Below are 72,089 nucleotides of genomic sequence, written 5' to 3'. Positions count from 1 at the left end.
TTCTAAATAATCTTTCATCAAAAGTTCATTTTTGACGCCTATCGTCTCTAAATTGACTAGCCGTGATCTACGGGCGTTACAATGCAGGGCCACCAGTAATCTGGAAGAAGATCTATGTACATCTTCGTCACCCCGGGATGGATGGAAAACTTGGACCTTTTGGCCTCATCCATCAGAATCTGCCACATTCTGCCATATTATGGCACCCAGACCCTCCCATGCAAGGTCAACAACCCATGGTTGTCGTAATCAAAGGAGGACACATGGCCTATGATATGCTCTCACTTCAAGTGCTCCTCCTTCAGGACCTTAACCTATGCCTCTCTGATATGCTCCAGCAATGGATTAATCACTGTCATCCTCAGACATATGTCTCGAAACGAGGTCGGTACTGTCTTGTGGCACAAGACATTAGCCACCATATTGGCCTTGCCCGGGTTATAAAGGATCTCACAGTAAACCACGAAGTCGTCAAATCCCTTTGGCAAAGTCATAATCAGTGATCGGTGCCTTACATAACCACTGTATGAGAGTCTCGAAGGTTGTTTGCTGCTCAGGCCCCTAGCGGAAGGTCACCGACTTCTTGGTCAGTCGGGTCAAAGGAACAACAATCTTGGAGAACTCCTGAATAAATCTCTGGTAATAACCCACTAGACCTAGGAAACTCTAAATCTCAGTTGGAGACCTCGGAATCTCCCATTACATCACGACCTCAATCTTGGTCGGTTCCACCAGAATACCCTTCTGGTTGACAAGGTGCCCAAGAAACTACACCTCACACAACCAGAACTCATACTTGGACAACTTTGCGAAAAGTCTTTCCCTCCTCGGTGTCTTCAGCACATCCTCAGGTGCTCCTCATGTTGCTCCTGAGTCTTGGAATAGAACAAGATATCATCAATGAAAACTATCACAAACCGATCCAACATCGGTCTGCAAACACATTTCATGAGGTCCATGAACATGGCTGGAGCATTAGTGAACCCAAACGGCATCACCACAAACTCATAGTGAGTATAGCGAGTCCTAAAAGCCGTCTTCTACACATCCTCATCCCTGACTCGCATCTGGTGATAACCCGACGATAGAACAATCTTGGTGAACCAAGATCTACCCTTTAGCTAGTCAAACAAATCATCGATCCTTGGGAGGGGATAATGGTTCTTCATCCTTACCTTATTCATCTCCTGGTAATCTATGCACATGTGATGTGACCCGTCCTTCTTCTTCACAAATAGGATTGGGGCTCCCCATGGCGACATGATTGCTTTGATAAATCCCTTGTCTAACCGCTCCAACAGCTGTGTAGACAACTCCTACATCTCAAAAAGAGCTAGCCGATATGGTGCCTTGGCTATCGGAGCCGGACCAGGGACTAGGTCAATCCTAAACTAAACCTGTCTCTCCGGAGGTACCCTAGGTAAATCCTTCGGGAATATGGCTGGGTACTCTTGCACTACCGGTACGTCATCGACTGTCGCCTTACCCTTATCCTCAATATCCATGACATAGGTGACATAACCCGCACAACCCTGCTGAAGATAGCGCCTTGCTTTCGCTGCTAAACAAAGGGTCAGTCTACCTTATGGCATCTAGCCCTGAATCACTAACCCTCCCCCACTAGGAATCCGAACCCTCACTAGCTACTACTCGTAGTCGATTACTTCCCCATTTGGGCTCAACCAGTCAGTACCGACTATAACCTTACTTCCTTGCAGGGGAATAGGGAATAGATCCACAAAAAACTACTCATCGAACAACTGTAGTGTACATCCTCGATGAAACCTCAAAACCCTGAGGGTCCTACCATCTGCTATCTCTACATCAAATGGGCAATCCAGCTCTCCAGGAGCCCATGTCAATCGCTTGTTGAGCACGAGTGACACAAAAGATCAGGTGACACCCAAATCAAACAGTACCAAAGTGGATATATCGCTCACAAAGAACGATCCCATCACCACGTCTGGAGCTGCTCGTGCCACCTCTGCTGTCAACTAAAAGGCCCTGCTCCTTGCCATAGGTGCCTCACCCCAGCCCTGACGGCCGTTTGTAATCCTCAATGTAGCTGGAGCGGGTGCTACCACCTGCCCTGCTACTGCTAAACTCGGGCACTAGGACCGCTTGTGTCCCCTTTATTTGCACTGAAAGCAAATCTCGTATGATACTGCCGTGGCGGTGGTAGTAGCTGTACAATCTCTGCTCACATACCCAGTTCGGCCGCACTTAAAGCAGCCTGAACTCCGTGCCTTGCACGCCCCCATCATTCATCTTTCCACATTTGCCACAACGGTTGCGGCCCTGCTAGCTCCTAGGTCTGTGATCTGACACCTTGGGGTTCTTGCCTGCACTCCCTGTCTGAACCCCCTTGGGTTTCCTCTTCCTCTCCGTCTCCAAATCCAACTCCATCTCTCAAGCCCTAGCAATCATATCCTCTTGCATCTTACAGTTGGATCCACTCACAAACTAGCGGATATCACTATGCAACATCTCATGATATCGGACCTTTTTCATCTCCTCGTCCGCCACATACTATAGAGCAAGAAGGGACCTCTCCCTGAACACGGTGGTGATCTCTATCACTGTCTCAGTCGTCTGCTGGAGATCCTGGAACTCCCTAGCAAGTTGTTGCACCTTTATCACAAGTTCAAACTCGGCTCTGAACCTAACCGAGAAGTCGGCCCAAGCCATAGTATCAAGGGCAATGTCACCCACAGCATGCCCAACTTCCTCCCACTAGTCGCGTGCCATGTCCTTCAGAAGACAGGACGCAAGTCGGACCCTTGTCCCCCTCGGGACATCGGCTGGTACAGAATGCGTTGGCAACATCCACCAACCATCTGGTGCTCATAATGGGGTCTCGAGCCCCATGGTAACCGAGAGCTCCACAAGCTCTGAACTATCGGAATGGCAGTGTGTGCGACCCCATCATGTCCGTTACCTCGGTGTGGAAGGCACTCAGTCTCTCATCCAAAAGAACCAAAATACCCTCCTTGATCGTGCCGAAGATCACAGGAGTCTGATCCAAGATACTATGCGTGATCTCAGAGGAGATGAAATCCCTCGTCTCGTTGTCTAGCTACCCGACTCTAGAACCCGAACGTGATCCCTCACCGGCGCCTAAATTGCCGACTAGTCTAGTGAGTAAAACCACCATTCTAAAAAACACATCATAACAAACATCAGAATGCTAATCATGTCTCAATGGATCACATATACTACAAGTTCCTTGGATTCATCTCAGCCTTCCTTGATTAGAGTATGGATCCTCTTCGTTTAGTACGGCTCATACTACCTTCCACATCTATCCGTACTTTCCTCAAGAACTGTCTTGACTTTACCAAGTCTCTTCTACTACTGCTGCTTCACGTGTTAATCTCATCCTAGGCTTGCCCTTGGGTAATCACCATCGCACTCTCTTCCATCAGCTGCATAAGAGGTCCCTACAACGGTTGGACTCAAACAAGAGCTGTGAAATAGAGCTAGACCTAACCTTCTGAAATTATTTATTCCTTGTATTATGTAACTTAACATATTCATTTACTAGTTAGTAAAAGATAACTAGAACTCCTAAAAGCACAAAGCAAGAAACATTCGAGCGTTAAGTAAACATAATCAAGCATATCCTAATCAGGCCATCATATCACTGACTAATTTGTACTAGCATGTCGTTCGTAAGCTCATACACATATAACAGGCACATAAGGCATCCTTCCAAGATCCTTAGCCCTAATCTATCATGCAATTCTCATAAGCATATCATAACATAACTTGTATGGGTAATTTGGGAGTACTTACTTGAGCTCGGCTGATTGCATGCACCACACCCTTTTCTCTTTTCAAAGTTTCTTTTCTCTTTTAAAAATCCTTTTCTTTTTCATAGTTCTTTTATAAAAAAGTGATTTTTCATTTGAAAATTCTCATACCAAGTCCTCAGTTTGATTTCTGACACACCCAAGAGTGTGCCTAAATCCCTCAAACCAAGGCTCTGATACCAACAAAAAACATCCCAAAAATACAGTCCAAAGATTTCGTTTTTAATTATTAAGAAAACCATAGTCATCAAACCTCATATAAAAATCATAAAAAGTGTATCTCAAAATATCATAACATCTGTCAAAATATATCAAAATCATATGTCAAACATCAGAGTAAATCATCTCAGGCTAAAAGATGTGGTGTGTGCCATGCAGTCATCCTGAGCTCTTCCCCTTCCTAGCAGAAGTACCTGAAACCAAAACTGAAAACTATAAGCACGAAGCTTAGTGAGTCTCCACAAACTACCACATACCGTACACATAATCACATAATAGCATACATTGGGCCTTGCCCACTACATTGGGCCCTGCCTTTCACAGACTCGTCGAGTTCTACCTTAAGCTGAAACAAGACAATACGACTCAACTCGTTGAGTTCCACTATGGACTCGATGAGTTCCCATATCTGTTTGGGCCACCTTAATGGGTTAAGCCTTTACTCTTCATATCTAAGCTTCTTACTTCATCTATACCCTGGAAATGCTCTTTTAAGGGTAAAGTTTCCAACTTTACCCGCTAATAATCCTTCTTAATGGGTTTAGCCAAAACCCTAGTTCCTTAGGACATATATCTTTGTCCAAAAGCCTTATTACTCCAACCCAAAGCATGAAAATCGAGATCTGGGTCCTAAACACCCAATGAACATGTAAAGTCTCAGACTTTACTTCCATGCATGGCCTTTTGGGGATAAAAAGGCCATAATAATGTCTTTAAGCTTGCATGGAGCTTCCATGATCTATAAGTTTGCACCTTTATTCCATGAAACCCCTTCTAGATACTAGATCTTAAAGGTAAGCCACTTGGGACGCCTATGTCCTAAAGATCAAGATTCTTGAATCAAAACCCTCGTAAAATGGAACTAAGGATATCTAATGAACGAATAGTCAAGTTAGAGACTTGATTACTAGAAAATGATGAGGATGGATGGAAGTCCCTGGATCTACTATCTTCTCCTTGAACCTTCTAGCTCCTTCTTCTTGAAGCTTCAAGAACACACAAATATTACTCAAGAATGGCTCACACACTCCTAAAACGCTCTAGGGTTTCGTGGATTAGGGTTTGGGACTTTGAGGCTGGAAATGAGGCCATTAGGTGGGAATTAAGATGCTTAAATAGGGTGCAAAACCCCGAAGTTAGGGTTTCACTATGGCAGACCTACTCGCCGAGTTAAGGGCTCTCAACCTGTCGAGTAGATTGCTTAAACCCCGCGTCCAATCTCGTTTCTACTCGACGAGTCTAGGGCTCCCAACTTGTAACAACATGAATTTTCAAAACAATTTTTCATTTTTCAAATAACATAAAACTCATTCAATATTCTCAAATCTCAAATTTAACAAATGCCATCATGATAAAGTATATCCCAATATCATAAAATAAATCTTCTGCCAGTGTGTACGGATCATGTCTGCGCCTTCCCGTGATCATCGCTAGTAACTGTAAGCATAAATGCTTAGTGAGTTCCCCAAAATACCACATACAACACATACGCCACTCAAGGCCATAACTCTATGGGATCTCCTGATCCATGTGTCTCAGGGGACTTCTGTCCCAACTCTGGTAGACCTTCCAGCCCTACCCGTATGACCTTCTGGTCCTCATCATCTTGACCTTCCGGTCCAAATCATGGTACTCATAACATAGCATAACACATACATAATACATAACAACACATATCATATCACATACTCTGCATATCATATAAGACCTTCCGGTCACACATAGTTACCACTCTAGGTAAAGTATAGTGAGAAGACTCACCTCATATACTGTCTAGTAACTCACGTGCTCGGTATCCCTGATCCTCGTAACAATGATCTAGCCCCGCCTAAACACATAAGCAATCATCTCAAATCAATAACGGATCTCTAGGCTAGACTAGTCCATTCCAATGTTCTCTCAGAAGGCTATAAGACCATTGTACCCTTCTAATGGTCCAAAAGTCCAAGTGTTGACCCAACCCTAAAAGTCAACTTTAGTTAACGGTCAAACTTTGACCAGACTCGTCGAGTGCACATAGGTGACTCGGCGAGTCCAAGCGTGTCCTCTGCATCTTTCTAAACCTCACTCGACTCGTCGAGTGAACCTTCCACTCGACGGGTTACCACTGGTCATGATTCGCGGGGCAACCCGACTCGACTCGTCGAGTCCTATTATGGACTCGGCGAGTTCCTTCCATGGCAACACTCAAACGACCTTCTGAGGTCAGATCTGCTTCTCTAACTAATAAATCTAACCTTCTAGCACTCAAAAGTTACGTAAAGGTTCAAACTTTACGTTCATGCAACACACACAAAGCCATAAATGGAGAAATAACCTTGAAAATGGTAACCTACTCTTAAAACTCTCATGAAAGAGCATAAAGCTGAAAGTTTGGGACTTTTTCAACCTCTCAAGGTCCATATCCAACATCTACACCACCTTGGGACATCACATGCTTCATAATCCAACTCAAAATGATGCAAAGAAACCCTAGATTCAAGCAATCTATCAAATACACAAAATAGGAAAGGATTTGTACCTCCAGAAGCGAATCTCAGTATGAAAAACACAGATCTAAGCTCCACAATCGATCTAGCTTGTACTTTCCCACTCCTTCTTGCAAGAACACACCAAAAGGATGATGAATTAGCCTTTCCCTTGCTCTCTAAGCTCCCTTCGCTCTCTAGGGTTTCTCAGGGGTGTAAGTGGCCGCAAATGAAGGCTATAAGGACCTTTAAATAGTTCCTAAACCCGAGAAATTAGGGTTTCCTTGTCGGCACCGACTCATCGAGTCAGATAGCCGACTCGTCAAGTCCAGTCACTAAAACACGTCAAAAGTTACAACCCTACTCGACGAGTTAAGGCACCAACACGTCGAGTCCCTCCAATAACTCCGACAATTAAATGATTAAATAATTAAAATAGCATACCCGCAATTCCGGATGTTACAATTCTCCCCCACTAGAATTAGACTTCGCCCTCGAAGTCTCATTCTACAAACAACTCTGGGTGCTACTTCCGCATCTCCGCCTCCGGCTCCCAATTCAGCTCGTACCCTCTCCGATGTTGCCACTGGACCTGAAACAGGGGCACCTCCTTGTTTCTCAGAACCTTGATCTTTCGATCGAAGATTGCGATTGGCCGCTCGACATAATTCAGGCTCGCATCCACCTAGATATCCTCTAATGGTACTACCACTGTCTCGTCAGCTATACACTTCCTCAACTGAGACACATGGAAGGTATCATGTATCTGGCTCAACTCTGCAGGTAGCTCTAAACGATACGCTACCCTGCCCACCCTCGCGGTCACCCTGAAAGGACCAATGTACCAGAGAACTCTTCTGGTGACTCTAGGCCGTCATCAATCTCTGTCTGACCTACTGTATCTGCTCAGTCGTCGGAAGCACTATCTCGGTGCTACTCATCACTCGCTGCCCTACTTCTCCCCAATAGATGGGAGTCCGACACCTTCTCCCATACAACAACTCGAAGGGAGGCATACAAATACTCAAATGGTGGCTGTTGTTATAGGAAAACTCAGCCAATGGTAGGTACGTCTCCCTACTTCCTCTGAAGTCCAACACACATGCTCGAAGCATGTCCTCGAGCGTCTAAATCATCCGCTCACTCTATCCGTCCATCTGTGGGTGATATGCGGTGCTGAAATGCAATCTCATACCCAACTCCTCATGGAATTTCTTCCAGAATCTGGAAGTGAAGCGTACGTCTCGATCTGTCCATCCGTCCGCTCACTCTGCCTCGATGTGTATGCTATCACGTGCCCTCTCTAGATAAGCACCGCGCCCAACCCCGATGTCGATGCGTTACAATATACCACAAAATCCTCCATCCCTTCCAGGAGGGATAATATCGAGGCTTCGCATAATCTCTGACGGAGCGTCTCGAATGAGGCCTACTGCTCTGGACCCCAACTAAAAGTCACGCCCTTCCGGGTCAACCTAGTGAGCGGAACGACAATCTTGGAAAAATACCTGATGAATCTCTGATAGTAGCCGGCCAACCCCAGAAAACTTTTGATCTCAGTAGGGGATTTCGACACCTCCCATCTCATAACCGCCTCAATCTTGGCCGGATCGACCAATTGTTGGGTTTTGAGCATTCTAACACTTCCTAAGTGTACATGCAACCCTAATTAACCTTGGATCTATGTTTGTCTAAGGTACATGCAAAATACTATTTTCCAAGGTTTATAACCTATCTAGCATGGCATGGGGTACTTTTAAACATAAAAGAACTAGATGAATTACATACCTTTTGTTGATTGTTGATTCCTTGGAGTTTGAGAGCCAAGCACCAATAATGTGAATGCCTCAAGTGGAAATCACAAATCACCACAAACTTGGAAAATATATGAGAGAGTATACTAACTTTTAGAATTCGACCACCACTATTACACACACACTTGGGTGTTTTTCATGCAACATAAGCTTGTTTATATAGTGTGCATGGTTAGGGTGAAACCCTAATAACCCATGTCTTTTCCTTTCCAAGGATCCATGGGTTTAAAGCTCCATGGATCATCCATGGACTTCCATATAAGCTTAGCCCATTAACAAATGAGCATTAGCCCACACCATATAAATATAATAGCCCATGATTTAATTAGTCTTCCTTTTAATCACTAAATCAATTCATAATTAATTCAAGATTAAGACTAATTAAATAACATGACTTTATATTAATATATTATAACTTATAATATATCAATAAATCGTAAGTATACAATTCTCATAAAATTATCCATAAATCGTTTGGGTGAAGTGCAACCCAAATGGACCATGCCGGGTCGGGTCAAGTATATACCAAATAAGTTATGGACTTAGACACCTTATCCAACAGACTCCCACTTGGATAAGTCTAATAACTGTATTTTCCTATATTACTTCAGGAACCAACTGACAATTGTAGCTCTCGAAAACTCTGTTGAACTATGAAGCGCCATTTTAGACAAGTGATCATATAATCCTTTGTTCTCATGATATCAGCCGGAAAAATACATGGAACAGTGTCTTACTTATTGTCTGGCAGTTGTTTCTCCATTTCCGATTTGTTTGACAAAGAACTTAACTGAACACATCACTTTAGTTCTGACCGGGCCCGGTACATGGGTCAACACAAAATCATCGAGGGGCCCAGATATCGCTTCTATTTCTAGAAGGAACAGATAAACTTCGACTCATATGCTTATTCTACTACTTGTTGAATTGTACACAAAGGCACGTTTTATAACATCAAGTTACTAATGCGTTTGCGTGCAATCAATGCACAACCAACTCATAGGTAACAACTCATATCTCTAGGTTTTAAGACTTATATGATATTATTGTCTCACGATCACTCGAGATAAATTCCATGAAGTGATACAAGTGAGCGTGGGTTTATACCAATACTCATAACTTATGAGCACTCATGAACGTTGTAGCAACCATTGCCATGTCTAAACACCTTTAGCCATCTACAAACCCAATTCATGACAATCTTGATTCATACCTACTTCTGACGTATGACCGATTGTGGAGGTTTGAATAAATAAATTATTCTGGAAGTCAAAACATGCAAAACTGAAACAATAGTAAATAATTGACAATGACAGTAACACTTTACTCATAAATAAATCACAAATTTTATTCATCATCAAACGTCGATTACATTTTACAAGTTTCAGAAAAGGCTATCTAATCTGTGAAACTAATATCATCTCTCAGCCCGATGCGCCTCGCATGCTTTAAATTCTTAACCCTCGTCAGTCCCTTCGTAAGGGGATCTGCAGGGTTCTCATCTGACGATACCCTCTTTACCACGAGGAGTCCTTCTTCTATCTTGTGTCTTATGAAGTGATATTTTCTGTCAATGTGTCCGGATCTGCCATGATCTCTCGGTTCCTTGGTTAAGGCAACCGCACTATTGCTGTCACAGAAAATCTACACAGACTCCTTAATAGCTGGTACAACTCCAAGGTCTCTGATGAAGTTCTTTAGCCATATCGCCTCCTTCGCCGCTTCACTCGCTACTATATACTCTGATTCACAAGTCGAATCAGCTATCGTCTCCTGCTTGGAACTCTTCCAAGAGATTGCCCCTCCATTTAGGGTAAAGACCCAGCCCGACTGAGAGCGGAAGTTATCCGTATCAGTCTGAAAACCAGCATCACTATACCCTAATACTCTCAAGTCATCACTCCCACCAAGGATAAGGATCCCATCCTTGGTCCTCCGTAGGTACTTGAGAATGTTCTTTACCGCGATCCAATGAACCTTGCTAGGGTTCCCTTGATGTCTGCTGACCATGCTCAAAGCAAAGGCCACATCAGGGCGGGTACAAGTCATAGCATACATGATCGAGCCTACAACGGAAGCATACGGTAATCGACTCATTTCTGCTATCTCAACATTTGTACTTGGACTCTGAGTCTTACTCAGTTTGGCATTGCATTGGATCGGTAAATCTCCTTTCTTGGAATTTTGCATGTTGAACCTATTCAACACCTTATCCAAATAGGTACTCTAACTAAGTCCAATTAGTCTTCTACTCCTTTCTCTTAATATCCTTATCCCTAGGATATAGGCAGCTTCCCCTAGGTCCTTCATAGCAAAGCACTTCCCAAGCCAGGACTTAACCTCCTGCAAGGTTGGGATGTCATTTCCTATAAGTAGTATGTCATCTACATACAGTACCAAGAAGCTAACTATACTCCCACTAGCTCTGACATACATGCAAGACTCATTTTCACTTCTCGAGAAGCCAGACTCTTTGACCTTCTCATCGAAACAAAGATTCCAGCTACGAGATGCTTTTTTTAATCCATAAATGGATTTCTCAAGATTGCATACTCTATTAGGGTATTCTGCACTGACAAAACCCTCTGGCTGATTCATGTATACATCCTCAGCCAACTTTCCATTAAGAAAAAGCGGTTTTGACATCCATTTGCCACATTTCATAATTATGAAATGCAGAAATGGCTAGCATAACCCTAATAGAGTTAATCTTTGCTACCGGTGAGAAGGTTTCATCATAATCAATACCCTGAGTCTAAGTAAAACCCTTCACAACCAGTCGAACCTTATAATTGTGCACTTTTCCTTCCATGTCGGTCTTCTTCTTGAAAATCCATTTGCACCCGACTGTTTTACGGCCTGGTACATTGTCAACCAAGTTCCAAACTTGATTGTCATACATGGACTGTATCTCGCTGTCCATAGCCTCCTTCCATTTAGCAGACTTCGGGCCTGCCATGGCTTCCTTAACACTGCTAGGTTCATCCCAATTTACCAGTGTACTATCGCTGATAAATGTATCACATTCTGTAGTAATATGAAAACCATAATAAAATGCAGTTGTGTTCCTAACCCGTGTGGAACGCCTCGGAGGTACAGACTCGTTAGCTGGCTCAACAGGAGTTTCCTCATCAGGTTGATTGCTAGTGTCTGAGGTTCCTTCACCGATTGATTCTTGAATTTCTTCGAGGTCAATTTGCCTCCTACTGTCTCCTTGGTTTATAAACTCTCTTTCACAAAAGACCCCTCTTCTCGCTACAAAGACCACATCCTCATTAGGTCTGTAGAAGAGGTAACCGAAGGAATTCTATGGGTAGCCGATGAAAATACACCTTTCACTTCGTGGTTCAAGCTTATCATGAGTTTCTCGCCTCACGAAAGCCTCGCAACCCCAAATGTTGATGTGGTCCAAATTAGGAACCTTCCCAGTCCACATCTCATGAGGTGTTTTTGTAACCTTCTTTGTAGGGACAAGATTAAGGATATGGGCGACAGTCTCTAAGGCATACCCCCAAAAAGAGATTGGTAGCGAAGCTCGACTCATCATAGAGCGAACCATGTCTAACAAGGTTCGATTACGCCTCTCAACTACACCATTTAGCTGTGGTGTCCTGGGAGGAGTCAATTGTGAGACAATCCCACACTCCTTAAGATAGTCAAGGAACTCGGTACTAAGATACTCACCACCTCGATCGGATCGAAGCATCTTAATGTTCCTGCCCAATTGGTTTTCTACTTCCTGTTTAAATTCCTTAAACTTTTCAAAGGTTTCTGACTTATGTTTGATTAAGTAGACATAACCATATCTACTAAAATCATCAATAAAAGTCACATAATACCGATTAGCATCCCTTGTGGCGGTTTTGAATGGTCCACACACATCAATATGTATTAGGTCCAACAAACCCTCACCCCGTTCACAAGTACCAGTGAAGGGAGATTTTGTCATCTTTCCAAGTAGACAAGATTCACAACTATCATCCGATTTAAGGTCAAATGATTCCAAGACTCGATCCTTCTGGAGTTGGCCTATGTGTTTCTTGTTTACATGTCCAAGACGACAATGCCACAATGATGCTTTATCTAGGCTAGTAGAAGAATCAATATACAATACATTATTTCCTAAGTTGTCTATAATCGACACAGTTTCATACACACCATCACAAGGTAATGCTTTAAAATAAAACACATTTTTAAAGAAAGCATCAATACCACCACATTCATTATCAAAAGAAAAGGTAAAACCTTGTTTGTACAAACCATGAAAGGAAATAATATTCCTCGCCATTTTAGACGAGTACACACATTTATTCAAATCTAATTTTAACCCATTATTCAGCAACAAAGTATAAACTCCAATCTTGGAAACAGGTGAAGCCTTCCTATTCCCTATGATCAAGTTTATCTTCCCGTGCTCCACATCCTCACTTCTTTTTAGGCCCTGCAAATCAGAACATATGTGAACACCACATCCTGTATCAAGCACCCAAGAGTTAGAATATGGTGAGTTATTAGACAATATTGTGTAAATACCTGCGTAGGTGGGTTTCACTTTCCCATCCTTCATATCCTGCAAGTATTTAGGGCAGTTTCGCTTCCAGTGCCCCTTGTCTTGGCAATAGTAGCAATCAGCATCCTTGGGAATGGCAGAAGGAGTGACAGAACCGCCCTTGGTCCTTGATGAGGAGCCTTCAAGAGACTTTCCCTTAGTACCCTTCAGAGGGGACTTCCTCTTTTTCCCTTTGCCTTGCCTGATAGCCAAAACAGGGGTAGATGTTGGAGTAGGAGTAGTAGAGGTAACAACCGCCTTGCCCTTAAGACCGGTTTCAGCGGTCTTCAAGAGTCCTTGAAGCTTTCTAAGAGTAAATTCCTCCTTGTTCATATGATATGTCATACGAAATTGGTCATAGCAAGAAGGTAAGGAGTGCAAAATGATGTCAATTGCCAACTCCTCAGGGAAGTTCACGTTTAGCTTGAGCAAACGGTCCACATACCTTTGCATCTTTTGCATGTGGCCTGTGACGGATTCACCGTCCTTCATGCGGGTTGTTATCATGGAGGAGATTATTTCATACCTCTCTTGACGAGCACTCTGATGGTACCTTTCAATTAGGTCTTAGTGTATCTCAAAAGGGTAGAATTCCTCATAGGACTTTTGGAGTTCGGCTGTCATCGTGGCCATCATGATGCATGCCACCTTAGTAGCATCTCTCTTATGTGACCTGAATTCAGTGATCTCCTCAGGAGTAGCAGTGGACTCATCAAGCTCCTTTAACTCCTTATCGAGGACGTATTCTTTGTCCTTATAACGAGTAACCATCCTGATGTTCCTAATCCAGTCCATGAAGTTGGAACCATCAAAGATGACTCTCCCACAAAGATTCATGAGAGAGAAAGAGCCAGTTGGGTTAGAGCCCGAAGCATTAGTGTTGGAAGACATCTGAAAGAAGAAATAAAGTTTAGATTAGATATATAGAGTCCTTAATAAGACACCCAAATGTAATATTAAGGCTAGGATCCAATCACAATATATTATACTTAGAAGAGGGATGTCGTAATCTAAGTAATAACATATTTGAAAGGTAGGTGAATGACGATTCACTGATTTCCACCATGAAAAACGAAATGAATTATTAGGTTTTAATTGGATTTGAAATTCCTAGATTCTTTTGAGATTCATTGAACTTTTCAATGGCATGTTTCAATCTCGATTGTGCCCTTCAAGTTTTGTGACTGGGATGCCGAGGATCACAAAACAAGGTGTGAATAACCATGTTAATTAACTTGGTACCCTTAATATTATCACCTAATCAATGTGCCTATAACACCCAAAGTTTTGAAGGCCAAGAAAGGAAAGAAAACCCTAAGTTTAGGGGTCGACTAGATGAGTCCAAGGAGGGACTCGGCGAGTCCGAGCGGGATCTGAGTCAAGGAGTAAGTGACCGACTCGGCGAGTCGGCAAGGTGACTCGGTGAGTCTGGTCTGTGCGAGGAAAACCCTAAATTCGGGACTTGGAGCCTTTATAAACGCCTTAACCTCCTTCCTAGGGTCCCTTTATTGCCTCTTGCACCCAGAGCATCGAACCCCAAACCCCATTGTTGCCCATTCAAGCTCCTAAGCCATATTGAGTGATTTGAAGGAAGAAGAAGAAGGGGAATCATTGAGGCTTCAAGAAGTGGTCTTGGATCTGAAGATTTGGGGAACATTTCTGAGTATCTGAAGGTAATAAGTTGTTTCTCTCTTTTAGACCTTCTAGGGTTGTGAGATTTGGGGCTTTTAAGCCATGGTTTGCCACCTAAGTGAGCTAGAAGCCGGATCTGGAGTTGCTACTTCAGATCCAAATGTGTTATGAGTTGGGGAAGCATAAAGTATCAGCCCTTGAGTCGATTTTGGAGCCCCTTTGGCCTTAAACCCTATTTTATGGTGGATTGTGCCTAGATCTCCTTCTCTACACGTAAAGTTGGCAACATTACGAGGGGAATAGGCTTGGGAAGGGTAGATCTACAGTTTGGAGTCCATGCATGACTAGAAAGTCCTCTGCATGTAAGTAGATTCGAATGGACTCGGCAAGTCCTTCGAGTGGACTCGGCGAGTAGCATGAAGATAAGGAGGAACTCGACGAGTGGGATGAACAACTCGTCGAGTTGGATGAAGATGGGCATGAACTTGGCGAGTTGGATGAACAACTCGGCGAGTTGGATGAAGATTGCCTTGTGCTTGGCGAGTCTGTTCTTGGACTCGGCAATTCAGGTCGCGTAGTCCCAAACCCTTCGAGTTAAGACTCGAGTCTGCGAGTCGAGCAAGGACTCGGTGAGTTGGACAGGACAGGATTCAGGAATCAGTAGACTCGGCGAGTCAGGGGCTGACTCGGCGAGTCAAGTCACGATTGGAAGGACTTTGAGCATAAGAACTCGGCGAGTCAGTAAGTGGACTCAGCGAGTAGGGTTGACTTGGAAGGTTGACTTTGACCAGGACTTTGACTTTGACAAGAGTTGACTTAGTTGACCTTTGAAGGTTAGTTAGACTAAGTGTTATGTTGATATTGGTAGCTCGGGGAGCTAGTGGAGCAGCAGTTCGGAGTCAGTGGTCAGGTAGCGGTCAAAGGAATTAGCAGCAGCAGTTCAGCAGTATCAGGTGAGCCCTAGGCATAGTATGCTAGTATGATATTCGGGACGAGGTCCAATGATAGAGGGCGGGTGCCCAAGGAATGGTTTAAATGATAGTTTATACTTGTTGTCTGTGTGATACTTGTATGTTCCTGGTAGGGAGGTGAGTGTGGGCGAGGTCCCGTACCTCACCAATAGCAGAGTGTGGATGGTGTTCCATATCTCAGTAGCAGCAGATCAGGGGCGAGGCCCAAGTTAGGGAAGGAGTGAGGGTGGGTTGGGCCCGTATCTCACTATCAGCAGGAGTATGGACGGGGTTCCATGACTCATCAGTAGCAGGACATGGGCGGGGCCCAGTGATAGGCGAGGCCTTAGAACAAGATCCGTTAGTATGTATTTAGCTTATGTGATGTGATGTGATATGTTTATGTGCTATTATATGTTAGTGGGCGGGGCCGTGTGATAGGCGAGGCCTAAGTGCAACAGATCTGTATCTAAGCGGGGCTCGAAGCCAGGCGGGGCCTGGAGCGGCGGGCCCGTTATAGCGGGCGAGGCCCAAGGTAGGGGCGAGGCCCAGGATAGCGAGTGCGGCCCAGTATGTGCAGTATATGGTTATGCATGGTATGTGGTAGGGTGGGGAACTCACTAAGCTTCGTGCTTACAGTTTTCAGTTTGGGTTTCAGGTACTTCCGGTAGCGGATGATGGAGCTCGGGATGATCGCATGGCACACACCATAGCTTAGATAGCCTGGGAATGTTTACTCTGATAACGAATATGTATTTTGGAAACTAACACTTTGTTTATGTTTGAAAACGATGAATTTGCTTAACGTAATGTTTTATTAAATGAAATTTTTAGTCTTGAATTTTGGGACGTTACACTGCCGGTTAACCACACACGCTCCATTGATCTATGACAAACATTAAGTCACCCTTCGTGATCCCTACTAGTCCAAGTTGGTGTGCCGGTTAACCACACACGCTCCACCAACGACTTGGTAAGGTACAAAGTGTGAATTCCATGGACTAGCACCATGTTCACATTTTTCCTAATGTAACTAAGATTGGGAATTAAAATATTTAGTTACTTTATAATAATCATTATACTTTTAATGAGAATTTAAAGTCATTGTCCTACCCGTTCGGCTAACGACCCTCCACCGAACAAGGAAGCGGTGGGTGAGAGTGGACACCCATTAAGCTGCCATTTTATAGGCAACAACCTTATACCCCCCCTTATTGACCGGCTTCGTGAATGAGGCCTACTAACGATAGAAAGACTTATTCTTATACATATATATAATAATTAACCATTAATGTTATAAATAGTATAAGTGTTGAGTTTTAACTATTAAAACTCTAAGGGTTGGAATTAAAGTTTATTAAAGTGTGTGAAACTTTACAAATTCCAAAACTTGAGGACAAGTTTTGTAACCATCCACAACTTTTCATTTCATAACTTATGAATTAAGGGTTCATAAAAATGAAGACTCTTCATTTTATGTAACTTATGTGTTTTAAATGTGTGTTTAAACTAAGTGACCTTTGGATATCCATAACTTGAGGACAAATTATGGACTCCATTAAAACACATAATGATCAAGAATTAATCCTAAACAATTCAGCAAATAATTCCTATCATCTTCTAAATTCATAAGAGCATGAACATGATCATCAAAGTTTCAAGAATTATATGAACATATACAAAGCATGAAATTTTGATATAAGCTATTGTAAATGGATTAGAACAACCATTACACCAACTAAAACAAGTTTTAAAACACCAAAACAGTTTGGGGTAATGTTTCTAGTCCATTTCCAGCCGCTAAAGTCGAAAATCTGCATTCTGAGGCTTCTACTCGCCGAGTGCACGATCCTACTCGTCGAGTAGGATAAATTTGGTCATGAACTCGGCGAGTTCATCATGCAGACAACAAGAATATCGACTTTTTTCACTATTTTACATCAAGTATCAAACAAACAAGCCTAGGCTCTGATACCACTATTGGGTTTTAAGCATTCTAACACTTCCTAAGTGTACATGCAACCCTAATAAACCTTGGATCTATGTTTGTCTAAGGTACATGCAAAATATTATTTTCCAAGGTTTATAACCTATCTAGCATGGCATGGGGTACTTTTAAACATAAAAGAACTAGATGGATTACATATCTTTTGTTAATTGTTGATTCCTTGGAGTTTGAGAGCTAAGCACCAATAATGTGAATGCCTCAAGTGGAAATCACAAATCACCACAAACTTGGAAAATATATGAGAGAGTATACTAACTCTTAGAATTCGGCCACCACTATTACACACACACTCGGGTGTTTTTCATGCAACATAAGCTTGTTTATATAGTGTGCATGGTTAGGGTGAAACCCTAATAACCCATGTCTTTTCCTTTCCAAGGATCCATGGGTTAAAAGCTCCATGGATCATCCATGGACTTCGATATAAGCTTAGCCGATTAACAAATGAGCATTAGCCCACACCATATAAATATAATAGCCCATGATTTAATTAGTCTTCCTTTTAATCACTAAATCAATTCATAATTAATTCAAGATTAAAACTAATTAAATAACATGACTTTATATTAATATATTATAACTTATAATATATTAATAAATCGGAAGTATACAATTCTCATCAAAATTATCCATAAATCGTTTGGGTGAAGTGCAACCCAAATGGACCATGCCGGGTCGGGTCAAGTATATACCAAATAAGTTATGGACTTAGAAACATTATCCAACACCAATATCCCGTTCTAGTTAATGAGGTGTCCCAAGAACTGGACCTCTCGTAACTAGAAATCACACTTGGAGAATTTGGCAAAAAGCCTCTCCGACCTCAATACCCTAAGAATCTATCTCAGATGCTCCTCGTGTTGTCCTCTAGATCTCGAATATACCAGAATATCGTCGATGAACACAATCACCGACCGATCCAACATCGGCCTGCACACCCTGTTCATAAGATCCATGAATGCTGCCGGTGCATTGGTGAGTCCAAAAGGCATCACCACGAACTCGTAATTCACATAACGAGTCCTGAATGCCGTCTTCTAGATATATTCATCCCGCACTCTCATCTGATGATATCCGGACCTCAAATCTATCTAGGAGAACCAAGACGCTCCCTGCAACTGATCGAACAGATCATCGATCCTCAGTAATGGATAACGGTTCTTGACCGTCAACTTATTCAACTCCCGGTAATCAATGCACATCCGGTGTTAACCATCCTTTTTCTTGACAAAAAGGATTGGCGCTCCCCACGGAGAGCTAATCGGTCTAATAAACCCCTTTCCAAGCAGCTCCTAAATCTGTGAGGATAACTCCTGCATCTCTGGCAGCACAAGGCGATAAGGCGCCTTGGCGATAGGCGCTGCCCCCGAAACCAAATCGATGCGGAACTCCACCTGCCTATCGGGAGGCACACCGGCAACTCCTTGGGAAAAACATTTGGGAACTCATGCACTATGAGAACATCATCAATCGAACTCGGCCTCTCCGCGGCCACTCGTGTATCCATCACACAAGCTACAAACCCGCTGCAGCCCTGCTATAAACTCTGTCTCGCTCTAGCAGCCAAACAAAATGCTGAGCCACATCAGGTACCCTCGCCATATACCGTCAGCACTCCCCCATTAGGGTCTCGAATCGTCATTAACTGCCGATCGCAGTCTATAATTACCCCAAATTGGCTCAACCAATCCTTGCCCACTATAACGCAAACATCCCCCATCACAATCGGGACCAGATCTATCGGAAACTCAATGCCAAAGATCTCAAGTATACATCCTCGAATCACATCAGTAGCATACACCGCTCGCTCTTCAGTTATGGAAACTCATAGAGGTCGACTCAACGCCTCTTGTCGAATACTGATATGTTGACTAAACGCTAACAACACAAATGATCGACTTGCACCCGAGTCAAATTACACCAAAGCAGGCACATAATTCACAAGAAAAGTAACTACGCATATCATAAAATAAGCACAATATCTCAACTCAACATAAATAAATGAAAGAATACATACCAGCCATGATGTCAGCCGCTGTGCGGACCTCCTCCGCTGTCAACTGGAAGGCTCTCCCGCGATCCTTCGGTGCCTCAGCCTTCACTGGCCGACCCTTAGTAGCTCGTACAGTAGGAAGGGCAGATCCCTGCGCTGATCCCTGCAACAACTGTGGGCACTTGGCCTTCCGATGGCCCTTCTGGTTGAAATGAAAGCAAACCATAAATCCCTTGGGGCAGTCCTTGGCTATATGCCCCTCCTTGCGACATTTGTAGCAAGAACCCGACCGACAGTCTCCATCATATCTCTTGCCGCACTTCCTACAGGTGCGGCCCTTCTTGCCTCCAGATCTTGTATCGGCAGGCTTGGCCCGCTTGGCTATCGGCTGAGACTATATCGGCCGCCTATCCTTCCCCTGAGACTCGACCTCCTCCATGTCCTGAGTCTCCAGCTCAATCTCCCTCTTCCGGGCATTTCCTGGAGCTCAGCAAATTTCCGGTAAGTCGAGTTCGCCACGAACTCCCGGATGTCCCTCCTCAGAATGCTCAAATACCGACGTATGCGTGCCTACTCAGACGACACATGCTCAGGGAAAAACAACGCCCTCTCATGCAACATCCGTGTAATCACAGTCACTAACTCTGTCCCCTGCTTAAGGGACAAAAACTCATGTGCCAACCGTTCCCTCTCTACGGGGGGAACATACTCGTCTCTGAACATGGTGGTGAACCTCTCCCACATCAGGTACCCTCGCCATATACCGTCAGCACTCCCCCACTAGGGTCTCATATCGTCACTAACTACTGCTCGCAGTCTATAATTGCCCCAAATTGGCTCAACCAATCCATGCCCACTATAACGCAAACATCCCCCATCACAATCGGGACCAGATCTATTGGAAACTCAATGCCAAAGATATCAAATATACATCCTCGAATCACATCAGTAGCATACACCGCTAGCTCTTCAATTATGGAAACTCATAGAGGTCGACTCAACGCCTCTTGTCGAATACTGATGTGCTGACTAAACGCTAACAACACAAATGATCGACTCGCACCCTAGTCAAATTACACCAAAGAAGGCACATAATTCACAAGAAAAGTAACTACGCATATCATAAACTAAGCAAAATATCTCAACTTAACATAAATAAATGAAAGAATACATACCAGCCACGACGTCGGCCGCTGCATGGACCTCCTCCGCTATCAACTGGAAGGCTCTCCCACGATCATTCGGTGCCTCGGCCTTCACTGGCTGACCCTCAGTAGTTCGTACAGTAACAAGGGCAGATCCCAATGCTGATCCCTGCAACAACTGTGGGCACTCGGCCTTCCGATGGCCCTTCTGGTTGAAATGAAAGCAAACCATAAATCCCTTGGGGCAGTCTTTGGCTATATGCCCCTCCTTGCGACATTTGTAGCAAGCACCCGACCGACAGTCTCCATCATATCCCTTGCCGCACTTCCCACAGGTGCGACCCTTCTTGCCTCCAGATCTTGTATCGGCGGGCTTGGCATGCTTGGCTGTCGGCTGAGACTATATCGGCCGCCTATCATTCCCCTGAGACTCGGCCTCCTCCCTGGCCTGAGTCTCCAGCTCAATCTCCTTCTTCCGGGCATTTTCCTGGAGCTCAGCAAATGTCCGGTAAGTCAAGTTCGCCACGAACTCCCGGATGTCCCTCCTCAGAATGCTCAAATACCGACGCATGCATGCCTACTCAGACGACACAGGCTTAGGGAAAAACAACGCCCTCTCATGGAACATCTGTGTAATCACAGTCACTAACTCCGTCCCCTGCTTAAGGGACAAAAACTCATGTGCCAACCGTTCCCTCTCTACGGGGGGAACATACTCGTCTCTGAACATGGTAGCGAACCTCTCCCAAGTCACCTCTAAAATCCCTCAAATGCTCCGCACACGACCAGGTGTAGAAGCATCCCTGGATATCAGAAGTCCATCTCATCGCAGCAATCGGGTCCTGCATCCCATCATACTCCGGTGGCTTCGTGTTGTTGAACTCCCGGACCAGCATCGAGTCACCCCCCTGAGGTCTAGCAGCAGCCATAGTTGCAGTAGCTGCAGCAGCCACAGCCTCAGTAACCGTTGTGTATCTCTTGTCAAACGTCTCAATCAAAGTGGTCTTGATAGACTCAAACATCTCCGGTATCTCTACTCGGATGGCCGCAACCACCTCCTCGTGGATCATCTGACGAAGCTCCTCGTCACTCACGTTGCTGGTCTCAGGTCTGTGGCGTGTCCCAACCATGATATTGTAATGCCCGCATTTCCAGGCTAGGCATAAATGATGATGTAATAGTCTAGGTTAACCTTTGTAACCCGTTTCGAAATAATAGAAGTGTATTATTTGAGTATTATGTGTTTTGTGCTTATTGTGTGTCTTAATTAAATTAAGAATAAAAACAAGCGTGAAAATGAAATGTTATATAAACCCAATATTAATACATGAAGATGTAGTGGTCGTGAAAAGGTTTCCGAATATATAAAGAATGCCGAAATCCGAGTTATAACGAAGAAGTTATGATCTGTCGAAGTTTCGCGACAAAACCGACACGACGCTGAATAACGTTGTAACACCGAAATTTTCAAAACAATTTTTCATTTTATAATAATCGTTTAATTCTAAAAAAACACTTTGGTGAAATTCTCATTCATAATCGAATTACAAAACATAACTCCATTTTCACTTGCATAATAAACCAGGATCCTCAAAACATGACTCTTTCTCTGGTGTATACAATCGAGACGGTGCCGTCCCGTGATCCTGAGAGAAACCTGAAACACATAACACAAAACACTGTAAGCACGAAGCTTAGTGAGTTCCCCAAAATACCACACATACATATATTAGCCACTCGAGGCTATAACTCTGTGGGTCCGTGGACCCTACTCTATGAACCCACTGGTTCTAACTCTGTGAACCCTCCGGTTCTAACTCTGGGAACCTTCCGGTTCTAACTCTGTAAACATGCACAGCATAAATCACATAGAAATAATGCAGTACAACACATAACAGGCATATAGCATACAAATACTCTATCACATAACTCTGATTACCTACTCAAGGTAAAGTATAGTGAGAAGACTCACCTGGCAAGTAGAAAGCAGATATCCCCACACTTGAGTCTCGAACTTGCCACCACCTAACACATAAGGCAAATACTCTCATGAATATAACTCTCGAGTCTAGGATCAACCCTCTCTTGACACCCTCTTAAGGGTAAAAGACCATTTTACCCCTCTCTTGGCCCAAAGGCCACATCGCTGACCAAACCCTAAAAGTCAACAAAAGTCAACGGTCAACTTTGACCGGACTCGGCGAGTGCACTAGGGCGACTCGGCGAGTCTACACGTATCCACTGACTCCCTTGGATCCTCGCTTGACACGTCGAGTATTTCTCTGACTCGACGAGTTTCACCTGGCATAATCGTGGGGCCACCACGACTCAACTCGCCGAGTCTCAAGAATAACTCGGCGAGTTCCAGCTTGACTCAGTCCACCTGTCAACCCTCTCTAACTCTCCCTGACTCACTGAGTCATCCCTTAACTCAGCAAGACCACTCGCTGAGTGGTTAGGACAATCTTCATGCTACTCATCGAGTCTGTTCTTCGGACTCGGCGAGTCCATGCCATACATCGACTCGATCTCGCTTCTGAGGTCAGATCTGCTCCAACAACTCATAGATCTATCCCTCCCAAGCACATTCATCACGTAAAGTCTCAATCTTGGCTACCAAGCAACGCCTACAAGGCCTCTTTTGATGAAATGACATCTAAAATGGAAACCTAAGTCTCCAACTCAAAAGGAAAGGCATAAAGCATGGCATTTGGGACTCTCTGGACCTACTAAGGTCCAGATCTAGGTACCATTTCCCCATGGAACCTCTCATACTGCAAATACAAGGCAAACAAGGCATGAAGAAACCCTAGATTTGGCCATATCAAGAAAAACACGAGAATAAGCTCTGAATGTTACCTCAAATAGCTTCCTCTGTCGAAATGGGAGTAGATCTAAGCTCCCCAACTCCCTTAGCTTGGCTTTCCTCTTCCCTTCTTGCAAATACACACAAAAATGGTGAATAATGGCCTCTTATCTCACTCACAAGAACTCTCAGCTGCTCTGGTGCTCCCAAGGTCCAAGGTAGCCGCAATGAAGGCCATAAGGTCCCTTAAATAGGGCTCAGGACCGGGAAATTAGGGTTTCATTAAACAGCGTGGACTCGCCGAGTCCATTCCTTGGACTCACCGAGTCCAGGCGCGAACCCGCGTCCAAAACCGCGATCCTACTCGGCGAGTTTGAGCTCCAACTCGCCGAGTCCCCTCACAAAACACCAAAAATATATGAATAAATAACTCCTGGGGTTCCGGGCTGTTACAATTCTCCCCCACTAGAACTAGACTTCGCCCTCGAAGTCTCGCTCTGCAAATAACTCCGGATGCTGCCCACACATCTCACGCTCCGGCTCCCAGGTCATCTCGGATCCCTTACAATGCTGCCACCGAACCAAAACCAAGGGTACCTCCTTGTTCCTCAGAACCTTGATTTTCCGATCTCCGATCTCCACTGGTCTCTCAGCATAATTCAAGCTTGCATCCACCTGAATACCCTCTATTGGAACCACTGCCGACTCATCGGCTAAACATTTCCTCAGATGCGACACATGAAAAGTGTCGTGAATCTGCCCCAACTTGCCCCTCTTCCTGAATCGAATCACTCCTTTCCAAGGAGAGACCTTCAGGAGTACAAAGTCACCGACCAACAATTCGAGCTTGGACCGGTACCTGTCCGCATAACTCTTCTGGCGACTCTGAGCGGTCAACAACCTCTGCTTGACCTGCTGTATCTGCTCTGACATCCGAAGCATGATCTCTGTACTTCCCATCACACGTTTCTCTACCTCTTCCCCGCAAATGGGGTCCGATACTCCCTTCCCTACAACAACTCAAAGGGTGGCACACTGATGCACTAATGATGGCTGTTGTTGTAGGAAAACTCTGCCAAGGGCAAATACGGGCCACGATTCCCCCCCGAAATCTAATACACAAGCCCGAAACATATCCTCGAGCATCTGAATCGTTCGCTCGCTCTGAAGTGTCCGCAGACATCACCATGGTAAACTCTATCGGATTTCTCGCATTCATCCTCGATACTGAGCACCAGGTCAGCTTTTGGACCCTCAGCTGAACCCCTAGAGGTGACACATAACATGATCCAAAACATCTCACTAACTTCTTCCCCATGACCACTATCACGGCCCAGTGACATGCAAGTCATGAAATTCCCTTTTCCTCATAAAGATACAATCCAAACGGAGATCGACTCAGCTTTAACCTCTGGCGTTTGCTGTGCATATTCTCCTGCGCGCCTCGCTGACCCTCCCGACAGAGACGGAGACCCCAGTCTCGCCCTGGTTTAACCACTAGGCTCCAAAAACTCAACACTAGGGCTACTCAAGCCCCAAACTCTTCTGCATCATACACTTATCGGAGAACACTCCATCATCACACTCTCTTGCCGTCTAGTGGGTACTATGGCTTCCCACAACATTACAACAGCCTCTGACAAGTGAGTACTACGGCTCCCTGTAGTATCACAACGCCAACTAACTAGTGAGTACTACGGCTCCCCATAGCACCACAACTCCTTCCCTCTGACTTGTGAGTACTACGGCTCCCCGTAGCATCACAACGCCAACTAGCTAGTGAGTACTACGGCTCCTCGTAGCACCACGACTCCTTCCTTCTGACTTGTGAGTACTACGGCTCCCCGTAGCATCACAACACCCTTTGACTGGCAAATACTACGGCTCCCCGTAGCATCACGACTCTCTCTCTCTCTCTCTCTCTGACTTGTGAGTACCACGGCTCCTCGTAGCATCACAACACCCTCTGAATGGTGAATACTACAGCTCCCCGTATCTTCACCCTATACTCTCATTCTCATTACAACGCCACACTATGTTCACTAACTCATGCACCGAAGACTATCATAGATAGTGACACACACACTTGCCCCGATATGCATTACAGACTCTGGCGGCAACCGCCATAACACAGAACCTACCTCTGTGGAGATCCACTTCCTTAAATAATCCCTCTTGATGACAATACACGAAGGGCTCCCACTGGAACCGTGGATACATGATACATCACTAGTCATCTTAACCCAAGACTCTAAATAACTCTGAAATCGGGACGCTATATGCGGAAACCACAGAACACCCTAACAGAGCATCACAATGTCCTGCCTCTACCACTGATTCCCTTACTCCCAACACCATACACACACAACAATACATTTCCTCTGAATCCCATAATAATTTCTGATATCACTCGATGCGCAACTTTAGTGCATCCAAACACTCAATTGGAATACAAGGAAGGCGCTAACCCTTCAGAACACACTGATGATCCTCCGAAACCCTTTCCACTACCGCTCAAAATTCAAGCAAGAATACACATCCTAGCCTGGGAATTGGCTACTCGATAATCTGCTACCCATATTTCAACCTAGAAGTTCTCAACTGCCCATACCATCATTACGAGTCTTCCACTTGAAACGACTCTGACCACCACCAGATTCCTGACCATTGACCACTCGCCGTGGAGACACCCATCCTTCTCTCAGGCATACACCACATGCATTATCTCGCCCTACACCTTTCCTTGACCACCAATGACCCTGATCTCTTGAATTCAAGCCGCAGGTTTCTGCATCCAACCCTCAACCGCACTTGCACAAATCTCTGGTTCTCTCAATAAACCATCCGGTTCTCCCCCACTTAGGGTTCGAACCATCACTATCTGACACATCAACAACCTCACGAACTATTTCCACCAGCAATAACACACCTGCCCCTGGAAAGTGCTACACAACACCCGATAATCCCCTTTAAGGAAATCAATCAATCTCATAACTCTGAACCTCAGATGAAATCCTCAAGAACTTCTCGTCACGACTGCCTGTAGTCGTTCCAAGTCTCGTACTAATCCAATACCAACAACTCAACTGTCCAATAACATCACTTACTCATAGACTGGACCACGAAATCATCATATTCCCCACTTCGACTCATCAACCAACGTTCCAACACATGGATCATCCCAAGAATAGGGACCCACTCCCATATTCAATACCCAACATGGATAGAAAAACCACTGCACTGATCAACTCGACTGGACTCCCCACTGATACCTCTACAATACGCCCTACTATACTCAAATAGGCGTAACGTGGTCCTTGACTATCTCAGTCCCAACTGACTATTTGCTCATGGTAAATCACTGTCTCGCAGCACACATGCTACCTGATACTCTGATGGAAAATCATCATCAATGACAACCTGCAGGGTTTTACCCCCAAACCCGAAACTTAAACATCAGGCTTCTCATGTTCCGCACACGAACATAAATAGCACCACTCAGGTCATAGAAGGTGACATCTCCTCTATCGACTAATTGCTCAACTCAGACCAAAATTCTCCCCTCCCTCTAACTCCTTACCAAAATACTCTAATAGGCTCTCGACCTCCCTCTTGAGGGACGCCTCTTCAAACTCAATCATGGCCTACAGGCCTAAAACCCATAGCGTCCAATCTCTACCTCATCAATCGTGACCAGATAACCAGAGAATCACAAGCATCATTCACTACGAACCATGGTACTCATCCCATGACATCTCTTCTCAATATGCTCTGGTGTATGGTACCCGAACCATAGCATCACTCCTCCATCTGCTCTGATGTATGGTACTCGGACCATAACATCACTCCTCGATCCGCTCCGATGTATGGTACTCAAACCATAACATCATTCCTCAATCCGCTCCGATGTATGGTACTCGAACCATAACATCACCCCTCAATCTGCTCCGATGTATGGTACTCGAACCATAACATCACTCCTCAATCCGCTCCGATGCATGGTACTCGAACCATAACATCACTCCTTAATACGCTCATTAGAACCTTCTGAATACTCCCTGTATCAAGTATGGGTCCTCTACTTTCAGTAGTACGGGCCCATACTACCTGCCACATCTACCCATACTTTCCACACAGACCATCCCGGAGCTCCTAAGTAGCTGCTCGACCTTCTCGTTCACCCATTTCCGTTGCGTGCTCGCTCCCCAGCGAAATTCTCTACTCTGCCAGTGCACTCATCTGGCTAAGGTTACTCCCTAGGCTCTTCCTATATTCCTACACTTCTCTGCCATCAGCTGCTGAAGAGCTCCTAATGATGCCAGCCATCTACCTCCTGAATATCGTCATATTCACTTGGTAGCTGACTCCCATCATCGAGAGTTCCACAAAGCACGAAGCAAGCAGCATTCGAACATCGAAGAATATATATGACTCACTCTGGGTGATAACTCCGCTTGCTCTGCTCATCCTCGGAAGTACCACCGAACTCTGCAACTCTTCCCCTCGCGGGTTCTAACTATTCTTTCTCTAAGTACCACAGTACTCATCTAGGTATCTCCCCTAGATTACTCCTCTACTCAAATCCCCTAAAGGATTCCAACTAAATATTCTCACTCATCACATACTTAAAAGCACATCGCATATAACAGCAATTCCTAGGCTAAGGCATCACAAATCAGGCCACTCTAGTCCTAAGATATGGAATACCTAGCCTGTCTCTAGCATGCAATAATATCACATAAAGTGCATCATAAATATCTCATAACACAAAAGTAAGGGTATTTTGGGAAATCACCGTTCGGGCTCTAGCAGATTGTACACACTGCTCTTTCTCGTTTTCTCTTTGAACTCTTATTCGCTTTAGAAAATTATTTCTTTGAAAACTTTTCTTACTTCCTCAGTTTGAGTCCAGAATTACCCGAAGGCGCATCCGAATCCCTCAAACCAAGGCTCTGATACCAACTTGTAACACCGAAATTTTCAAAACAATTTTTCATTTTATAATAATCGTTTAATACTTAAAAAACACTTTGCTGAAAGTCTCATTCATAATCGAATTACGAAACATAACTCCATTTTCACTTGCATAATAAACCAGGATCCTCAAAACATGACTCTTTCTCTGGTGTGTACAATCGAGCCGGTGCCGTCCCGTGATCCTGAGAGAAACCTGAAACACATAACACAAAACACTATAAGCACGAAGCTTAGTGAGTTCCCCAAAATACCACACATACATATATTAGCCACTCGAGGCTATAACTGTGTGGGTCCATGGACCCTACTCTGTGAACCCTCTGGTTCTAACTCTGTGAACCCTCCGGTTCTAACTCTGGGAACCTTCCGGTTCCAACTCTGTAAACATGCACAACATAAATCACATAGAAATAATGCAGTACAACACATAACAGGCATATAGCATACAAATACTCTATCACATAACTCTGATTACCTACTCAAGGTAAAGTATAGTGAGAAGACTCACCTGGCAAGCAGAAAGCAGATATCCCCACACTTGAATCTCGAACTTTCCACTGCCTAACACATAAGGCAAATACTCTCATGAATATAACTCTCGAGTCTAGGATCAACCCTCTCTTGACACCCTCTTAAGGGTAAAAGACCATTTTACCCCTCTCTTGGCCCAAAGGCCACATCGCTGACCAAACCCTAAAAGTCAACAAAAGTCAACGGTCAATTTTGACCAGACTTGGCGAGTGCACTAGGGCGACTCGGCGAGTCTACACGTGTCCACTGACTCCTTTGCATCCTCTCTTGACACGTCGAGTATTTCTCTGACTCGACGAGTTTCACCTGGCATAATCGCGGGGTCACCACGACTCAACTCGCCGAGTCTCAAGAATAACTCGGCGAGTTCCAGCTTGACTCAGTCCACCTGTCAACCCTCTCTAACTCTCCCTGACTCGCTGAGTCATCCCTTAACTCAGCAAGACCACTCGCTGAGTGGTTAGGACAATCTTCATGCTACTCACCGAGTCTGTTCTTCGGACTCGGCGAGTCCATGCCATGCATCGACTCAATCTCGCTTCTGAGGTCAGATCCGCTCCAACAACTCATAGATCTAGCCCTCCCAAGCACATTCATCACGTAAAGTCTCAATCTTGACTACCAAGCAATGCCTACAAGGCCTCTTTTGATGAAATGACATCTAAAATGGAAACCTAAGTCTCCAACTCAAAAGGAAAGGCATAAAGCATGGCATTTGGGACTCTCTGGACCTACTAAGGTCCAGATCTAGGTACCATTTCCCCATGGAACCTCTCATAGTGCAAATACAAGGCAAACAAGGCATGAAGCAACCCTAGATTTGGCCATATCAAGAAAAACACGAGAATAAGCTCTGAATGTTACCTCAAATAGCTTCCTCTGTCGAAATGGGAGTAGATCTAAGCTCCCCAACTCCCTTAGCTTGGCTTTCCTCTTCCCTTCTTGCAAATACACTCAAAAATGGTGAATAATGCCCTCTTATCTCACTCACAATAACTCTCAGTTGCTATGGTGCTCCCAATGTCGAAGGTAGTCGTAATGAAGGCCATAAGGTCCCTTAAATAGGGCTCAGGACCGGGAAATTAGGGTTTCATTAAACAGTATGGACTCGCCGAGTCCATTCCTTGGACTCGCTGAGTCCAGGCGCGAACCCGCGTCCAAAACTGCGATCCTACTCAGTGAGTTTGAGCTCCAACTCGCCGAGTCCCCTCACAAAACACCAAAAATATATGAATAAATAACTCCTGGGGTTTCGGGCTGTTACAAACATAAAATAAAATTTACGATAGAGCGAGATTTGGCCTTAGAGATCCAATCAAATGTCGTAGAGTTCGTTAAACCGAGAGTGTGCATAAAAAGAACGTCCAAAACTGACTTCGTATGAGGAAGTTATGATTTTTCTAAGATTCAACTTAGCGGTATGCAGCCCGAATACTCAATTTGAGATCGAGCGGTTTTTAGCCGAAACAATCTAAATGAGAATCGAAGATCTCGTCAATGGTAGTGCAACGGTAAAAAGACAGACAAAAACGGACGTCGGATGAAGAAGTTATGAATTTATAACGGAGTTTTCCTGTCCCGGCCTACAAAAAATAATATAATAAAAGTAAAGTCAAAATTAGCTAACGGAGTCTAAACGAGAGTTGTAGAGCATAATATCACCTATGCGTGGATATAAAGAACATTGAAAACGGAGCTCGTATGCGAAAGTTATGAATTTCTGAAGTTCGGGGCATGAACCCCAAGGCTGTGTCAGAGCTCACGAGGTGAGCATTAGTGGCTCACGAGGTGAACAGATGATGGACATCTTCAAAGGCAAGTGGCCATGACGAACGCAATAACGTATCGAGCTCACGAGGTAAGCATATGTGGCTCACGAGGTGAACCTAGCATTTTTGCCCTAAAATAGAATTCAAGGGGCAGCCAAGTTTGGTTGCTCATCTCTTACTCTGTCACACCCCCAAACCAGAACGGTGGAATCGTTCGGGGGCGTAGGACGTCATATTCAGTATCATAACAGTTCATAGTAAGGAAAGTACACACCACCATATATATATATATATATATATATATATATATATATATATATATATATATATATATATATATATATATATATATATATATATATATATATATATATAAAGGTTTCAAAATGTTTACATAATTGTATTTGTTACATGTTCAAAAGATAAATACATAAACATCTTTCAAAAGAAATAATCAACGCTAGAGCGTAAATCCCCAAAAGTTGGTTGCCAAAACTGGTTAGCGGTTTCCTGAGAATACAACTTATTTCAAAGAAAAAGTGTCAACAATTAAGTTGGTGAGTTCACAAGCGGCTTTGAGAAAATGTATGCCATTCCAAAGTTTGTGCGTTTTCCAAGAAAGTCACTTATTTTCCTATAAAACTATGAAATGCATATGAATGTTTGTGTCGTGAATCGTAAACGGTTGTACGAGGAAAATCCATTATTTTCCTATTAGTTTATTGTTTTGGATATAGGAAAATCCCTTATTTTCCTAAAGTATCAGGCAGTCTCTAACGTCCAAGACCGAAAATCGCAAGCAACTGACATGCTTAAAAGATTGAGGCATAGTTTTATATAGTAAAGCTATAAGAAGATCGCACTCGGTAGATGAAGAATAGTTTTAATAGCTACTCGTTCATAAAATCAGAATATCATAATAATTGTCTATCCAGTGAGTTTTATAACCATACTAAACATAATATGCCTGCGGTGATGGTCTTCAGGCGTCGAAATGTTTATGACAAGCTGTCACCCAAAGGACTGTAGCTAACAGTCATGGCGCGGGATCATGACTTCCCGTATAGATCTATACATTTTTGACACGCTCTCCAAATGGGAGACTCTGGTTATAACAGACAGGACTTTAGCTAGTACCTTTTTAACAAAAAGGTAGCATTTGAAGATGTAATCGTCTCACGGATTCTCAACTAAGTCTATATTAAAATAATAGTTTTGTATGCAATGTTTATCCTCTTTCACAATGTTTGACAAAGCATAAATCATAAGTTCTTTGAATGCATAAAATGGTTTAAAAAGGATGGCTACCCTGGATACTATGCATTTTGTATAACCCTAATGCATGCAAGGTATAATAAGAGTTTTCACGTTTTCACTCGGGATTAACCGGGTGTTTACTCGTATTCTCCCCGGAAATGTATTAAAAGTAGATTATAAAGTATTTGAAGGTGTATAAAATGGGTATGAACTCACTTGATTGAAGTGGTTGTTTTGAAGTAGTCGAGAGAAGAGTCGAGCAGAACTTTGACTGGAAAAGTTGATTTTTCTCGGGATTCTCGGGAATGTCGGGAGCGTAAAAACTTCCTTCCAAATATGGATATGAAAACCGGGATGTTAGGATGGCTTCGGGGGTTTAAACACAGAGCTTCGACACGAGATACTGAAGAAATAAGCAAATATGCCCGGAACCCTCGCACCCTTTTTATAGGAGGCTGGACCGCCTCGGTACACTGGGCGTACGGGGTTACGCGGGGCGTACTCGTGCGTCACCGCTTACCGCATCCTCGGACAAAGCATTGATGGGAGGGAATAGAGGCGTAGGGGCGACGTGGACGAACCGAGGCCTAGACCCCGAGTACGCTGGGTGTAACTCGGATCAGCCCGGTGACTCCTCCTCCTTCGGATAATATCGGGTATTTAAAATTAAATTTAATATTTTAATTATTTAATAAACTTCAAAAATTCATATCATCCTCATACGAACTCCGTGTTTGACGTTCTTTATATCCACGTGTAGGTGATACTACGCTCTACAAATTTCGTTTAGACTCCGTAGGCAATTTTTAAATTATTTTTATTATTTATTTTTAACAGGCCGGGACAGGAAAACTCCGTTAAAAATCCATAACTTCTTCATCCGGTGTCCGTTTTCTTCAGACTTTTTATCGTTGCAATACAATTTATGAGATCTTCGATTCTTGTTTAGGTCATGTTGGCAAAAAGTCACTCGATCTCTATTTCGAGTTTTTAGCTGTCTACTGCTACGTTCGAAACTTCGAAAAATCATAACTTCCTCATATGAAATCAGATTTGGGCATTCTTTTGATGTATGTTCACGGTTTTGGGATATCTATGACTTTCATTTAGATACCTAAGGCTAAAAAGTATTTTATTTAAATTTCTCGTTTTATGTTTAACAACGCTTTATCGGTAGCATTACGAATCTTTGATTGGTCATAACTCTTTCGTTATAACTCGGATTTTAGTGTTCTTTATATTTTTGGAAACCTTATCACGATAACTACCACATAATGTACTCAAACGGAGTCTTTTGAACATTTCATTTTCGATGATATTCTTATTACTTCACAAAAAGATTACAAGACTCAACTTTTAGACATTACATTAACCTGAAATAACGGGTTGTTACATCATCCCCCCGTTAGAGGGAATTTCGTCCCAAAATTAATTATGAAATAAGTGCAAATGGACTAGGGAAGAGATGCAGGTACTTTTGTTGCATCTGATCTTCTCGTTCCCAAGTGAATTCTGGTCCTCGCTTAGCGTTCCAGCGAACCTTCACTATTGGTATGCGACTCTGTTTAGTTCGTTTGATTTCCCTATCCATGATCTCGATGGGTTCTTCCACAAAGTTAAGATTTTCGTTAAGTTCGATTTCGTCGAGTGGAATCACAAGAGTTTCGTCGGACAAACGCTTTTTCAGGTTCGATACGTGGAACACTTGATGTACTTTGTCAAGCTCGATTGGAACTTGAAGTCTGTAAGCCACTGGGCCATTCCTTGAAGTAATTTCGAAGGGTCTAATGTACCTTGGATTTAGTTTTCCACGCTTCCCAAAGCATATCATGCCCTTCCAGGGTGAGACCTTCAGTAGAACGCGGTCACCAACCTGGAATTCCAAGGGTTTTCATCTTCTGTCTACATAGCTCTTTTGCTTATCCCTAGAGGTTTTCAGCCGCTCTTGAATTTGAACGATCTTTTAAGTTGTTTCCCTAATGATCTCCGGACCAGTGAGAGTGCTATCAAGGACTAGACCTTTTCCCAATTGCGTGTCGTCCACTTCCGCCCAACACAGAGGTGATCTGTACTTACGGCCGTAAAGGGCTTCAAATGGAGCAGTCTTGATACTAGTATGATAACTGTTGTTGTAAGAGAGCTCAACTAATGGTAAGTGAACATCCCATGCTTTACCAAAATCGATCACACATGCTCGCAATATGTCTTCTAGGGTTTGGATCGTTCTCTCACTCTGTCCGTCAGTTTGTGGGTGATAGGCTGTACTCATATCCAACCTTGTTCCCATGGATTTTTGCAACGATTGCCAGAATCTTCAGGTGAATCTACTGTCTCTGTCTGACATGATAGACATCGGCACTCCGTGAGGACGCACGATCTCTCGGGTGTAGGTCCTCGTTAGCTTTTCCATCTTATCAGTTTCCTTGATCGGTAAGAAATAAGCAGACTTGGTTAGTCTATCGATGATCACCCAAATGATGTCATGACCACCCTGAGTCTTGGGTAGTTTTGTTATAAAGTCCATGGAAATATGTTCCCATTTCCACTCAGGTATTTCGGGTTGATGGAGTAGACTAGAGGGCTTCTGGTGTTCTACTTTTATCTTGGCGCAAGTCAAGCACTTGCTCACATAGGTAGCAATTTATGCTTTCATGTTTGGCCACTAGTAGAGTTGTTTGAGATCCAAATACATCTTATCTGAACATGGGTGTACGGAGTATGGAGTGTTGTGTGCTTCGTTCATAACTATCTCTCTGAACCCACCAAACTTTGGTGTCCAGATTCGGTTCCTGAGGTAGCGTACTCCGTCACTCTTGATCTCTAGATTCTTGTCCATCCCTCTAAGGGTTTCATCTGTCACGCTTTCGGGTTTCAAGGATTCTATTTGAGCTTCCTTGATTTGTGTCGACAGATGAAAATGAATCGACATGGTTAATGACTTCACTCTTCGACCAGAGTACTCCTTACGACTAAGGGCATCAGCCACCACATTCGCCTTTCCCGGATGGTAATGAATCTCACATTCGTAGTCGTTGAGGAATTCAACCCAACCTCGTTGTCTCATGTTTAACTCCTTCTGGTTGAATATGTGTTGAAGGCTCTTGTGGTCTATGAAGATGGTGCGCTTGATACCGTATAGGTAGTGCCTCCAGATTTTCAGAGCGAAGACCACAACTCCAACTTCTAAGTCATGAGTGGTGTAGTTGACTTCATGTGTTTTCAATTGTCGTGAGGCATATGCAATAACCTTCCCTCGTTGCATTAGCACACAACCCAACCCTTGATTCGAAGCATCGCAATACACCACAAAATCTTCGATCCCCTCTAAAAGAGAGAGAATGGGTGCACTGCATAGGGCCCGTTTCAGAGTCTGAAATGCAGCATCTTGCTTTTCTCCCCAGTTGTAGGTCACACCTTTCTGAGTTAGGGAGGTAAGAGGCTTTGCGATGCTGGAGAAGTTCTGAATGAACCTTTGATAATAACCAGCAAGGCCTAGAAATTGGCGAATCTCCATTGGTGTAATTGGGGCAGACCAATTTTCGATAGCCTTGATTTTAGATTGGTCCACGTGGATTCCTTCTTCGCTGACCACGTGACCTAGGAAGTCCACCTTCCTAATCCAAAACTCGCATTTTGAGAACTTCGCATAAAGTCTCTCAGCTCGTAATGTCTCTAATACTTGTCTCAGATGTTGGCCATGCTCTTCTTTACTCTTTGAATACATGAGTATGTCATCTATGAATACTATCACAAATTTATCCAAGAATGGACGACACACCCGATTCATTAAGTCCATGAATACGGCAGGGGCATTGGTTAGTCCGAACGACATCACTACAAACTCGTAATGTCAGTATCTTGTTCGGAAGGCCGTCTTGGGAATATCACTCTCCAAGACTCACAGCTGGTGATATCCCGATCTCAGATCGATCTTGGAGAAGTATTTGGCTCCTTGGAGTTGGTCGAATAAGTCGTCGATTCGTGGTAGGGGATATCAGTTCTTGATGGTAAGTTTGTTGAGCTCTCAGTAGTCGATGCACATCCTAAATGATCCATCCTTCTTTTCACAAACAACACTGGTGCTCCCCAAGGCGAGAAGCTCGGCCTGATGAATCCTTTGCTGAGTAGCTCATTCGGTTGGTTGGATAGCTCCTGCATCTCCGTTGTGGCTAATCGATAGGGCGCTTTGGCTACTGGGGTAGCTCCGGGAATCAGATCGATTCTGAATTCGACTTGTCTCGCGGGTGGTATTCTTGGAAGATCTTCGGGAAAAACATTGGGAAACTCGCATACGTTAGGCACGCTCTTGATCTCCTGGACTTCGTGTTTCACATCCACGACATGTGCTAAAAACGCGTGACATTCCTTGCGTAGGCACTTCTGAGCTTGGATACACAAGATAATACGAAGAGTGGTACTGCGTTTATCGCCAAAGATAATGAGGGTTTCGTTGGTTGGCAGATTAAGGCGAACGACCTTATCGTAACATAAAATGTCCGTATGATGAGAACTCAGCCAGTCCATGCCTATGATGACATCAAAACTCTTAATCGAGACTTACATGAGGCTGATTGGAAAGGGATTATCGTTTAGAGTTAGGGTATAGTTTAAGTATATCTCCTTAGTGCCTTCTATTTTACCATTGGCCATTTCTACTATAAACGGTTCACTTAATAATTGGGGTGTTTGTTTCAACAAGCCTTTAAAATTATGACTCACAAAACTCCTCTCCGCTCCACTATCAAACAAAATGCATCCATACGAGTTATCGAGAAGAAACGTACCCGTAACAACAGTGGGGTCTGCAACGGCTTCATTCTGTCCCATTGAGAACACTCGGCCCCTTCCGTCGGTATCCCTGTTGTTTCCCTTCGGGCAGTCCCTGCGGTAGTGCCCCGTGGCTCCGCACTCAATGCAGGAACGGCTTACTCCGGCATTAGCACTGGGGGCGGCTTGTTGGGCTGGCTCCTTGTAGAAGCGAGTCGTATGCCCCTTCTTATTAAACCTGGTGCATTTGAAGTCACTGCAAGGACCCTGGTGGTGGAAGCTGCATTGGTTGCACTTCGGAAATCTACCACTGTATGAACTTGTGGGTGCAGTGGTGGCAGGAACAGTAACAGCGTGATCCGCTACCACTGGTTGTTTCTTGGGGTTCCCCTATAGGGTTTGCCCCCTTCTCTTTTTCCAAGGCCTTCCCTGGCCCTGTATCTCCTTTGATGGATCGGCAGTAGCTGCAACAGTACCTTATTTGACCCCGTGGTCGATGAGTCGCTGAGCCAGGCGCTTAGCGCTGTTGAAAGTGATAGGGTTGGAAGCCAAGGAGTGACCTTGAATCTGGGGTGACAACCCCCAAATGTACCTCTCAACCTTTTTCGGTTCTAGGTTGACCATGGCATGGCACAAGGCAGCAAGGTCGTTGAACCTGGCCGTGTAGGCTACTAGGTCAGACCCAGTCATCTTCAGATTCCTGAGCTCCTGCTCTAGTTTTTCTATCTCACCCCTTGGGCAGTATTCCTCCAGTAGTAGGACCTTCAAGTCCTCCCAACTTATGGTGTTGGCGACGGTGAGAGTAACGGACTTCACATGGCTTTTCCACCGAGTGAAGGCTCGATCAATGAGGGTGCAAGCGGCGAACTTGATTTTGCTCGCTTCTTGGCAAGAGCAAATCTCAAAGACCGTTTCGGTCTTTTCGAACCATTGCATCAGTGCAATGACTCCCCCTGTGCCATTAAAAGTTTTTGGCTTTGTGTTGGAGAACTCCTTGTAAGTACATTCCCTTACGTAACCACGACCAGTGCCATGGTTGGAATGATTCGTGCTACTTCCTGCCCCTCCATTTACGTTGGAGTTTATTTGTGAGAGGGCGGCGGTTACTGCTGCTGTGATAGCAGCCTGGACCATGGTCGGATCATAAGCTGGTGGTGGAGGTGGTGTTGGTATCGTGCCCGGCCTGGGTCTTAGGTTTGGACGAGGAGGCATCGCGCTGCCAAGAATTAAAAATGAAAGATTATTAGTTTTAGTGGTTGAGGGTTGAAAGATAATGAGTTAATTAACACACGAAAGAGATATGCCCTATATATAAATATTAAACATATGGTTACGTTACATCCGAAGTTAGAAAAAAATTGACCTTTCTAAAGGTCTCTAATTACAGAAAGTTAAAGAAAGTAAGACTTTTAGCCGATGGTCCTATTCTATATCAAAATTTGGGTGTTAGGCGAGTACTACTCGCGGCGCGGATTGTGCTTGGAGCTCGACTCCGCATCCGAATGCTTGGCTCCCAGGAGACGCCTGTCAAAGGCAGCATGTTGCTCCCTCAAATCTCTCATTTCGGAGAGAGCTGCAGTCATTTGCTCTTGGAGAGAGTTGGTGTGGAGTTGAGCATTCCCTTGTAGCATGTCAAGGCGTCGGATATCAGCTGCGTTATCCTCCATCCTTATGTCAACCTCGTCAATCCGGTTTGCTTGGACTCCGGATTGATAAGCATGATTGGCAAGTTTGCCTACCATAACTGGGAGTGCTCAATCAGCTGAACTTCCTCCACTGACATCGTAGAAGTCCTGACACATACCGTAAGGAGGACGCAGTCCATGCTGCTGGCTCCAATGATGGATGTGGCTTCCCCAGACGGGAGTTGGTCCTTAAAATCCCATCCTGAACGGATGCAAGTCGGATGGCTGGCAGATTGATTACCTCAGGCTCTGAGGCTGAGCGATCTGAATCTTCCTCCTCCTCGTCTTCCATGGGTTCCTCCTCAGGGTCGTCTTCAGTCCATCCCCCATTACCTTGGTTGGGGTAGTAGGGGTCGCTGGGGTGATGGAATCCAGCCATTGAGTCTATACGATAATAGGGTTAAGAATTGACTATAAGCTAAAGCATGTAAAATTTACCCTTAAGTTTGACGGTTGAAGATACCCAAGTACTCCCATAGTATTCTTAATGATATGCTCTTAGTAAGTTTTAAATTTTTTGTCCACTGCAGATACTCCCTGGCATACGTTAGTCGGCTCTCAGACAAATATAGTTGATCAAGCTATATTCATCCCAGTTCCGATTACATGACCCAAGGCACACCTGCACTGCACAATTTATTTATAATACTTCTATATTGATCTATTTATGACATTGTTATTAATATGAAATGAATGCATGCCAACTTTACAAAAATTAAATAAATTTAATTTTTAAAAGTATGACTCTTACTCAGATTGTTTTTGCCCAGTTGTGTTTATAGTTGTATACTAAAAATGGTTTTGATATACTTAATCCACTATAAACAATACTCTGATACCAATCTGTCACACCCCCAAACTAGAATGACGGAAATGTTCGGGCGCGTAGGACGTCATATTGAATATCATAACAGTTCATAGTAAGGAAAGTACACACCACCATATATATAAAGGTTTCAAAATGTTTACATAATTGTATTTGTTACATGTTCAAAAGATAAATACATAAACATCTTTCAAAAGAAATAATCAACGCCAGAGCGTAAATCCCCAAAAGTTGGTTGCCAAAACTGGTTAGCGGTTTCCTGAGAATACAACTTATTTCAAAGAAAAAGTGTCAACAATTAAGTTGGTGAGTTCACAAGCGGCTTTGAGAAAATGTATGCCATTCCAAAGTTTGTGCGTTTTCCAAGAAAGTCACTTATTTTCCTATAAAACTATGAAATGCATATGAATGTTTGTGTCGTGAATCGTAAACGGTTGTACCAGGAAAACACCTTATTTTCCTATTAGTTGATTGTTTTGGATATAGGAAAATCCCTTATTTTCCTAAAGTAACAGGCAGTCTCTAACGTCCAAGACCGAAAATCGCAAGCAACAGACATGCTTAAAAGATTGAGGCATAGTTTTATATAGTAAAGCTATAAGAAGATCGCACTCGTTAGATGAAGAATAGTTTTAATAGCTACTCATTCATAAAATCAGAATATCATAATAATTGTCTATCTGGTGAGTTTTATAACCATACTAAACATAATATGCCTGTGGTGACGATCCTTAGGCGTCGAAATGTTTATGACAAGCTGTCACCCAAAGGACTGTAGCTAACAGTCAGGGCGTGGGAAAATGACTTCCCGTATAGATCTATACATATTTGACATGCTCTCCAAATGGGAGACTCTGGTTATAATAGACAGGACTTTAGGTAGTACCTTTTTAACAAAAAGGTAGCATTTGAAGATGTAATCGTCTCACGGATTCTCAACTAAGTCTGTATTAAAATAATAGTTTTGTATGCAATGTTTATCCTCTTTCACAATGTTTGACAAAGCATAAATCATAAGTTCTTTGAATGCATAAAATGGTTTAACAAGGATGGCTACCCTAGATACTATGCATTTTGTATAACCCTAATGCATGCAAGGTATAACAAGAGTTTTCACGTTTTCACTCCGGATTAACCGGGTGTTTACTTGTATTCTCCCCCGAAATGTATTAAAAGTACATTATAAAGTATTTGAAGGTGTATAAAATGGGTATGAACTCACTTGATTGAAGTGGTTGTTTTGAAGTAGTCGAGAGAAGAATCGAGCAGAACTTTGACTGGAAAAGTTGATTTTTCTCGGGATTCTCGGGAATGTCGGGAGCGTAAATATTTCCTTCCAAACATGGATATGAAAACCGGGATGTCGGGATGGCTTCGGGGGTTTAAACATAGATCTTCGGCATGAGAAAGTGAAGAAATAAGCAAATATGCCTGGAACCCTCGCACCCCTTTTATAGGAGGCTAAACCGCCACGGTACACTGGGCGTACGGGGTTACGCGGGGCGTACTCGTGCGTCACCGCTTACTGCATCCTCGGACGAAGCATTGATGGGAGGGCATAGAGGCGTAGGGGTGACGTGGATGAACCGAGGCCTAGCACCTGAGTACGCTGGGCGTAACTCGGATCAGCCCGGTGACTCCTCCTCCTTCGGATAATATCGGGTATTTAGAATTAAATTTAATATTTTAATTATTTAATAAACTTCAAAAATTCATATCATCCTCATACGAACTCCGTTTTTGACGTTCTTTATATCCACATGTAGGTGAGACTACGCTCTACAACTTTCATTTAGACTATGTAGGCAAATTTTGAAATTATTTTTATTATTTATTTTTAACAAGCCGGGACAGGAAAACTCCGTTAAAATTCCATAACTTCTTCATCCGATGTCCGTTTTCATCAAACTTTTTACCGTTGCAATACCATTGATGAGATCTTCGATTCACGTTTAGGTCATGTTGGCAAAAAGTCGCTCGATCTCTATTTCGAGTTTTTAGCAATCTACTGCTACGTTCGAAACTTCGAAAAATCATAACTTTCTCATATGAAGTCAGATTTGGGTGTTCTTTTTATGTATGTTCACGATCTTGGGATATCTATGACTTTCATTTAGATACCTAAGGCTAAAAAGTATTTTATTGAAATTTCTCGTTTTATGTTTAACAACGCTTTACAGGTAGCGTAACGAATCTTTGATTTGTCATAACTCTTTCGTTATAACTCGGATTTTAGTGTTCTTTATATTTTTGGAAACCTTATCACGATATTTACCACATAATGTACTCAAACGGAGCTTTTTGAACATTTCATTTTTGATGATATTCTTATTGCTTCACAAAAAGATTACAAGACTCGACTTTTAGACATTACATTGACCTGAAATAACGGGTTGTTACATACTCGCCCACTTCCGATACTCTCTCTAAGCCCTGTTTTAACCCCCCCGAAGCCTCGGTGTCATCCCGAGATCCGAAGCGAGTCTCGAAGCACCGAAGATCTCGAGAAGAAAAGAGTTTCCGAGCCGAAGCTCTGCTTGCGAGAAGCCCGGTGTGTGAAGATCTTCTGGTTTCACCGAAGAATACTACTCTTAGAGCCATTGTGTTTTCCGATCATCTTCTGATCAAGTGAGTGTGTATTTAGTTTCTTCTAACGCATAATTATGAAGTATTTTATATGAAATATGTGTTATGTGTATATTTTGTTGTTATATGTGTGAATGTATATTCACTTTCTTCTATCTCATAGATATGATTTATTCTCTATGAAATACGTGTTATGTGTATGTGTCTCATCTGTTGTTTGGAATATGTATTGAATGAGAATGCTATACAAGTTTTAAACTATGTAAAAAAAATATTTTTATCTCCTAATATGTTGGGTAGAACATGGGTAGACAGTTGATGTGTGATAAACAAATGAGGGGCCTCGATGTTGTTATTGTTGATCTAGTTATTCAACGGAGTATGGATAACGACCACAGACTCTTTCTAGACAGTCCTATGGAACGCTAGTAGGCTCATAACCTGTAGGTGTTGTGAACAATGTGTTCACCGGTGTACTCTATCCCCCTCATGGTTGCCTTTAGGACATCTATTGTTGAGGAAACCCCTTGCAGTAATGTCGATCCCGATGAAAAATCCTAGATTAGGTCCCTTGAGATAGATGTTGTTTTAGGAAAATAAAGTGAGGATAATGGGAATGGGTAATCGGGTTATTGTTGGTTGGTGAAATAAAATATAATTATTAATTGTAGGATGAAAACCCTATATGCTCACCAGGCTCCCAAGCCTGTTGTATGGTCTATCTTTTGTTGTTTATGCTTTTGTGTATGTATCGGAACATGACATCCCGAGTTTTGATTATATAATGAAAATACATTTCTTTATGAAATGCTTTTATAAATATTATTTTTAACATATTTTGTTTTTGGGAACAAATTCTACAACTCTTTTAAATCAATGGATTTTCTCTTAAATAAGTTTGAATGCATAAATGAAATCGCTCTTTTCTGGCCGTGATTTTGGGGATGTTACAGTTAGTATCAGAGCACTAGTTTAACTGAACTATGAATTTGTAGGATTTCTAGACTTAAACTTAGAATGCTAAGTGAAGATTGTTGGATGTGTGTCTATTATATTTCAGACATGAGCACTAGTTTATTTTAGGAAAGTTGCCTAAAATGCTTTTATGTGCTAAATGTTATATGTTGCCATATATGATATTATTTTTTCAGATCTATTGTCTGTTGCCGACCGGATCTGGAAACCTTATGTGTGTAGGATTCTAATCGTACGTCTATGGTATTAGAACTAGCATATAAATGTTTCGGAGTGATATGGAAGATCGTAATATCTATCACGACTGAAGATCTAAATTTCACCTTATTCGGTGTATAGATCAAGAATGGAAAGAACAAGAAGCGGTGTTGGAAACGCAAACGAGAACAGGAATCAACTGCCTGTGATTGAACAAATAGCTGTTGAAGCTGCTGCACTAGAGCAGATCAGTTTGGCTAGAGTGCAAGCCATGATTCGGGCTATGTTAGCCGAACAAAGGGGAGAAATGCAACAGATGTTGCATGAAAATAGGAACGAACCTATCATACCCATTGAATCGATTCCCGAGCAATTGGAGGAAGGAAACAATAGTCGCGTTGTGAGTCAAGTTGCGACTCAAGAAGAACGAAGGAATGATCCGGAAAGGGGAAACAAATGGGATGGGCGAATGTACAAGAATTTATTGGGCGCCAAGCCGCCAAGTCTTTCTGGGAGCCCAAAGCCTGTTGAGATTATGGATTGGATCTCCGAAATGGAGATGGTATTTGAAAGTTGCGACTGTAGCAACAAACAGAAGACTGTCTCTACAGTTAGACAACTGAAGACTAGAGTCTTGAGCTGGTGGAAGTTGTTGGCAGATACTATGCCACGAGGAGAAGCCCTGAAAATGTCATGGGAGGATTTCTTGGAACAAATAAGGGTGCAGTACTGTTCAGAGATAGATCTAATTGATCTGAACAATGAGTTCTAAAACTTGAAGAAGGGGAGGATGAGCATTGATGACTATGCTATTGCATTCACTGATAAAATGAAGTTATTTCCGTACCTAGTGCCAACGGAACTCTCCAAGATTGAGAGGTTCTCTAATGGACTGCTTGCCGACTTTGGCCCGACAGTCAAGATGGTAACCACTCTGAAAACGGTTGTTCGAGCAGCTAAGAACGTGGAGGCCCAGTAGAAGGAAAAGGGTCTGAAAAGGATAGAGGTTGGTGAAAAGAGGAAGTTCGATGGACCTTCGGGGTCCAACAAGAAAAACAAGTTCTCGAAGTCTAGTTCGAGAGGAGGAGGAGGCGAAGCGAAATGGTGCGACAAATGTAATAAGAAGCATCACGGAAAATGTGACGTAGAGGCCACATGTTTTAAATGTGGAAAGCCAGGGCATTATGCCAACGAATGCACCCTCACAAAGAAAGTTTGCTATGGTTGTGGTGAGGAGGGGCACATCTCGAGAGATTGTCCGAAGAAGAAGGAGGCAACAAAACACAACATTCCGCCAAATCCGAAGGCCAGAGCATTCCAAATAACACTGGAAGCTGCTAAAGATGAAGTTGATGTCGCTTCAGGTACCTTTCTCATAAACAAATTGCTTGCCCAAATTTTATTTGATTCTGGAGCCAACTACTCCTTTATTTCGCATGAATTTGGTAAAAACTAGCTTTGCCTGTCGATAGACTAGATAATGCTTTATTAGTCGAAGTTGCTAGTGGCAAGTTTGTACCTGTTAGCCATCGTATGAAAAACATCTTAATTGACTTGAATGGGAATAAGTTCCACGAGGAATTATTGCCTATCGAACTAAACGGTTTCGACATCATGTTGGGAATGGATTGGCTTAGCACCAATGATGCCAAAATACTACGCAAGAAGAAGATTGTAAAAGTAAACCCGCCATGGAAAGAGTCATTTATGGTGTATGGAGATAAACGTAGGGTAAATTCTGGAATCATTTCGCTAATTAAAGCCAGAAAGTGTTAGGCCAAAGGATGTACATCATATTTGGCATTCGTGATCGATGCTAAGAAGGAGAAAAAGGAGATGCAAAGCATTCCTATCGTATGTGAGTATCCAAAAGTATTTCCCGAAGATCTTCCCGGATTACCACCTGATAGACAAGTGGAGTTCAGAATAGACTTGTTACCAGGGACGACGCCTATAGCAAAAGCACCTTACCGATTAGCACCAATGGAGATGAAGGAGCTGATGATGCAACTTCAGGAGTTATTGGACAAAGGTTTCATTAGACCTAGTTCATTGCTCTGAGGAGCTCCGATATTATTTGTAAAGAAGAAGGATGGGAGCATGAGAATGTGTATCGATTACAGAGAGCTGAACAAGGCAACAATAAAGAATAGATATTCGTTGTCGATGATTGATGACATGTTCAGTCAACTTCAAGGCTCAAGTTATTTTTCAAAGATCGATCTGAGGTCAGGATATCATCATCTGAAGGTGAAAGAACAGGACATAGAGAAGACTGCATTCAGAACGCGATATGGACACTACGATTTTTTGGTTATGTCGTTTAGACTAACCAATGCTCCAGAAGCCTTCATGGATTTAATGAACAGAGTCTGTAATCCGTTACTTGATAAATCTATGATAGTGTTCATAGATGACATTTTGATTTACTCGAAAAGCCAAGAGGACATTGGCAGACACTTGCGAGAAGTGATGGAAGCCTTGAAGAAGGAGAAGTTGTATGCAAAGTTCTCCAAATGTGATTTTTGGATTTGAGAATTCCAATTCTTGGGTCACGTGGTCAACCAAGAAGGAATAATGGTTGATCCAGCAAAGATTGAAGCTGTGATGAAGTGGGAACAACCAAAAATTCCCACGGAGATCCGAAGCTTTTTAGGATTAGCCGGATATTACCGAAGGTTTATCCGAGGCTTTTCTTCGATTGCTAGTCCATTAACAGCTTTAACCCACAAAGGAGTTGCTTATGCGTGGAGTGATAAGCATAAAGAAGCATTCGAGAAGCTATAGAAGAAGCTATGTGAGGCACCAATTCTTTCTCTACCCGGTGGAGTTGAAGACTTCGCTATTTATAGCGATGCGTCTGGTGTTAGGTTGGGATATGTTTTGACCCAAAGGGAAAAGGTGATCGCATATGCGTCTCAACAGTTGAAAGAGCATGAAAAGAACTACCCGACTCATGATTTGGAGTTGGCAGCGCTAGTTTTCGCTCTAAAAGTATGGAGGCATTACCTCTATGGCACGAAGGGCAAACTTTTCACTGATCATAAGAGTCTCCAATATCTCTTTAGTCAGAAGGAATTGAATATGAGGCAACGACGCTAGCTACAGTTACTTAAGGACTACGAGTGTGAGATACTTTACCACCCCGGTAAAGCTAATGTTGTTGTTGATGCTCTTAGTCGGAAAGTCAATCTTGAAAGAAAAAGGCCAAGATCGTTGGGAATAGAAGTTGTCTCGACAATTGTGGAGAGTATAAAGAAACCACAAAAGGAAGCTTCTGTGAAGAATGACCGAAAGGAAGAACGTTTGGGCAAAACGTTGGTGTTCGGTTTAAACAGTCATGGACTGAAGGTGTTTCAAGATTGGATTTGGATACCTAAGACAGGAGGAGTCAGAGATCTTCTGATGGAAGAATCTCACAAGACCATGTACTCGATTCATCCTAGAAGCACTAAAATGTATAGGGACCTGAAACCCTACTACTAGTGGCCGACGATGAAGCTCGATGTTGCGAAGTATGTGGCCGAGTGTGTGACTTGTGCGAGAGTTAAGACACAACATCAGAAACCGTACAGGAGTTTAGAACCTTTTCTTGTGCCTATGGGTAAGTGGGAAGACATTGCTATGGATTTTGTCACTAAACTGCCCAGAACGAACAGTGGTCACGACATGATTTGGGTGGTCGTTGATTGATTCACTAAGAGTGTGCATTTCATAGCAGCCAATGAGAAGTGGTCTATGGAAAAGCTTGCGAATTCTTACGTGAAGGAAATTGTGAGGCTTCACGGTGTTCCATTAACGATTGTATCGGATCGTGACAGTCGTTTCACCTCAAGGTTTTGGAAAAGTCTACAAGAGGAAATGGGTACCAAGTTGTGTTTAAGTAAAGCTTACCATCCACAGACTGATGTTCAGAGTGAAAGAACGATAAAAACACTTGAAGATATGTTGAGAGCATGTACCCTAGAATTCTTAGGTAATTGGGATGAACATTTACCTTTGGTAGAATTTTCCTACAATAATAGTTTCCGCTCGAGCATAAAGATGCACCTTATCAAGCTCTGTATGGACAGAAGTGTCGTACGCCGTCTTGTTGGCTTGAGGCTGGGGAAAAGCAGTTTATGGGACCCGAGATGGTTCATCAAACCGCTGAAAAGATGAAAATAATCAGGGAAAGAATGTTAGCAGCTCAGGATCGTCAAAAGAGCTATGCTGACAAGAAAAGAAGACCGATGACTTTTGAAGTTGGAGATTTGGTTTTACTTAAAGTCTCTCCGTGGAAGGGACTTATAAGATTTGGTAAAAGGGGAAATTTGAGTCCAAGGTTTATTGGACCTTTTAAAGTTCTTCAGAAGGTTAGGAACCAAGCTTACAAGCTCGAATTACCCAAAGAACTGAATGGTATTCATAACACTTTCCATGTGTGTTATTTGAGGAAGTTCATGGGAGAAGTTCGCGACATGATTCCACTTTCGGAGTTGAGAATCGATGATAACAAAAGCTTGGTTGAAGAACCAGAGGCAATCGTTGACCGAAAGAGTAAGAAGTTGCGACGCAAGATGGTTGAGTTAGTGCTTGTCCGTTCGAAACATACGAATGGGCCAAATCTCACCTGAGAGACGGAGAGTGACATGATGGATCGCTATCCGCATTTATTTGTTGATGTGTGGTTTCGGGGACGGAATCATCCTAAGGTGGAGAGAATTGTAACGCCCACATTTCCAGGCTAGGCATAAATGATGATGTAATAGTCTAGGTTAACCTTTGTAAACCGTTTCGAAATAATAGAAGTGTATTATTTGAGTATTATGTGTTTTGTGCTTAATTGTGTGTCTTAATTAAATTAAGAATAAAAACAAGCATGAAAATGAAATGTTATATAAACCCAATATTAATACATGAAGACGTAGTGGTCGTGACGAGGTTTCCGAATATATAAAGAATGCCGAAATCCGAGTTATAACGAAGAAGTTATGACCTGTCGAAGTTTCGCGACAGATCCGACACGACGCTGAATGACGTAAAATACGAATTCATGATAGAGAGAGATTTGGCCTTAGAGATCTAATAGAAAGTCTTAGAGTTCATTAAACCGAGAGTGTGCATAAAAAGAACGTCCAAATCTGACTGCGTATGAGGAAGTTATGATTATTCTAAGTTTCGACTTAGCGGTATGTAGCCCGAATACTCGATTTGAGATCGAGCAGTTTTTAGCCGAAACAATCTAAACGAGAATCGAAGATCTTGTCAATGGTAGTGCAACGGTAAAAAGACAGACGAAAACGGACGTTGTATGAAGAAGTTATGAATTTATAACGGAGTTTTCTTGTCTCGGCCTACTAAAAATATTATAATAAAAATAAATTCAAAATTAGCCAACGGAGTCTAAACGAGAGTTGTAGAGCATAATCTCACCTATGCGTGGATATAAAGAACGTCGAAAACGGAGCTCGTATGCGAAAGTTATGAATTTCTGAAGTTCGGGGCGTGAACCCCAAGCTCACGAGGTGAGCATTAGTGGCTCACGAGGTGAACAGAAGATGGACGTCTTCCAGGGCAAGTGGCCATGACGAACGCAATGACGTATCGAACTCACGAGGAGAGCATATGTAGCTCACGAGGTGAACCTAGCATTTTTGCCCTATAAATAGAATTCAAGGGGCAGCCGAGTTTGGTTGCTCATCTCTTACTCTCCCACTCCCGATACTCTCTCTAAGCCCTATTTTAACCCCCCCCCCCCCCCCCCGAAGCCCCGGTATCATCCCAAGACCCAAAGCGAGTCTCGAAGCACCGAAGATCCCGAGAAGAAAAGAGTTTCCGAGCCGAAGCTCTGCTTGCGAGAAGCCCGGTGTGTGAAGATCTTCCGGTTTCACCGAAGAATACTACTTTTAGAGCCATGGTGCTTTCCGATCATCTTCTGATCAAGTGAGTGTATAGTTACTTTCTTCTAACGCATAATTATGAAGTATTTTATATGAAATACATGTTATGTGTATATTTCGTTGTTATATGTGTGAATGTATATTCACTTTCTTCTATCTCATAGATATGATTTATTCTCTATGAAATACGTGTTATGTGTATGTGTCTCATTTATTGTTTGGAATATGTATTGAATGTGAATGTTATACAGGTTTTAAACTATCTATAAAAATATATATTTTTATCTACTAATATGTTGGGTAGAACATGGGTAGATAGTTGATGTGTGATAAACAGATGAGAGGCATCGATGTTGTTGTTGATCTAGTTATTCAGCGGAGTATGGATAACGACCATGGACTCTTTGCAGACAGTCCTATGGAACGCTAGTAGGCTCATAACTTATAGGTGTTTTGAACAATGTGTTCACCGATGTACTCTACCCCCCTCACGGTTGCCTTTAGGACATCTATTGATGAGGAAACCCCTTGCAGTAATGTCCGTCCCGATGAAAAATCCTAGATTAGGTCCCTTGAGATAGATGTTGTTTTAGGGACGTTAAGTGAGGATAACGGGAATGGGTAATCGTGTTATTGTTGGTTGGTGAAATTGAATATAATTATTTGTTACAGGTTGAAAACCCTATATGCTCACTAGGCTCCCAAGCCTGACCCACTCAGTTTATTTCTATTACAGGCAGTGGCATGAGGGCATAAGATGGATCAATCCTCAAGTTATTTTGTTTATTAAACCAGTTGTTATATGTAACTATTGTATGGTCTATCTTTTGTTGTTTATGCTTTTGTGTATGTATCGGAACATGACATCCCGAGTTTTGATTATATAATGAAAATACATTTCTTTATGAAATGCTTTGGTGAATATTATTTTTATCATATTTTGTTTTTGGGAACAAATTCCGCAACTCTTTTAAATCAACGGATTTACTCTGAAATTATTTCAAAAGCTTAAATGAAACCGGTCTTTTCTGGCCGTGATTTTGGGGATGTCACAAATATCTTTCAAATACAACATAAAAATATCAGAGACTCTCTCGAGTATGCACACACTTGATAAACCATCCCTACTTGTTCCTTAATACCCTAAGGATTCTTACTTGGACTGCGCACTGATCTGGTGTTTTCAGTAGTACGGGCCCTATACTACCGTCCACACCGCATCAGTACTCACCCCAAGTCCTCCTCCTAGGATCCCAGATCACAAGCACTCTATTTCTCGCTAAGCATCGGCTACCCTTCGGTAGGCCCGTGATAAGCTCCTCACTGCTACCTACTCACTCTCAAGCATCTCATAGCAGCAGTAATCTCCTAGGCTAAGGCATTACAGATCAGGCCACTCTAGTCCTAATATGAATACCTAGCCTACTCTAGCATACATAGCATATCATATCATATGTCATAACGTAAGGGTATTTTGGGAAATCACCATTCGGGCGCTGATTGATCATACACATTGCTTCTTTCTGCTTTCTCAAATTCATTTACTTTTTAGAAAAAATGTTCCTTGTATGAACACTTTCTCAAATCCTCAATTTAAGTTCAGATACGCCCGAAGGTGCATCCGAATCCCTCAAACCAAGGCTCAGATACCAACTTGTAACAACGTGAATTTTCAAAACAATTTTTCATTTTTCAAATAACATAAAACTCATTCAATATTCTTAAATCTTAAATTTAACAAATGCCATCATGATAAAGCATATCCCAAGATCATAAAATAAATCTTCTGCCAGTGTGTACGCATCATGTCAGCGCCTTCCCGTGATAATCTCTAGTACCTGAAACACATAACACATAACACTATAAGCATAAATTCTTAGTGAGTTCCCCAAAATACCACATACAACACATACGCCACTCAAGGCCAAAACACTATGGGATCTTCCGATCCATGTGTCTTAGGGGACTTCCATCCCAACTCTGGTAGACCTTCTTGCCCTACCTGTATGACCTTCCGGTCCTCATCATCTTGATCTTCCGGTCCATATCATGGTACTCATAACATAGCATAACACATACATATCACATAGCAACACATATCACATACTCCGCATAGCATATAAGACCTTCCGGTCACACATAGTTACCACTCTAGGTTAGTGAGAAGACTCACCTCATATACTGTCCAGTAACTCACGTGCTCGGTATCCCTGATCCTCGTACAATGATCTAGCCCTGCCAAAACACATAAGCAATCTTCTCAAATCAATAACGGCTCTCCAGGCTAGACTAGTTTGTTCCAATGTTCTCTTAGAAGGCTAAAAGACCATTTTACCCTTCTAATGGTCCAAAAGTCCAAGTGTTGACCCAACCCTAAAAGTCAACTTTAGTCAACGGTCAAACTTTGACCAGACTCGTCGACTGCACATAGGTGACTCGGCAAGTCCAAGCATGTCGTCTGCATCTTTCTAAGCCTCACTCGACTCATCGAGTGAACCTTCCACTCGACGGGTTACTATTGGTCATGAATCGCGGGGCAACCCGACTCGACTCATCGAGTCCCCTTATGGACTCGGCGAGTTCCTTCCATGGTAACACTCAAACGACCTTCTAAGGTCAAATCTGCTTCTCTAACTAATAAATCTAACCTTCTAGCACTCAAAAGTCACATAAAGGTTCAAACTTTACTCTCATGCAACACACACAAAGCCATAAATGGAGAAATAACCTTCAAAATGGTAACCTACTCTCAAAACTCTCATGAAACAGCATAAAGCTAGAAGGTTGGGACTTTTTGGACCTCTCATGGTCCAGATCCAACATCTACACCACCTTGGGACATCACATGCTTCATAATCCAACTCAAAATGATGCAAAGAAACCCTAGATTCAAGCAATCTATCAAATACACGAAATGGAAAAGGATTTGTACCTCCAGAAGCGAATCTCAGTATGAATAAAACAGATCCAAGCTCCACAATCGATCTAGCTTGGAATTTCCCACTCCTTCTAGCAAGAACACACAAAAAGGATGATGAGTTAGCCTTTCCCTTGCTCTCTAAGGTCTCTTCGCTCTTAAGGGTTTCTCATCCATGTAAGTGGCCGCAAATGAAGGCCATAAGGACCTTTAAATAGGTCCTAAACCCGAGAAATTAGGGTTTCCTCGTCAGCACCGAATCGTCGAGTCAGATACCCGACTCATCGAGTCCAGTCGCTAAAACGCGTCAAAAGTTACGACTCTACTCGACGAGTTGAGGCACCAACTCGTTGAGTCCCTCCAATAACTCCGAAAATTAAATGATTAAATAATTAAAATAGCATACCCGCATTTCCGGATGTTACACAACTTGTCGAGTAGCTCTACAAAAATAAATAAATTATAATTAAATGGGTACCAGGAATCAGGCATTACAGGAAGAGTGCGTGGTTTATTCAGACTTTGGAGGACATGTTACGTGCGTGCGTGTTTGATTTTGGTTGGAGTTGGGATAAGTATCTTCCATTGGCAGAATTTTTGTATAACAACAGTTATGACACAAGCATTGATCGACCTCCTTGTGAGATGCTCTACGGAAAGAAATGCAGGACCCCGATATGTTGGGGCAAGGTCGGCCAGCAAGTCATGGAGAGTACCGAGGTGGTGCTCAAGACCACTGAGCTGATTCAGCAAGTTCGGAGCAGGCTCCAGACAGCTCAGAGTTGGCAGAAGAGTTATGCTGATAAGCGTCAGTCAGACTTGGAGTTTCAGGTGGGAGACATGGTTCTCCTGAAGGTATCCCCATGGAAAAGAGTCATCCGGTTTAGGAAATGGGGCAAGTTGGGCCCCAGGTATATTGTTCCCTTCAGGTTTTTGGCTCTGGTGGGCCAGGTAGCTTATCATCTTGATCTTCCATCCGAGCTCATTCAAATTCATAGCATATTTCATGTCTCTCAGCTACGGAAGTGTTTAGTGGATGATTCTGCACTTGTACCTTTGGAGGATATTCAGGTGGATGACCACCTGAATTACATTGAGAGACTGGTGGCAATTTAGACCAGAAGGCAAAATGCTTGAGGAACAAGGTTGTGGAGCTGGTTAAGGTGCAGTGGTTGCACTGCAAGATGTCTGAATGGATGTGGGAGTCGTAGGAAGAGATGAGGGAGCATTATCCTGAATTGTTCGGGGCGGCGAACTTCAAGGACGAAGTCTGATTCAAGTGGGGTAGAATTGTAACGTCCGATCCTGATATTATTCATTTTTGGTCCCTCATATATTAAGTTATTGCTTTTGGCCTTGTTTTGAAAGTTTGTGGGAGAGGAGGGACCATGCTAGCCAAGATTAGACTTTGGAGGCGGAGCTCGAACGTGGGGCGTTCCCTTGGGGAACACAAGGCGTTTAAGCATGGAGCTCAAACCCTAATTTTTAGGTTTTATGACCTATTTAAACACCTTAATTCCTAGGTGTTGGCCTCATTTCTCAGCCTACATAGCCTCAAACCCTAATCTCGAAACCCTAGAGCCTCCTTGAGTGTTGTGAGCTCATTGTGTGTGTTTGAAGCTGATTCAAGGTAGAGAAGCTTGATGCAAGGTGGTGGTTCAAGTAAGAGCTTATATATCTTGGTTCTCTCCTCCATTTCCAGCACATTTAAGGTATAAAGCTCTAACCTTGCTCATTAGAAGCTTAGATCTAAGTTTTTATGGATTTTGATCCCTTTTGGGGGGCATGGTTGAGCTCTTGTAGTTATGATCACTCCAGCAGCTTTGAGTTGCTCCTTTTGGCATTTCTGATGTTTTAGATTCATAAAGTGTGCATATTTGGAGTTGTATAAGCCCTATTCATGAGATTAATCCCTTGTTATTGACGTTGAATACTATATCTTGAAGTTGCGACTTTTTGGGGCATGCAAAGCCACCAAGTCAGTGAATTTATGGTTCTAGATGACCTTTAGGACTTGGATCTTGGTTCTGGTCATGCAGCATTAGGCATTAAGTGCTTAATAACCACTTTTCGGCATCAGTGTACGAACGCCCAACGTTGGGTCGAGGAACGCCTAGCATTTTGGTTGAGGCTCATTATTTGTTGACTAGGGACGAACGCCCATCGTTTCACAAGGGAACACCCAACATTCGATCCAACAGTTGGCTTTCCTTGGGCCATTTTCTTGGACCTTGTTGCTTTGGGCTTTTGTGGACCACTAGAAATCAGGTTTTTAGGGTATGTATATGCTTGGGCTTTGGGGTAAAGCCCATTAGAGGAGTTTGAGCCCAATTTGGAAAATTAGCCCACAAGTGGGCTATTATCTAGTGATGGACCTTTTATGTTATAGTTTTGGACCTTATTGATTAACCAAATTAGACCAGGTGTAATATGATCATTTTACCCTGGCATAGATTATTGGATTTTGATTGGATTTTATTTTGGCACTAATAGCTCGGGGGGTCGTCAAGGCAGCAACTAGAGATTTCTTTCTTAGAGATTCAGCTTTTCGAGGTGAGTTTCCTTACTAGGTTAGTGGGTCGAAGGCACCAATGTCGGCCCATGTTTATGTTGTGTTAGTATGCTAGTTGTCTTCCTAACTCTTGAATATGTATGTGTTTATATGCTTTCCGGGCTAAGGTCTGATGTCCGGCGGGTCCCGATGACTATTTGTATGCTATGTTTCTATGTCATTATTGCATGTTCATGTGTTTATTTAATATATGTAATATGTATGTTGGGCGGGTCCTGATCTATTACCGACCTCAGCTCAATGTCGGGCGGGGTCCAAAGTCGGGCGGGGCCCATTATATGTTTATTGTATGTATGGTATGTGCTAGTTTAGGGGAACTCGCTAAGCTTTGTGCTTACGGTTTCTAGTTTTTGTTTTAAGTACTTATTGTTCCAAGGGAAAGAGCTCGAGTTGACTGCATCATACACACCATTGGAGTTCCGCATTTGACATTCACTCTGATTTTTATAACACTTGATACACTGGTTTTATTGTGATGAATGTTTGATATTTGAAAATACTATTTTATCTATTGTAAGAAAATGAAAATTTTGGAACCATATCTTTGGATGTTACAAATTGGATTTAATGTTGTTTTGTACTAAAGACATTGGAAACAGATCTACTACTTCTTTCTAGAAAGATATTTGGGTTGGGAGTTCTTCTCTTAAAAGTCGGGGTTTGATACTTTTTAATCTTGAATTGGAAAAACAAGTAACCATTCAATCAAAAACGAAGCATGGGCCTTCACTTCTTCTTTCAAAGATATCCTAGGGGGATCCTGTAACACCTGTTCCAGGATCCCGGAGAGCTCCGACTCATCGAGTAGACACTATTAGGAGGAAGCGGGATTTAAATCCTACTCGACGAGTCGGAAGGCCTCGACTCGACGAGTAGGATCTGTAGAGAGAAACCCTAATTTTCAGGCGTTTGTACCCTATTTAAAGGATTTATGGCTCATTTGTAGCCTCCCTCACTGTCTTTACAGTCTAGAAAAGAAACCCTAACCGCATATTTGAACTTCCTTGAGTGTGTGTGTGTGTGTGTCTTAGAGAGTAAAACTTGTGCTTTTGAGAAGGAAACATGAATGTTGAGGAGCTTGAAGAGAGGAGAAGGCTTGGGATCCAGCATCTACTACTTATGAGCATCCATTTAGAGGTAAAAAGTTGCCACCTTGATTTCTATTTTCTTAGATCTTATTTCATGGAATTATCACAAGGATATGGTTCCAGATCTAGACCTCTCTAGGTCCCCAATGACATAAAGTTACTCACTTTATGCAGCTTAGGCCCTTTCCATGCACTAAAACCTTTTAGTAAGCTTAGTTTTGATGTTATGACCTTGGAGGACCTTGCATGCACGTAAAGTTTGCAACTTTACGTGGTATCTGCACCAACGGAAGTTGGATCTGAAGTTTAGGATCTTAGATCCCAGTGAAAAAGGTTGAACACAAAAGGGGCTGAAGGAACTCGTCGATTCCCTTAGTCGACTCGACGAGTCGGGGTATGGTTTACCCATTTTTGAGTTTCTGATTGAGTGCAATGAAGGACTAGGGTTTTGGTCTGAATGGACTTTAGGCTTTCTGGATATTTGATGAACTCAACGAGTCACTAAGGTGGCTCGGCGAGTAGACTTGGGATTCAGTGGAATGAACTCAGGAGAAACTCGACGAGTTGCTGGATGCACTCGGCGAGTTGAGGTCAACATGGACATTTGACCTTGACCGTTGACCTTAACTTGGACCAGGGTTGACCTGAGTTGACTTAGAGGGTATTTATGGTATTTCGGGATTATAACAAGTTAATCACATGTCGATTATAGGCGGTTGAGTTGGAGCAGTACATGGGATATATCTGATCTTATCTTGTCAGTTCAGCATTCGAGAGGTGAGTCTCCTCACCATACCAATGGGTCTAAGGAACCAAGGCCAGCCCATTTTGTGATATGTGGTACACTTGTTGCTGTAGAGATATGTGGTGTGATAGTTAGATATGCTTAGTGTTATGCTAGTTATATGTGTGATATTTTCAGGGAGGACCATGGGAAGATCCCATGGCACTTAGATGTAAGACCATGTGGGGGAGCTCATGGCTTTTCAAGTAAAGACCATGGGAGGAGTCCATGGCACTTGGATTTAAGACCATGGCTTTCTGACTAAAGATCGTGAGGGAGCCCATGCCACTTAGGTGTAAGGCCATGTGGGGGAGCCCATGACATCCTGGAGTAAGACCTTGGGAGGAGCCCACGACATCCTTATATGTTTGTATGCATGGCTTATGTGGTAGATGTAGCTTTTATAGCTCATATATGATATGTGGTAATGTTGATTGTGTGTGGGTTATGCTCTAGGGAACTCACTAAGCATTAGCCTACAATTTGTTGATTTGTTTCACGTACATCTGAGCCTAAGGGCAAGGGCAAGGCTTGATGGCACGGCGTGCACTCTTCGGCAATTGTTTAATGGTACACTCTGATGTTTTGAATAAAATTTTAATGTTATGAATTTTGAAAACAATGGTTGATGTTACTTCGCATTTTATGCGAATGTTTGGCTAATTAAAAATGAAAAAATTTATTTGAAAATTTAGGTCGTTACAAATTTGAATCCCTTCAATGGGAGGATTTTATCCGGTTGATAGGTTCCGTTTCTTTGTCATTTGCTTGTAATAGGTGATTTTGGTCTCTTTCGGGAGTGAGGGAGTTCATGGTGGCGTCGCTTAGATATTTCATTGATGTAAAGGCTCTTCTTTTTACATTCCCGAGACTAAATGGAGTAAATTGGTGCCTATAAAGGTTAATGTGTTTATGTGTCATTTGGCTCTTCATAAGCTCCCAAGTCAACATAACCTTTTATCTAGGAGTTTGGATGTCTCATCTTGGATTTTCCCTATTTGTAATTCTCTTTCTGAAAACACAAGAATCATTAGTTTTTTCCTATCGTTTGGCTATTTATCTTTATTTACATGTCCTTAGATGATGGGCTTTGACAATTGTTCATTTAATTTTTTTAAAGACCGGTTGCTATGGTTTTGTTCTATTCGTTGCTCAAGGGTGACTAAATCCTGGTTAGAGGGTGTTTTTTATTCTCTTCGGTGGTACATTTGGAATTACATGAATGCTCGAGTTTTTGCTTCTTCTATTCCGATTTCCGAGGTCGACAGTTGTATTTGATAATTTTTGTCACTCAAGCCTTCTTTTGGTGTAAAGCTTGGTCTATGAAAATTTTAAATTGGTTGACTAGCTTCAAAAATCCCCAACTTGTTATTTCTTCTTGATGTCTCATTTGTTTTGTTGGCTCCTTGCTAGGACGTTTTGGTTTTAATAAAACCCAGTGGTTTTAAAAAAATCTTTATAATTGTCCTACTTTTGGAAAAATATATTTTTAATCAAGGACATGATTTTGGGAAAGTTTCACATACTATCTCTCCATCATCATTACAAACCTTTAGTTTCTCTAAATATGTTTTGGAGGATGACGTGGTAGTAGAAGAACTTGGTGTAGAAGCAAGAACATAGGAAATAAATGAAATGAAGGTGATGGTTAATATTGAATTATCTGTTTCCAAATGTGACTAATGATCTAACAAGGAACATAGGAATGTTTGGCTAATTAAAAATGAAAAATTTTATTTGAAAATTTGGGTCATTACAAGTTGGTATCAAATCCTTGGTTTGAGGGATTCATGCACACCCTCGGGTGTGTCGGCAATCAAACTAAGGAAATCACTACTAAAAGAAATAGCCTTTTATGACGCGCAATCAATGACACGCGCTAATAGAGGACACGCATTTGTACGTGCCCTAAAATTTGATGTCAGTTTTCCAAAATATGAAGCATAGAGAACACGCATTTTTTGCGTGCCCTAAATTAGTGTCTAATAAAAAAACACGGAGGGCACCTTAAATAAAATGTGCGTTGTCTCACCATGTCGCTTTATAAATTTTAATGAAACGCGCGTTTCATCCGAGGGGGAAATGAAATCCAAAAATTAAAAAGCCCGCTTGGTTTCCACCAGCTGAAAACCCTAGCTCATCCCCGCGGAAAACCCCCTTTCTTTTTTTCTTTCTTCTCTCTCAATTCTCAAACCTCCATTCTCCTTCCGCCATCTGCTGCTTATTCGACCCTTCCTAGTATCTCCCACCGCCGTCGACTTCCGATGAAAGACGACCGTTCTCGGTGCTCTGCCTCTACAACGATCGACAATCTCACCTGATCACCTCGCCTCACCTTGTCGGCTACATCACCTTGCCAACAACCTCACCTTGTCGGCAACCTCAGGTCTAGTGATCTCATGCTCGCTTCTCCATGTAGGAGACCTAAGCCCCGTTACATTGATCCATCCTCCCAAACTTTGGAAGAACTAGCACTTTTCTCCGGACTACACAAAATCTTCTTAAAAATCAGACCAGCAAATCCAACAAATCGATCGCAAGTACCGCGCTTCATAGATGTGTCTACTTCTCAGCTTCTAGGGCTCGAATCCATATTTCCCCATGTCAACACTCCATCATCTGTTTACTTAGCTTACTAAAATCACCAATCTCGTAGATTTCAGTTACAAACACCCTTCAATATGACGTCTTCAATCGATTTGGTAAAGGGTAGGCTTTTAAATGGATCGAATGAGTTCAATCATTGATGGAGGTTACTCATGTCGTCCACAGGTAAGCAATCCCTTGATCTGACCTAATTGTTTTAAGATTCATATTTTTTTTCAATTGTGATCGTATTTGAAATGGTCAAATAGCCTTCAATATAATTGTATTTGGAGGTCAATCACATTTAGTTACAATTGTGATTCATATCCGATTTTTTTTATAGTTAAGCAGTAATTGGTCAAATATGGGGACTTATTCAGAGTTAAATTGTCAGAAATCACAATGACACATAGTTTAACCTTTGTGATTTTTGGATTCTTATCGTGCTAAAAAGGGAGATATATGAATTAGGGCTAGTTACATATGTACAATATAATTATGACAATCCGGTAAAAACATTTGTTTGATTTTGCACATATTTAAGTAAAATGTTTGACTGTTAGTCATAAAGATCATACACCCTGCAACATCTGGCATTTAAATTTCTTGTTTATTGATTTGGTTGTCAATAATTTAAATTTGTTCTCACATGTTTTCACAAAGGTGCTATAAAAGATGAATCTGAAGATAATGGAAACCTTTCTGATGGGGGTGTTGAATCGAACCAGGTAATTTCAAAGTTCTTCTTTTGTATCATGGAACCCTAGCTTTATGGCCACACTTAATGAGCCTAAATGTATATATATATATATATATATGTGTGTGTGTGTGTGTGTGTCTAAGTAGTATCCACTTTTATTATACCAGATTGAAGGCAATTCATCTGGAAAGAGTGTATGCAACTGGTATTACTTTTGATCGAATGTGCCATGTTTCGTATTAACTGAAAAAATGATTATCATATCATCATTTCTATGTATTAATCATTGATTGCTTCTAGGTGGGATTCCCAAGGGCATTTCAAGCCAAACTTTGATAAGGGAAATGAACCTTTTGTTGTCACAATGCAACCTCCAAACGTGACTGGTTCATTGCACATGGGACATGCTATGTTTGTAACTCTTGAGGTTTGGTAAATGTTTACTAACAACATAGATTCACATAAAAACTTTGCAAAATTCATCATATTTACTTTATTCAATGTGTAAATAAACAAACCATTCATATTTTCAATTGTGTTCCAGGATATTATATATCTAACAGATATTGTTTTCAGTTGGTTGTTGAAAGAATGTTGGCATCTGAATGAATTAAGAGGGTTGAATCAGGTAGAGAAGACTTCACAAAGCAAGTTTGGGAATGGAAAGAGAAGTATGGAGGAACCATTACAAATCAGATAAGGCGACTTGGTGCTTCTTGTGATTGGACCAAAGAACATTTCACACTTGATGAACAGCTAAGTCTTAAGATGATATTCTATCACATTTTAAACTTAATAATCTCAAAAACTATGTTTAAATAGTTAATTATAAATGTTCATAAAAATTCATGCTGTAGGAGCTTGAGTTAGTGGAAGGACAAGATCAGGTGATAGAGATGTATATGAATGAGGAAGTCAGTGAACTTAAGAAAGAAATAGAAGAACTAGAGCATTTATTGCAGGATGAAGAGAAATGTAGAGCTGCAATCGCGAAGTTGAACCCCAACAATAACAGGAGCCACGAAAGAATATTGGAAATTAGTAATAGGGTTATGAACACTAGTAGGAGGGCAGGCATTTTGTGCTTGGTAAGAGTTATGTCCACTTTATGGATCCATTTCTTGACCATGAGTTTGATTGGGGTGAACCATTGAGGGTTGATAAGTACGGGAAGTACCGGTAATAGAATGAGCACAAAGGACGTGAAGGTCAAATTCATAATCAGAACATGAATAGGATAACCTATTTCCGGCGAGTATACAAGTATCACAGTAAAAGGAGATGGACCGATTGTGTTAGTTTTAGCTCCAACTTGTGAACTTGCTGTTCAAATACAACAAGAAGCAACTAAATTTGGCACAACTTCAAAGATTAAGAATACTTGCATTTATGGTGGGGTTCCAAAGGTTCCTCAAGCTTGTGATTTACAAAAAGGTAGGTGGTGATAAGCTCAAAGATGAATTTACTACTATGGATCGGGTATATCCTTATGCTTCTTCAGCGTATTCAACATTTTCCAGCATTATATCTATCTATCTATCTTTGTTGTGCCTAAAGCACATGTTTCATCATCATTTTTTTTTAAATCTTTTCTTTCAGGTGTTCATATTATCATTGCTACACCTGGAAGATTGATTGATATGTTGGAGTCTCATCATACAAACCTGAGGAGGGTGACTTACCTTGTGTTGGATGAGGCATATAGGATGCTTGACATGGGTTTTGAACCTCAAATGAAAAAAATTGTTTCACAGGTTTGTGAATTGTGATTAGTAGTTTTTAACCTGCCTTTTATAATAAGAGAAAACTAAAATATATATTTTCAATTTTTTCTTATCTTATGGGTTTTTGTATATACACAGATGCGACTAGATTGTCAAACCTTTTATTGGAGTGCTACATGGCCAAAGGAAGTCGAACAACTTGCAAGACAGTTTCTTTACAACCCATACAAAGTAACTACTTTTTTCTATTTTCACCATGTGTTCATATTTAATCCTTTTTTTGGACATTTGAAATTTGGACAGGTGGTGATTAGTTCACAAGACTTAAAAGCTAACCATTCGATTCAGCAACATGTGGATATTGTTACTCAGAATCAAAAGTACAACAAGTAAGCAGGCTGTTTTATAGATGATTTTTTATTTTCAACTTTTTAGAAGCTTTAAAATAATAAAATTTGATAATTTTTTTTTCAGATTGGTGAAACTGTTGGATGACATCATGGATGGGAGTAGAATTCTAATTTTTATGGACAAGAAAAAAGGGTGTGACCAAATCACCCGCCAGCTCAGAATGGACGGGCGGCCCGCATTATCAATCCATGGAGATAAAAGTCAAGCAGAAAGAGATTAGGTTTTATCTGAATTCAAAGCTAGTAAAAGTCCAATAATGACAGCTACAGATGTGAAGGACGTGAAATATGTGATAAATTATGATTTCCCGGGTTCCTTGGAAGATTATGTTCATAGGATTGGGAGAACAGGAAGAGTCGGGGCTAAAGGGACAGCATACACTTTCTTTACAGCAACAAATGCTCGGTTTGCTAAGGAGCTTATTGCCATACTTCAGGAGGCCGGTCAGAAAGTCAACCCTGATTTAGCGGCAATAGGGAGAGGTGCACCTCCTCCACCCTCAGGTTCGTTTGGCCAGGTTTGATTTTTCCAAAAAAATGACAGATTTGCCCTTTGGTTTTGTTATTAAAGCTTTGATGTTTGATTTATATAGGTCATGGGGGTTTTCGTGACGGATGAGAAGGGTATGACAGATGTATTGTAGGATAAGTTGGATAAGGAACTAAAGTTTACAGGTATCAAAGTCCTTGGATGCTTTTTTTAAGATTTTTTATTTTTTTAAGAATTTTGAATTTGTTTCCTTCCTTTGAACTTTCTTCTGTAGCTTATTCCATGTGGCGGTGGACAATACTGAGACAACTTGTAATGTTGATGATAGCCAAAGCTGAACCCCAACACAGTGAGGAACACTTCATTTTTCAATAATTGAATTGTTATAAAATATAAATATAAATTATATTTATGTACAGGATGTATATCAAATAGGTACTTTGATGGAACTTGTTCGTGTTCTTGCTCTATCATTTTCAAATGATGGAAAATGTGTTAAGGTATGCTTATCATGGTTCTGATGGAATTGAAATTGGAGATTCCATTCCATGGCATGTTTGAGTGGCAAATGGATGGAATTAAATTATATCAGATTCCTTCAAATTCCATGTTTGATGGGATTCACCATCCAATTCTATTCTTCCTTTTTTGTTAAATTCCATTCCATTTCCTGCCAATTAAAGGCATGACAGATTATGATTCTTCCAATTCCAACTACTAAACTATAAATGTCAAATTCAGTTATTGTATATACAACAAAAAAAATATTCGAATATAAATAAAAGTTTAAAATTTATTTAGGTTTTTGTTCAAGGATCCATGGGAGAAGGAGCACTTGCAGGAATGCCATTACAGCTAGCTTGCAGGAACAAGAAACATTTTGGAGTACATGGACTAGGGTAATGATGGAGCCATGGGGACCTTTATAAACATTGGTGCTATAGGTACTCTTTTGCAAAATTAATAATGTTGGATTTCTTTATTGTATTGAATTTTAGATCCCAAATTGGTACAGCATTTTGGATCCCCTTCAAAGGTGTCTCAAGGTAACATAACATATCCATTTATTGTTGGAGTCTTTATATATTAAGTGCATGCAATCAGAATATCGACACCTTTATATGTAGTGTGTATTTAAATAGTGATTTTAATGATCTTGTAGGACCTAGGTGCATTCACTACAGCTATTGTTGTGAGTATTGCCTTCTCTTTCATTCCTGCTTCGTTAGTTGTTGCTATTATGAAGGTAGGCCACTCTCCGGTTGTATTTTTCATATAATTGACAAGGAGCTGTTGTATCTATTCAGACTAAGCTTAGAGCAATGGTTGCAAGAGATGAGTTCAGAAGAAGAAGAAACAAGGTTACAACTATAGTTCAGGTACTATGGATGAATTATGTTTGTAAAGTATTTAAGAAAATGATTAGAAACAAGGGTGAATTTGTACAGATTAGTTAGCAAAGGGGCAATGGATTGTATTTTTTGTATCTAATTCATTTGTAAATTTTTGTTACAACTTCTATTGATTTGTTTTATCTTTCCATGGAACGATTATTTGTATGACATTAAATTTATGCAATGGATTCTATTTTTTGTATATGATATTTTATTTTCTATTATGAAACATTAAATACAAATTTAATTTGAAAATAAGTAAATCTATAAAGAATATTTTTTTAAACATTTAAAATTATGATATGCAAAAATGTGTGTCATCTTCATTTATGACATGGCCTTTCTTGACAGGGGCTTTCTTGATACGCATTGCGTGTCATTAACACGCGCGTCGTAAGGTTACGATACGCGAATGCGTGTCGTCTTCCTTTATGACAGGGCCTTCCTTGATACGCATTGCGTGTCGTAAAAGCGCGTCGTCTCTCTTTATGACAGGGCCTTCCTTGACGCGCATTTGCGCGTCGTCTGAGCCATTTACGACGCGCAATGAGCGTCGTAAAAGGCTGTTTTTCTAGTAGTGAATGGTAAAATTGTTTTCAAATAAAATAAAAGATAAATAAAAGATAAAACTTTTAGAAAATGGGAAAGAGGAGAGTGTAACGCGCTTGACCGGCTGAGCCAAGTAAGTAGTTCCCGAATATGTTAGCCATGTTATACTGATATTTGAGCTATTATAATCGTATGGATCTTGTTATGTGTACGCTTTTAAAATTGTATACGGTTAGGAGCTTATAGCCTTAGAATGATTGACTTGGCCTTATTTCTTGTTCCTTTTCTGGTTGTGGTCCAAAGGTAGAATATATTATTCGAAAGTCTATTTGATCCTTTTCTATGTACAATTTGCATGCATAAAGGAAACATGTTATGATTGGTCTGATTGGTGTGAGTAGAGCAAATCTTAGGGCGGCCTAGGGTTTGAGATATGCGGTAGTCTGTGGAAGATGATTTATTTTGGAACGAATTGGAGTTATCAGGTAGAGCCTTAGGGAAGGTACAGGTAGGTGTGGAAGGTAGTATTGGGCCCGTACTACTGAAAGCATAGGACCTATACCCGAACCAATGTTAGACATGGAGGCTCTAAGGAGGACCGGTGTGGGAGGATCCTCTCTATAGACATCATGATCATTATATTTTATGGTATTACAGTATAGTATGGTGATGACACGATATGGAGTTTGGGGATCAGGATCGGGATCTGGATCTAGGTCGGGTGTCAGCACTGTACCCATCGACAAGAGGTTGCGTGAGCTCATCGCAGCTGAGGTTATGAGGGGCATCCTTGACGCTACCCCAGTTATCTTTGGGACGGTCTGAAGGGTTTTGTATACTACAACATCCTATGGTGCACATACAACCCTAGAAGCTTTGGATCTATGCTTTCACTAATTATACATGCAAATGGTTTCCAAAGCTTTAAGCCTACAACTAGCATACAAATGATAAAAACTATATAAAATACTAGTTAGAAGTTTACATACCTCTTTGTTGTAGCTTGATTCCATGGAGCTTAAGAGCCTAGTGCCTCAAGTGTGACACCTCAAATGGTTCACACAACATCAAGAACACTTGGAATAACATGAGAATAAGGATACTTGTACAAAATTCGGTTTTTCCCTCTTGTGTACACACACTAGTCACACTAGTTCCACTAGTGTCATTTCATGACATAGACCTATTTATATAGTGTGGAGGATTAGGGTTACATTTATGTAATCCCTAATACCCATGACCTTTCATTTCCATAGGATCCATGGGTTAAACACTCCATGGACTATCCATGAAAGCTTAGCCCAACCTAAATGAACTTGGCCCACCATATATATAAAAGAGTTCATATTTAATTAGTTCCTTTTGATCACTAAATTAATTGTAAATTAATTCTTGACCAATACTAATTAAATAATAGGATTTCATATTAATATATTAGAACTTATAATATATTAATATAAATAACTAGTATCGTTTTTCTCATTGTGTCTATCCAATTGTTCTGATGCCATGCGACCCAAATGGACCATGCCAAGTCGGGTCGAATACATACCAATAATAATTTGGGCTTAGACATCTCATCCAACAGTCTCCCACTTAGATAAGTCTAAAACTATTATTGCGTATGATTACAATACTCGACTAACAATCGTAGCTCTTAAAAGCTGTAGTGGAACTCTGAGCAAATCAATGACGCGTCCATTAGATAAGGGATCATATATTCCTCCATTATAGATATCATATGGACTAAGACATGGATTATAATCATTCTCTCTGTCCATCTGTTGTTTCCCGATTTCCGATTTATGACGACCGACTAATTGAACAAATCAAATCAGTCCAGGCTTGGCTAAGCACTTCAAGGTTTCATCACTAAATCATCGAGGGGCCCACAAATTACGCTTTTATCACTTTAAGGGTAAAAGGAATGGATAAACTTTGACTCATATGCTTGTTCTACTACTTATTGAATCATACACAAAGGGACATTTTATAACATCGAGTTACCGATGCGTTTTCGTACAATCAATGTATAACCAACTCATAGGCAAAAACTTATATCTCTAGGTTTGAAGAATATAAGATATTATCGTCTCATGATCACTCGTGATAAAATCCATGAATTGACTCAAATGAGCATGGGTTGAATCCAATACTCAGAACTTATGAGCACTCATGAATGTTGTAGCAACTCTTGCTATGTGCCATACCTTGGACATCTACAATCCAGCTTCATGACAGTCCTGATTCATATCTACTTCCAACATATGACCGACTGTGGATGGTTTGAATAACTTAGTCATTCGGGAAAAACGACCTAGTTGTTCTGGAAGTCAAAACATGCAAAGTGAAACACAATAATAATTGAATCCAATATGGTCTCAAAAGTTATGAATATAAATAAAATATCTTTTATTTATCACCATATTGATTACACATTATTCATTGTATACTGTTTCAAATTATCAACTTTATACTTGAATTAAAACAATAGTTGTCCCATGCTCCAAGCATGTACAATATGTTTTTCTAAACAAAAGTTATGTCGTACACCAAGTATGCACACTATGTTTGTCAATGATCTTTACTTTGTGAAAAATAGATCGATTTTTCATAGTTCCAATGATTCTCATTTTCACAATCCCAAATCCTTACTGTAAATGTAAGAATTCCAAATTCCTACCATTTACCGAAATATGTTAGATTTCAAACTTGTATGCATGATCCTCTTGTAATGATTATGCACAAAGTCACAGAGACTTGTCAACAGTCATTACATAGTATTCCAATGGAGAACATTTCATGGAAGCGAATTCTCAAATTCAAAGTAAATTGCTTTGAACATCCTTCTTGCATTAGTATCCTTATTCTCATGTTATTCCAAGTGTTCTTGATGTTGTGTGAACCATTTTAGGTGTCACACTTGAGGCACTAGGCTCTTAAGCTCCATGGAATCAAGCTACAACAAAGAGGTATGTAAACTTCTAATTAGTATTTTATATAGTTTATATCATTTGTATGCTAGTTGTAGGCTTAAAGCTTTGGAAACCATTTTCATGTATAATTAGTGAAAACATAGATCCAAAGCTTCTAGGGTTGTATGTGCACCATAGGATGTTGTAGTATACAAAACCCTTCAGTGGTATCAGAGCCATGGGTTGTTTTCTGTTATATTGATGCAAATGTTTGATTTTCAAAGTTGAAAAAAAAAGAAAAAGAACACGAAGTTTGTTAAATTTAAGATAATTACTTGTTTTTGGGAAAAACTAATTATTTGTAGAATTTGAATCATTTGCTATAGGATTTGATTAGGTCAAATTTAGTAAAAGATAAAATGATATGATTATTTTGTTAGTTTTAAAAGTTTGATCTAAAGAGTTTTTTTTTTTAAACCTCCATCAGTTATGGATATGAAAGTTTAAAAAAAAATTATTCAAAGTTTTTTATGGAGTTACAAAACTTGGTGTTAACGTTTTAAAGAATTCCATAACTTGTTCTTAAGTTATGGAACATGAAAAGTTTCATCATAAAACAAACATTTAACTTCATAAGTTATGAAATCCAAAAGTTTTCAAGAATTACAAAACTTGCCTTCAAGTTTTGGAATTTGAAAAAAGTTTTTTATGGAAAAAAAATGTAATTCTAAAACTCTTGGGTTCATAACTTAAACAATTAATTAAATGGTTTTAATTTTGAATTAAATAATTAGAATTATGATGTTTTGTTGAATAGTTCAAATTAACTCTTATGGACTTTATTAATAGTTAATTAAAGTGTTTAATTAAAAGAGTATTATTAAATCCATAAATATATGGTTTGAATTTAATTAAATTAAAAGTCTAGTTTAATTAATAGATTAAACCACCAAGTATTTTAAATGTCTAAAATACACCCTTATACTATTATAATATTAAAAGTTTAATATATTATATGTATAAGTAAAAAGTCAGTCTTACCATTAGTAGGCCTCATTCACGAAGCCGGTCTATAAGGGGGGTATAAGGTTACTGCCAATAAAATGGCAGTTTATGTAGTGACATAGAACATGGTTTGGCATGCAGAATTAAAGTTTGCACAATGAACATGGTGACTTGGGTGTTCAAGAGATATATTGATTGTATATGGTGTTACAAAAAGGATCTAGATCTAGACTACATAAATAACACACACTTACACACTCACTTTTACATCTCTCAAGCACACCTCTACAAGTAGACAAACCCACCTTATATAGAGGTGTTTACATGTCTCTCTCTCACTCTCTATCTCTCATGTGTCACAAGGCTAATACTCCACATGCAAGTGGGTTTTACAAAAGTCAAACATTACAAAGTCATTCATGGAAAACTTTGTACCCTAACATTCTCCCCCTCAAAGTTAGGAATGAATGACCCACTTCAAATCTTCCAAAGTCGAGCAACTACGCGGTTCGAGCCTCAAAGGTGACACATGTCGAAACGAACTTTAATCTTCAATTCTTCCACGATTCTTCAATTTGGGCTCTAGGATGTGAGACCATACAATCCGAGTAGCAACGAATGATCAAGAGTATTCCAAACTCCAAATAATCACCCTAAAGTTGCACATAAAAACACACCCCACAAATCTTCAATAAACCAAACCCATTTGGAATACATCACTTCCGAACTTCCAATTGCATCATCTCATAGGCTTCAAAACTTCAAGATCACTTCGGTCTTCAAATCCGCGTAATATGAAAAATTCAAGTTCGAATTTCCATATAAAACTTCTCCCCCTTTTTATAATCAAAATTTGATTATAAAACTCCAAGGAAAAAGAACGTGCTCTATTCGGAATTTTTCGTTTCAAAACTCCCCCTTAACATGTGGTATAAACTTTATGCTTCAATCCGGAAAAACCAAAAAATATTCAATTTTTATTGTCGTTCACGGATTGCCTTTGACAAAATTTCTCAAAAATGGGTAGAAATTGTCAATTTCAAAATTCTGCAGTGACCTGTTGCGCCAAAAACAGTCAAATATGCGAAACTCTAGCCCATTTGCGAACCTGGGCATAAAGCGTAAATTCGCACAAACTGCAGGGACCAGAACTGAAAATTCTGCAATTTCTCAGCTATTATTTCCCATTTGCGAAGTTGGATATAAAGTGTCATTTCGTGAAAAGATTAGGGACCCAATTCGAAAATATTTGTTTTCTTTTTCATTAACGTTTCGCATATCAAATTCTTCGCACGTCACTGATGCGAACGAACAAATTTTGCATACTGTAACATGGATGCGAACCATGGTTGAGAAGACTTCGCATCTATAACCCAATTAACCAAATGCGAACATTCTTGACCTTATATGCGAACTGCTTTTGAAACCCAGATGCGAATATTCTTGGCCTTCAAACCAGTTAACCAAATGCGAACATTTTTGCTTTCTTCCCCAAATTTGTGTTATCAATCTGAACGACGATCCATAGCAAAACTAATTTTGACTTTTAAACCCAATACGAGACTAAAGATGCGAACTGAAATGTTACCATAAAAGCAAAATCATGTTGTGTTACCAGATGCGAAAATTGATTAGCACACAACGAAATCACTATTCACAAGTCGACTCAATCGACTCCAAACCATCTCAGACCTTCCCAATCGAAATCAAACAACCATCCATTAACCCAATCATCCAGTTCACATGCGAAAACAAAATTTCTCATTCAACTAATACCGATTTCACTCCTTTGATTTTTGTTTTCAAGACTTCATACAACTAATCTTCCTAGTTCGTTCTTTACAATAACGAACTCAGACTCCAAGGAATTCGTTAATTGAGATCATCTATTCCAACTTCATCGTTCTTCATTCTTCATTCACCCAAAACATCAACTTTGACTCACATTAAGAACATTCAACCCCAAATAAATTCCAAGATCGAGTTCCAAAATCAACCAAGAACATAAGAACATGCATCGACACCATTAGCTCTAATCCAAGAAATTTCGAAATTAAACACCAAATTGAACATGATTTTGACATTCACAGTTCAAAAACAACTTATATCTTCCAATTTCTTCTTCCAATTCATTGAATCAACCCATAGAAGTCGAGTCTGAATTTTTCTGGGATTGACTTTTCGAAGTCAAAGATAAAGAAACACGAAATTGAAGTATCCAATAACAAATTTCAGATCAAAAACGTATTTTATCACAAGTTCTAAGCCTCCTTCATGAGTTCTTGACCAAAATTGATAAGATCAAAGAATTAATTTTCGATTATCAGACTGAGACTTGAACAAAAGCGATTTTAAAATCGAAGTGATAAAATCGATTTACAAAAATGACTCAACAATTAATTCCAATCGAAGTTAAAATTTAAAGAAACGAAGATGAAGATATGATCAATTGCAGACGATTAAGAATCCAGAACTGAATCGTGTGAGTTCAAAGGTACAACTATTTGATGCGTGCAAACTAGATCTGGAATGAGACTAATTTTTCATACGATGTAAATGAATTTTGATCAAATAAGAATTTTGAATAGGATCAAGATTTCAACTCATATCAAATGAACAGTAATGGATCAAATATTGGGTTACGAATCAACAATTAATGAATTATCAGTAACGAATTTAACTTTTGGGCTTCAAAATGATTAACTGAATATTAATTGGAATACAAAGTTGATTTGGCTCAATAAATTTGGACACCAACGGTATTCGAATTTAGATTTTGTTTTTGGTTGGATTTGATCTTAAAAGAAAATTGTTGGATCATCAATGGAGTTTTTCAAGAAAAAATTGATCCAACGAGCCAAATGATCACAAATCAAAAAAAACACAACGCATGATTTCAATGAAATTAAGAGAGATCATAGAGAGAGACTCACCAAAATTGTTCAAATTGCGACAAAAATTGCCAAACCAAGAATCATTCTTCAATAGTCACGTTGATCATGAAAACCAAGCTCTTATACCAATTGTAGTGACATAGAACATGGTTTGGCATGCAGAATTAAAGTTTGCACAATGAACATAAATAACACACACTTACACACTCACTTTTACATCTCTCAAGCACACCTCTACAAGTAGACAAACCCACCTTATATAGAGGTGTTTACATGTCTCTCTCTCACTCTCTATCTCTCATGTGTCACAAGGCTAATACTCCACATGCAAGTGGGTTTTACAAAAGTCAAACATTACAAAGTCATTCATGGAAAACTTTGTACCCTAACAGTTTAATGGGTGTCCACTCTCACCCACCGCTTCCTTGACTGGTGGAGGGCCGTTAGCCGAACGGGTAAGACAAGGACTATAATTCTCCCTTAATTAAAAGTATAATGATAAATACTAAGTAACTAAATACTTATGAATTCCCAATCTTAGTTACTTAGGAAAATGAGAAATTGGTGCTAACCCATAAAATTACACTTTGCGCTTTGCTTAAGTCGGTTAGTGGAGCGTGTGTTGTTAACCAACACACTAGCTTGATTTAATAAGGTAGGCAAGGGGTAACTTAATGTTTATCATAGTATTGGAGGAGCGCGTGTGGTTTACCGGCATATCGATTGACGGGTAAATATTAAGGGTACCAAGTATATTTGCATGGTTATTCACACATTGTTTTGTGATCCTCGGCATCCCAGTCATAAAACTTGAGAAGGCACAATCGAGATTGAAACATGCCATTGAAAAGTTAAATGAATCTCAAAAGATCTAGGAGTTTCATATCCAATTAAAACCTAATAAATTATTTTGTTTTTCATGGTGGAAATTCGTGAATCGTCATTCACCTACCTTCAAATATTTTATAGCTTGGATTACGACATCCCTCTTCTAAGTTATAAAATATTGTGTTGGGTCCTAGCCTTAATCTTTCATATTGGGTGTCATATTAAGGACTTTAAATCAAGTTGGGTGTCAAAACTTGAGAAATTTGGTTGCTTAATCACTTTCTAAGTCACATAGTGAGTTCCTTTGGAACTACTATGAAATAGACTATGCCATGACCCTTAATTACCTTATCTATTTGCTTGGTGCTGCTGAATCAACAATGA

At 41.3% G+C, this 72,089-nt stretch overlaps 1 pseudogene; it reads left to right on the top strand.

Annotated features, from left to right (window-relative positions):
• Positions 1–43,115: 43,115 nt before the first annotated feature.
• Positions 43,116–62,249, top strand: LOC111906620 (DEAD-box ATP-dependent RNA helicase 20-like; annotated as a pseudogene).
• The last annotated feature ends 9,840 nt before the right edge of the window (positions 62,250–72,089 follow it).

This window comes from Lactuca sativa, chromosome 3 (assembly GCF_002870075.4).
Source record: "Lactuca sativa cultivar Salinas chromosome 3, Lsat_Salinas_v11, whole genome shotgun sequence".
Lineage (NCBI taxonomy): Eukaryota > Viridiplantae > Streptophyta > Magnoliopsida > Asterales > Asteraceae > Lactuca > Lactuca sativa.
Note: the sequence above shows the minus strand (reverse complement) of the source record. Positions and strands in the feature narration are given on the sequence as shown.